Source organism: Filicampus tigris, chromosome 1, assembly GCF_054856515.1.
Source record: "Filicampus tigris isolate MCC_2025a chromosome 1, RoL_Ftig_1.0, whole genome shotgun sequence".
Lineage (NCBI taxonomy): Eukaryota > Metazoa > Chordata > Actinopteri > Syngnathiformes > Syngnathidae > Filicampus > Filicampus tigris.
The window spans coordinates 27174687-27246251 of NC_141217.1; the positions used below are offsets into that span (position 1 = coordinate 27174687).

General features: G+C 41.3%; 4 protein-coding genes and 1 long non-coding RNA gene across 8 annotated transcripts; 3 read left to right on the forward strand and 2 right to left on the reverse strand.

Annotated features, from left to right (window-relative positions):
* The first annotated feature begins 5069 nt into the window (after nt 1-5069).
* LOC147153410 (uncharacterized) lies at nt 5070-6020 on the forward strand. Its single transcript, XR_015088750.1, has 2 exons — nt 5070-5330; nt 5512-6020. It is a non-coding gene; the product is annotated as an uncharacterized LOC147153410 (long non-coding RNA).
* Nucleotides 6021-12770: 6750 nt separating this feature from the next.
* rp1l1a (rp1 like 1a) lies at nt 12771-31175 on the forward strand. 3 transcript variants are annotated; one of them, XM_086029386.1, is made up of 8 exons: nt 12771-12915; nt 17418-17670; nt 18004-18396; nt 18707-18971; nt 19077-23101; nt 23214-24095; nt 24937-25812; nt 28908-31175. In XM_086029386.1, exons 2-8 carry the CDS (start codon nt 17437-17439, stop codon nt 29127-29129), a joined length of 6897 nt encoding a protein of 2298 aa, XP_085885512.1. In that variant the 5' UTR covers nt 12771-12915; nt 17418-17436; the 3' UTR covers nt 29130-31175. The 3 variants fall into 3 exon arrangements, with proteins under 3 accessions (XP_085885512.1, XP_085885521.1, XP_085885530.1); XM_086029395.1 differs by lacking the exon at nt 12771-12915 and adding an exon at nt 15955-16105; XM_086029404.1 differs by lacking the exon at nt 12771-12915 and having other exon boundaries at nt 17399-17670.
* A 459-nt stretch (nt 31176-31634) lies between these two features.
* Nucleotides 31635-41133, reverse strand: gckr (glucokinase (hexokinase 4) regulator). Its single transcript, XM_086044266.1, has 19 exons — nt 41111-41133; nt 40833-40982; nt 40693-40761; nt 40553-40621; nt 38613-38686; nt 38429-38495; nt 38288-38341; nt 38106-38200; nt 37626-37731; nt 37399-37517; nt 36009-36107; nt 35806-35903; nt 35615-35691; nt 35164-35260; nt 34982-35085; nt 34536-34613; nt 34288-34428; nt 33115-33249; nt 31635-33049 (listed from the first exon to the last, which is right to left on the reverse strand). Exons 1-19 carry the CDS (start codon nt 41123-41125, stop codon nt 32936-32938), a joined length of 1761 nt encoding a protein of 586 aa, XP_085900392.1. The 5' UTR covers nt 41126-41133; the 3' UTR covers nt 31635-32935.
* A 3381-nt stretch (nt 41134-44514) lies between these two features.
* On the forward strand, nt 44515-58832 carry xkr6a (XK related 6a). The gene is made up of 4 exons (XM_086029417.1): nt 44515-45596; nt 53482-53678; nt 54510-54927; nt 56204-58832. The coding sequence occupies exons 1-4, from the start codon at nt 45022-45024 to the stop codon at nt 56706-56708; spliced, it is 1695 nt and encodes a 564-aa protein (XP_085885543.1). The 5' UTR covers nt 44515-45021; the 3' UTR covers nt 56709-58832.
* Nucleotides 58833-63410: 4578 nt separating this feature from the next.
* Nucleotides 63411-71173, reverse strand: enpp4 (ectonucleotide pyrophosphatase/phosphodiesterase 4). 2 transcript variants are annotated; one of them, XM_086029438.1, is made up of 8 exons: nt 71030-71173; nt 68650-68893; nt 66502-66795; nt 66294-66398; nt 65513-65711; nt 65254-65427; nt 64912-65181; nt 63411-64814 (listed from the first exon to the last, which is right to left on the reverse strand). In XM_086029438.1, the coding sequence occupies exons 2-8, from the start codon at nt 68890-68892 to the stop codon at nt 64708-64710; spliced, it is 1392 nt and encodes a 463-aa protein (XP_085885564.1). In that variant the 5' UTR covers nt 68893; nt 71030-71173; the 3' UTR covers nt 63411-64707. The 2 variants fall into 2 exon arrangements, with proteins under 2 accessions (XP_085885564.1, XP_085885556.1); XM_086029430.1 differs by having other exon boundaries at nt 71043-71135.
* Nucleotides 71174-71565: the final 392 nt, after the last annotated feature.

Here is a 71565-nt window from a genome sequence, read left to right on the forward strand (position 1 = left end):
ATCATGTCTGGCTTCAGACAGGACCTCACACAATTTAAGATGTTACTCAAAAGGACACGGCAGCCTCCAAATCATCCCTGAGCAGGACAGCGGAGTAAGCATTCAGTAAGGTGAGCCAAGGAATTACTGATATGACCAGCAGTATAGGACCTCGCAATAAGGTCTTTTGTCACCCTGCAGAGGGCGGGAACATTGCACAAAATTGCTAGTTTTGTACAAAAGAACCCCAAAAATGGGCTGTTTTGTACAAAACAATGCAAAAAAGTGGGTCAAATTGACCCAATGTATATGGATCGGTCCATTTTTGACCCAAAATTCTGTTATTTTTCAAAACTTTAGCATAGCTAAATGTCCAAAAATTATGGCCAATCGGCACCACAATTCATTTGAGCATTCCTACTCTGGTCCACTTCAACCTGTAAAAAAAATCAAATTAAAAATAAAAAAAGATCAGCTCAATATTTTAGATTTTGTGGAGTTGATCGTGGTTGTTGCTTATAGGAGCTCGCAAGTGATATCATGTGTCATGTGTCATCTTCCAAACCGCTTATCCTGAACAGGGTCGCGGGGAGGTATTGCAGCCTAGGCAGACTACACCCCGAACTGGTCACAAGCCAGTCACAGAGCACACACGTAGACACCGTCACTGAGCGGGAACCGATCCCACGCTGCCCGCGTACAACTCAGGCGTGTGTACCAATACACCATCAGTGATTGCCAGGGAATTCAGCTCGGAATACTGAGACAAGCCTTGTTAGAGGACTGTAAAAAGCAACTCAGACCAGCCAAGATTGGCTTTTTCGCTCGCGAGGGGCGGTAGAGGCAATAAAGTGGTTGCTCCGTGCCCTTTCGATCGCCTTTTATTCAGTACAGGCAACCTGCATTTTGAAATACAGACATGCAAAACCAGCGATACTTCCTCTTTTCTGCACATTGCACCTGTTTGCGGGCTAACAGTCTTAAAGAAGTAAACTTTTAAACATAATATCTTTGTAACTTTCGATTTCTCTCACAGTGACCTTCATGTGGTATCAGTAAATCCAAAATGTTTTTCATATCACATTTATATTTTCACAAGCTGCATATGAATTTTGGTGGTGATTTCAGACGCTAGGTGACAACTCAACGTGACAAACCAAGCCAGGACACAATATTACAATGCTTGCCTCCCTTCAATGACGTGGACAGGCTGAAATGAAAAAAAGCAGGACACACCCCTCAACAAGTAGGCGCTCCAATTTTTGATAAAAGTCATCCCAAAAAAAATCAACTTAAATCACAACAGATTTTTTTATCCGAGTGAATTTTAGTGTTGACATAATTTGACATAAAATGGCTGTAAATCAGCAGTGGTAATGAACTAAAATGTTTTATTCTTGACTTCAGAAATTAGTAAAACTCCAATCTTTTTTCATCTGAAACGGATCAGCTGAAAATCATGTGATTGGCCTGATTTCTGATTATGTCAATCCGATTGGGACAATCCTAATAGCCACTAGCAAATTAAAACACGCTGAACAAGACCAGTGACCCGCACGAAAATGACGATGTGCCCGTTTTTCCGCCAAGTGCAGGCTACTTTCTGTTACCAAATTTTGGGATGTTGGGGGCGAGACAACTCTGCACCGGAACGCCCAGACACGCAATACGGCCGCAAACACGCTGGACTTATGCTGGCAAGAAAATCTATCAAAATGGGGCGTAAAAGGTTAGCCCAAAAATAAAATTCATGAGCAGCAAACACAAACCTGAAGCTCCTGGGATCAGAAAAAAAAATCTGTAAATTTGACGAACACTCATGGTTTACTGTTCAAACTTCATGGTAATTTTTTTTTCATTAAAGCGGGAGTCAACGCAAACATATCTTTTTTTCAAGAATAGGTTCTACGCAGGTCCACTAGTTGAAACAAGGCAATATGATCAGTATGAAATAGGAGTTAAGCAGCAAAATCCACCCGTTTTCAGGCATCATTTTGTCACTTCTGTCGACTGAAAATGACATCACAGACCCTCAGGGCTCAGATAATGACCAATCACTGGTCACCTATTTTCTGAAGCTGAGCTATGATTGGTTGTTATCTGAGCCCTGAGGGTGTGTGATGTCATTTTCAGTTGACAGAAGTGACAAAATGGCCTCCCTCAGAGATGGCTAAAAACGGTGGACTTTGTTGCTTAACGCAAACACAATATTAATCAGAATGCTGTGTTTCAACTAGTGGGCCTGCATAGAACATATTCTTTAAAAAAAATAGGTTTGGGTTGACTTCCGCTTTAAAGAAACAAAAATAGGTTGTTTTTTTCTGAATAAAAAAGACAAGATATACGAGAGGTCATATATAGGCAATGTGACGAGAGCATCTGCCTCAGAGTGAGCGATTCTGGGTTATGATCAGGATTTGGGTTACGGTGCAAATCACGACAGACGTGTTTCACAGTCGAAGTTGGCTGTAAAGTTTTCCTCTGACCAACCAACCAATCAGAGGCGGCCCCCCTTCACATCAGGCTGGCACAGTGAGAGCGAATTTGAAATGTGTTTGGTTAAAGATATAATCCCTTTGAAAAATTATTCTGAAGGCCCTAGGTCGATTAGCTTGATCTGGCAGCGCATAGAAGCTATTACCTTATTGGGAAAAAGAAAAAATTCTAACATCCACGTAAAAATACAGGAAGCAGTGCAGCCAAGGCAAATGCTACAAAACGAAGAGAATTCATATAATGTCTTTGAACAAGTATTCAAATTTGGGTTTTAAACAAAGGTCAGTGCTTCTGATAGTGTTTCGGCCAGCACAGACTTAGGCTTTGCCGGCTTTGACCTACCACCACTGCATAAAACATACATGTTAGGATAATTAGGAGATCTAAATGGCGTGATTGTGAGTGTTAGTGATTACCATGGCATTGCTTGTGTGTGTTGAAACAATGGATGTCTTGAAACAAATATTGTCTCAGCACCAACTGTACACCAGCATTAAGGTTAGCATTGTTATTGGTGTCTGGACTAGTACACCAAAGTTATAGATAACAGACCACCAAGAGACATGCTACTACTGTTACAAGCAAGTGTAGCATTAGCATAATAGCGAAGCATTTATTCAAAGTTCATGTTTGTTAGAGTCTTGACGTTTCACCTACCTCCATTGGGATGAGACCCTAATACAGTGCAATGTTAATGTTTGGGTCCTGAGCAACACAGAAATTAGGCTGAGAGCAGGTGGTCACCGCCACCCATGCATCTTCCAGACCTAACACACACGCGCGCACACACACACACAAACATGCAGTATGGAGGAAGCTGCGGCCTGCTGGGAGGTCTGAGGTCTGGCTCTCCACATTCCTCAGACAAGTGTCTCGCACCTGCTCTGCCTCAGTCAGTTTTTACTGGCCAGCACGCACACTCTCAGTCCATTGACTTTATAGTCACTCAGAGCCAGATGGAGCCCAACCCGTCATTCTGAAGCACACAAACAAATGCTTTGTCATAGAAATTATCATAAGTGTGCATATTTCCATATTTGTATGTCATTTATGAACACGTCGGCCGTTTGTGTCTATTCGAACGACTGTTAGTCTTGTCATGGCCGAATCCTGATTTTGAAGAATAAAGTACAAACCAATTTTGGCCATCAAAACACACACATACTAAATAGTACATACAGAGGGAAACAACTTTAGCAGCCTGCAGTATGTGTGACAGGTGTCACTCATTCAACCTGGATCAGAGCATTTGGACTCACTCTGACAAAGCCAGAACCTGAGTGTGTGTGCGTGCAACACAAGGAACTGGTACAACCCATATTGTTTTCTTCAGTGAAGCTACGGTGGTGGGGGGGGGATGCTGTTGGGGTGGGGGGCCGGTTTACAGAGCTGTCTGGCACTGGAGCACATGGCTGCATGACTGATTTGTCCTAATGGAGTTTTCAGTTTTGGATTTACAGTACACTGGTGCCGCTGTGTGAGGAGCAGCCACCATACATGAGCGCAATCTGTCTGTTGCAAATATGTCAGTGTGCTGATATCCTCCTGCAACTGTTGCTAAGTAGTGTTTGCTTGATGGCCAAACCTCAATCCATTCTTCTTCATGCCGTAATTCTCACAGTGTCATCACATGGAAGCTTGAGGCTAGCACACCGCAGATGGCAGCCAACAGACTTAGCATCAGAGTATTCTTAAGTTTTTCATCATTCTGCAGCTATTCGTTGCACTTGCGAAGCATTGAAAAACGTTCATCATTAAAGTCATGCCCCTAACTGGTTATGAGAAGGTGTTGACTCAGCAACAACATGCCTCATGCGTTAACCACCCCCAGCAGCTCCAGCTGGGAAGTGGGAGCTCAACAGCAACGTGTAACCTAGGACTGAACGGGTTTCGTGTGTGTCGGATCGCTGGAGCGCCATCACAAGTGTGGAACTGCGCGCAGCTGCCCCCCGAATGCTGGCTCCAACAAACGACCCATTTCACAGCTCACAAATCACCGCCACTCCGAACTATGAGAACCGATCCTTTCCTGCTTTTGGAAGGAGACTTGCTCACATGTGATTGTAATATTTCGATGAATTCGTCCAAGATAAACATTGCTGGCTATTTCTCTCTGTCTCATCATCATGTCACCCCAGTTTGACTGGCAACTGATGAATGGTAGCATTGTGCATGCTGTTAACAAGCGATATGATGCAATCGTCCCCAAAACCACCCAATGTGTGCCTCTACCACTGCAATCCAATCAGGTATTGTCATGTGTAAAAAATATGACGATTGCATTTTTTTAAACGAGCTCGCCCAGCTAAGTCGTGCCAAAGCGAGAGGGGAAACACTCCAGACTTTGTGGAGCAAGCCGAGTGCCAGTTTGGATCCAGACCTCCTGCATTACTTCTTCATTTTGCCGGGACTGTCAGGGGACGCCGGAGTGGTCGCACTGGCCAGAAAGTCTGTTCATCATCAACTGTTGGCAGGACATGCAGCTTGTGAATGCAGCCTGGAAAACTGATTCCCTTAATCCACTTGGATTTGATGGCACACTAAGCCTATTAGACCACAAAGCTGTGGCATATCATGCAATGAGTGTTGAAATACAAGCAGCGGGAGGCTGACGAGCAAAGAGGTAGTTTGCAATAGGCATGGGCAAACCAAGGACGCTTCACTGACGATTGGGAAAGATAATCGTGTATACTTTTGTTTTTTTATTTTGGTTATTTTTTCTTTTTACATGGGATGGCCGCATATTCCAAATAAATCATGTTTTTCAATTATCTCAAGGCAACAAATTCTCTTCACGATCCTTTGTGTGAACCAAAGAAAGGAATATTGACTAAACAGTGGTGGGAAGTAACAAAGTAAGTACAACTACACTGACAATACTCATGTAGTTGTTTCTTTAAGAAATATCTGTACTTTCTACTTTTTTTCAACCTCTTCAGCTAAGTGCACATAATGTATAAAGATATGTAAAATGGGATCTGTGAATCAAATATGGATATATTGAATTTTGATTGACTGTGATTTCTGGACTTATAGGGCAGAAAAAATAAACTTGGGAACAACAATGATGCAACAGGTTCGAAGAAGCAAGATATTCCCTACCCATGGCCAGTTTAAAAATGACCAGCTGCTGGCATTCTACAGCTAATAAAACACACACATCGTCTAATGAAACACACTCACACATGCAGGTAATTTTATTATGTTGTTTCTTTTTATTACTTACAGGACCAGTCTGTTCAGTCCTTATTGTGATGATTTTGTGATGCAACAAAGCTGTGGGCAATATTTTTTTTTTCTTCTTAGTGTGAGCACTATTCAAGTTAAAAAAAAGACGGAAACCATTTCGTGTGCAGTCTGTTTGCCACATCATCAAACAGGAGTAACAAAATTAACAGTGAAAAGAACAAATCATCTTTTGTACTGATGTCAAGTTCAAAGTGCATTCGTATTTTTAGCAGAGTATTTTGTTTGCACACATATCTGTACGTGTATGTTTTCCACCTCTGCGAATAAAGGGAAAAAAGTGCCCAGTCTTGAACAAATTCACAAGGGAAAACCTTACATCATTCACTTCCCAACCGTTTCCTTTACAGGTATAAAAAAGTCTTTTTTGTTTGTTCGGTTTTGTTTTGTTTTGTTTTGGGTTGTTTGTGCCTCAACTGCTTTACAATGCAGCACATGCACAAATTGCTGTTGTTGATTTGAAACCATTTTTTACCAATCAATTACACATGATCACCAGCATCCGTTACAATGAAAAGAGCAATTGAATTACCATACTAATCCTTTGCCTTGAACCTATTTGAGTGCGGTTGGATCAAAGAAGCTCCAAAATGAAGGAAAACTTGTAGATGGCTGATTTCTTCATTGCCTACTACGTGTTACTTGAATTTATCTCTGGAGTTCCCTCTGTAGTTATAGTGAGGGGAAGAAAGAGACCAAGGGAGGAGAGAAAGAGACAGCAGGCTCAAGGTTCCTCCCTATAATTACAAAGATAGCACGGTCCACCCGGTGGAGCCGAGAAGCCATCCCTTGATACTGCAGAAAGACTGTTCTATCAGCCCAGGAATGGCATCATTGCTGGTAAATTAATTTGGGGTTCCTGTCACTTGGGCCCTTCTGCGCTCTTATCACTAGCAGTATAATATGGGAAGCAGAGAGGCTAGGGAGATATTGCTGAGGGCACTGTAGAAGGAGGAGGAGGTAGGTTAGGGTGGGGGATGTGTTGGTTGAAGGCCAACGGTATGGGGGAGAATGTAGAAAAGAGGGGAGCTAGATAAGGCGAAAGACAGAAGCATGGACAAAACAAGGAAGGCAAGCGGGGGCCCTGCTGGTTGTCAACAGCCGATTTCAGGGAGCGGCAAACTCGGTCGGTGATAAGTGAATATGGCCTGGCATCCTATTTAGGCCTGCGCTTACACACACACACGCGCACGCACGCACACACAAACGATTCATCTCTCCGACTGGCCTCCACACCAACGGCCTTCACCTATCACCACTATTTGTCTGCGTATCACAGTCCACGGATAAATCATCTCTGGAGGGTCCTTATTTAATGCCGCCCCATTTCCAAAAGGTCCAGCCTGCTCATGATCACATGTGAGCGACACGTACACCTCTGACCTTCTCTGTTGTGTCTAATTAACCCCTCACACACTACATTTAGCCTCAATTCCCTAATGGTGATAAATGACAGGGAGTGGTGATGGTGAGTTCAGAGGGACGCCGACTAAATGCAGGGACGGCACATGCAAGGGTGCATCTTTTTGCCGTCCCACATCCTGTGGAGCGCGTACACTGAATGGGTTCCTCATTACACAAAGTGGATAAGACTGGAAATAATGACCATTTCAAATTAATATAGATGTGCTGGGGAAGGCTTTTTTTCGCTTATTTTCAAACGTCACATTGAAGGCAACTGCTGAGGGAAATGACTGAGTCACCAAAGGAAAATCAAAGAGGAAAAAACAGCTTGATTTTAGACAGCTTAGGCTAATCGTTTTGCATAAAAGCAGTGTTGAAAGACAAAGAGAAATACTCAGATTTGTCTCTGGCAGCAAAAAAAATAATAATCTCAAAATACTCTTTGACAAAAAAAAGGTCAGTGTTTGCAGTGCGTATAGCATATTGTCGCTGTCCTGTGAAAAACACGTATCTCCAATTTTGGAAACTTTTTTAATTTTGACTTTAATGTGATTTCTATAATGCGGAAACATGATTCAGGTAAAAATAAGAAAATTTAAAAAAAATGAAGATAAGTGTTTTTCACATGTCAGCGACAAATTATGTTTATATGTATAGATATGTAGATATTGATATTGTGTGTATATATCCTATCCAGTGGAAAACAAAGTAGTGTGTAGAGAAATAAAGTAGTAGGCCTATATAAAGTCGAAAACAACAATGCAAGCTCTCCCTTTTATTAGCTTTTCATTTACTGTGTGTAAATTCAGACTCAATAATGGAAAACACGCTTTGAATAGGCCACATATTGAGGTGTCTGGCAGGGGTCCAAAATGAAGAAAAAAAACAGAGGGTAATTTAAGCAAAAGACAATAGGACATGCATCATCTATTGAAGCCAATTCTGCTTGGGTTCCTGCTTGAGAAATTGGTTCATGTCCAAGTATGTGTGGCGGTAAACGGGAATGAGCATGGTAACAATGGTGACTGTGAACAGTTAATGTCACCCAATTATTTTTTTGCCACAATTCCACCTTTACAGGCAAAGGAAAAATAAGGTGTGCATTTGAGTTTCAATAGGTTAGATTTTAAAAATGGGGAAATGTAGATATTGACATGTAATTATCTGTTACATTCCTGAAAACCTATTAAATTAAAAAAAAAAAACTAAAAAAGGCAATGAGCAAAACAAAACAATCAATGTCTGCAATTGTATAATAAGTAACATATTGTCAGTTGAGGGCGGCATTTTTTTTTTTTTTTGCAATTTGTTTGCTTCTCCCGCCATCTAGTGGATATGTATAGACATGAACGCAACTCATTAATTAGCTCATTAATGGAATACATTTCATGAGATTTCTAATGTTGATTAATAAAATTTTACGACCACATTTTAATTTCAGTCATTATGCAAAACTGTTGTATGCCTGAAACAAAAATCTAATGGAGAATCAACAGAACCAGTATTAGGAGTATTTTTCCATTCGTCTCGGGTGTGTGAACATTGATTTAGTCATGTAAGACACAGATTGATCCCCCTAGTCTCACAGAATCCATCACATGGACATCATTTTCCGAGACAAGGTTAGAACTGACACGGAAATTCCATCTTAATTAAAGCGGGGACATTTGATCATTCGTTAGTTTACATATTTCACTAACTTGGCCGCGAATGCCCTTAGAATAGATTACAATATCCGGGATTTATTTTCTACTCAATTAGGGGACATTAATAACAGTGCATTCGTGGAATGGAGAACTGCTATATTCAAAATGCCATAGAATTATTTTTAATCATTTGTAATAAGCATTATTTTGCACTCGCCTGACGTGTGTGCGAGTAGCATGAGATCGGTTCCCGCTAGTGAGAGTGTGTTTGATTGTTGGTCGCTGTGTTCCCTGCTACTGGTTCAGGGTGTTGTCCGCTCTTCGCCCAAAGTCAGCTGGGATAGGCTCCAGCATCCCCCGCGACCGTGTACAGGTTAAGCGGTGTCAAAAATGACATGACAAGTCTTATTCTATTGTATTGCTTAAAACAGCTGGTGTTCATGTATTGTGTGGGCACCTAGGCACGCAGCGGAAACTGCCGTTTTCTATGTGGCCACATGGTGGTGCTGTAATACGTACTATAACGTGGGATGGATAACAAACCCAGCATACAAACATTAAAAAAGAAGACAAAGAGCAAACGATAGTTAGTGTTAAAGGCCAGGTAATCGCCTCCATTTTAATTTCCACTGTTAAATAAAAAAATAAAAGATGTCAGACATGCTGGTACAATATGTAAAGTTTATTAAAAGTTGAATGTACTATTATGCTAAATTGTCTCTAGTTTTAGTTTGCACATACCTTAAACATTAGATAACTGTAAATCGTCAATTAAAAGTTAACAGAGCTGGGCATTTTACTAAAAATTGAGTGTCCGTTCTTCGTCATCCGTCTGCTGCGCGGGTACCCTTCCGTCGTCGGTCATTCGCCTTTTTTTCCCGAGGGAAAAAAATAGTAGGCCTACCTTCTATAGGCCAGTCCGCCCCTAATTTTAAACGACCGTAAACAATTTACAGGAAACTTTAATAAATGGTCTGACTAAGCATAGTAGGAAAGCCAATTTTTCCCATCTGTAATTGTCTATTCTATTGAGTGTGAGTGTGTGTCTTTGGGGCTTAAAACGGCCGGATTTTGCTGCTTAAATCATATTCCACAAACGCAATATTATGCGAGTTTCAACTAGTGGGCCTGCATAGAGAATAGTCTTGAAAAAAATACGTATGGGTTGACTTCCCCTTTAAGTTTGAAAATAAAATAAGTACATATGAGGTTTTGTAAAGCGCTTTGGGCAGAATGATGTAGATACACAAAATAACCACATAATAGTGCACGTGTTTGAATACGACATGTTTTTTTGGGGGGCGGGGGAATTAGATGGACAGACGGATCAAAATTTAACTAAGACGCTCAGCGATGGCGGAAGCCCGTTTGCGTGTATAACAATAGGCAGACAGGCCTCAAAGCGATTATTATTTTGGTCCGGCTAGCCAAATAAATGGATAGAAGGATGACGGAAGCGTACGCACGCTGCTGACGGACGGCGATTGACACACCCTCAATTTTTGACATTAAGAATATTACTAGAACTGCGTTTTCCCACCTCCACAATATTGCTAAAATTCATCCAATCCTATCGACTGGTGACGCAGAAAACATAATCCATGCGTTTGTTACCGTTCGCCTCGATTATTGTAATGTTTTGCTCTCTGGTCTTCCCATGTCTGGTATTAAAAGTCTGCATCTAGTCCAAAATGCTGCAGCTAGACTCCTGACAAGGAAAAGAAAGTTTGATCATATTACCCCGATACGAGCCAATTCGCATTGGCTCCCAGGCCACTTGAGATGCGACTTCAAGGTTTTGGTACTTGTCTATAAAATATTGCACGGATTAGCACCTTCCTATCTCGTCAATCTAGTGATACCATATGTTCCGTCCCGAAACCTTCGTAAACAAAATGCTGGTCTTTTAGTGCTCCGAGAGCCAAAAAGAAGTCTGCAGGTTCTAGAGTGTGTTCTATTCGGGCACCAGTGCTCTGGAATGCCCTACCCACGGATATTAGAGGTAGAAATGTTTAAAACTGCCCCTCTACCATATGGTGTTTCATAGGGTTCTATTTTTGGGCCCTTGCTGTTCTCGTTGTATTTGATGGCCCTGGGATCCATCCTTCGAAAACACAGTATTTCCTTCCAATGCTATGCGGAAGACTGTCAAATCTATGTCCCGCTGAGCAAAAAAGTATTTTGTGTTCAGCCATTGCTATTTGGTTGTTGTATCTAAAGTGCTTTGTTAGAGCTGTAGCTGTTGTGAAATGTGCTATATAAATAAAGTTGTATTGTATTGTATTTTGCATTTAGTTGAACTATTTGTTGACCGCTTTACTGCTGCTTCTATTCTTTTTTCTGCCCCTTTTCCCATTCTTGGGAATTAGGTGATGATGACCAAATTGGATGTTGCTGTTTGGATTCCACAGCTCACCGTTACAAGATCGGAGGCTGTCTACATCCTCAGAGAGGCTGCTATGGACATTTCTGTATTGAGGAACTGGGCAGGGACCCACTTCGTCATCTTCCTGCAACACTTCATTTGATTGACTTTCACATTATTTTAACCAACATTGTATAGCATCATAATATGTGTTAAATGTTGCCCACTCGGCATATATTGCAGCCTGATCATCCTGGAAGGGGGATTCCCTCATCTGTGGTCCCTTCTCAAGGTTTCTCATTTTTCCGTGGATGTTTTTTTTTTTTTTTAGTTTTTCCTTGCTCTCCTGGGAGCATGTGAATCCCTTTGAGACTATGTTGTGATTAAGGGCTACTGTATATAAATAAATTTGACTTGACTTGACTATGTACGATCCGATTACTCGACCAATTGACCACAAAAGTGATCGGTGATTGGTCAATTGTGAAAATTATTATTTGTGGTAGCCCTAATTTTGATCCGGAGAAAGCTCTCACAGTCCTCTCAATTGACGAATGTGTTTTAATTGGGGAAAAGTGCTCTCACCAGCAATAATATACCGGTAATTAATAATATTCAATCCCATCCACCAGCACCGCCAACCCACCCTCATTGACGAATGTATTCTTTTTGTGGCTCCTAAAAATGTTGAATGGCTAGTAAGTCTGGAAAACCAGTTGCCAATGCCAATGTCAAGCCATGATTGCATCATACAATGAAATGTTTTATAATCTAGCTAAATATTTGACACAGTGCTCAATAGGATGACGGGCAGTTCCAGACCACTACAACTACATAAATAAACACATTGTTAACTTAATAATGAAACAGATTCATCCAGCTCTTATAGTGGATCTCTTTGGACATTTAATTCAACCACAGCATTAGATTGTGCTGTATTCTTGTACCTAATTTGGCCACAAAAAAAAACATTAAATAAATCCCTTGCCTGTAGATGTTGATTATACATTCAAGCAAAACAAAAATAAGTCTTGTGCATCAAAGAGTCAATGAATGAGACTGCGCATAACAGACAATGACCCCAAGATATTGGAATTGAGGATTCCTATTGTTTGGGTTGACACTATTAGACCAGACTGTTGTCTGAGTGTCACAGATGGTGTAGCAACAAATGTAATCCTCTTTTAACTACATGAATCCTACCTACTTTTATCATCACCCACCCGCTGGCCATGTTCAAGCTTCTTCTGATAATGATGTGAGTTGTTCATTTTAATTAAAAGTTATATAACAATGGCAGAATAGCAATAATAATATATTATTATTGATGTTAAGATAATCTACATTTTATTAAACTACCGGTAATTGAAATCATGTGTGTGTGTTGGGGGTGGATGTGTGGGTGTGGGGGGGCGGGGGGTATGTATATGTTATGTATATATGACTGAGTGTGTCAATAATGACTACAGTATATGTATTGCATTATTTAAATCTCTGACCGGGAAGATCCTATTGTATGATCTCTTGCTTTGAAAGCAACTGAGTCACGAGTATGCCGTTTTATTTTGGAGGGCTAGATTGGTGCGTTTCCGGCATGACTGTCTATGCACCAGTTCACTTGACAATCTCAGATGCTCCGCTCCCCTTACCTGCGATGTTCAGAAGCGAGAGAGAATATGCGGCGGTCCAGTCCAAAGGCTCGATTCGTCTTTTCTGCATGGTCGCTATTGAATGTTTTTGTGGACAACTGACTTTTGTATTCGGAATGCGTCCACGTGGGTAAGAAAAGCCTTATTATCTGTATTTCTCAAGAAACAAGTGGGAAAGCCTAAACAATCGTTAAGGAGTTCGTCGCACTTATTAGGGATAAAGGCTGACGGAGGGAAGAGAATCTTAATCTCATTTGCTTTATTCATGACCACGATGGCCTTGACCTGGTTGTTTTATTTATTTCTTTGTTTATTTATTTATTCATACTCAGTATTTGTCTGGCAAAAAGAAATACAATAATTATTTAGAAACCAAATCATTAGAACGGCAAACCAACTCAGGCAGTGTCATAATTTATTTAATGTACACTGAAAAAGATGCTGTGCATCATTTTCTCTATTTTATTTCGTCATGGGGTTGCACGAAATAAAATAATCTGAATCCAGATAGATATATTTAAACAGACTATGCATCTACTTTAATTTATCTGGATACAGATTATTTTATTTCGTACGACCACTTGACAAAATAACATTGATTTGTTGTCCATTGAAAGCAATTTAACATACAGCCATTATTGTCATCAATAGCTGGAAACTCAAGTAAGTGTGCCCCAAGTGATTCCTCTGAAGCCACCTATCCTATTCATCATATCGAACATTCAAATGTGTGGATCTGGGATTAAATTTCATAATCTGGTGCTTTGGATACAATTTACTCATTCTGGCCACTAGACGTTCACCAAGAACTCTGTGAGGATTTCAGAAATATCAGACTACTGTACATTAAGTCGGTCTGCGTGGTCGTCTCATCCTTCTAAACTGTCTCACATGATAGCCTGCAAATAGTTTCCCGAACACAAGCAATCCATAAGAATTACCTGACCGTGGTATGGCTGGTTTGGCTCAGATGTTATCCAGCATATGTGCCAGCACCCAGGATGAGTACCAAGACAATTGAGTCTTTCGTATGTTCAAGCATGGCGGTTGAGCAACCTAGTCTCGTGCTGCATGAACTCTGGTTCATTGAAGGAAACATAAAATCCAAGCAGACTAAATCCTTTTTTTTTTTTTTTTTTTTTTTAAGCAGAGTAAGCAGTCCAGAAATTGGACTGCATGGCCCTTTTCCAACTTGATAATGACCCCAAAGCCACTTTAAAATGGCTTCTGTCTTGCTGAATAAAGTGAAGGTGGAGCTGATGAACCGAATCCTGCATCTGTGCAAGGTGTTTAAAATTGAAAAAGGATTCAACGACGTAGTTCTGGACATAGTTCACAGTGAGCAGGAGCACCATAAGGGGAAGAAAAGTCATGACAAATCACAGATCTCAAATCTCTGCCGTAGGCCCTAAATACTGTAGATGGTGTACTTTGGAGTTCCCCAGCTACCATATTTAGACTATAATGACTGCGTTGATTTATTTTCAGGGAATAGTAAATCTGTATTCCCGTACAAGATGTACACAAACAACTGTAAATTAGAGTATATCCAATTTAGATTTCTGTAGTGTTTGTCCCTTGAGAATGTATGACAACGTGATTGCTGAAATGTGAGAGGTGTATTCACTTTTGAGGTACCTTTTATTTACAGTTGGCATAATGAATAGCTGTTGTACAGTCATGGCCACATACAGAAGTTAGGGGAATCAGTTTGTCCATTCACACATGAGTTGCAAACATGTCTTTACTTTTACATACATTCATAATGTTCTTTTCAAGCTTTCTTTTTAAAATGGAACTCAACCGCAAAATTCTCTCTACGAGAATGTGTTCAATGCAGGCCCACTAGTCGAAACATGGCATTCTGATTAACATTGCGTTTGTGGAATATGAGTTAAGCAGTAAAATCCACCCATTTTTGTCCCTCTCAGCGGGCAGCCATTTTGCAACTTGCTGTCGACTGAAAATGACATCATAGTTGCTCAAGAGCCAGATAATGACCAATCATGGATCAGCTTCAGAAAACAGGAGATTGGTCGTTACTTGAGCCTTGAGCGACTATGATGTCATTTTTGGACGACAGAAAGTGGCAAAATGGCTGCTCCCTAAGGTGGCTAAAAACGAGTGGATTTTGTGGCTTAACTCATATTCCCCAAACGCAATATTAATCAGAATGCCATGCTTGGACTAGTGAAGGTGCATAGAAGCTACTATTACAAAGATTTTTTGCAGGGTTGACTTCCCCTTTCACAACAATAAGTGTTTCAGAACTGAGGACAGCAATTGTTGAAGCATTGTCAGTGGAATTATTTCTCATTCTTGCTTGATGTACAATTTGAGTTGCTCAGCAGTCCGGGGTCTCGGTTGTCTTATTTTGTTTTAATAAGGTGCCAAACATTTTCAAAGAGAGACAGGTCTGGACTGCTGGCAGACCCGTCTACTTCTCACACTCTTTTACTAAGAAGATATGCTGTTGTAACACGTGCAGTACGTGGCTTCGCATCGTCCTGCAGAAATAAGAAGGGATGTCACTGAAAAAGATGTTGCTTGTGTCTTTCGATGGGTCTAATAGCTCTTACACACTGGTTCACGTAACCAGTAGTAGCAATAGAGTTTTGAAACAGTCCAGGTATGATAAACTTGCTCATTAAGCATAGCTCAACATAAATAAGTAAATCCCAACATATTGGTCAGAAAACACTGTGTTTTCTTTCAGATACACAATACTACAAAATACTCAGACAAATGAAATGTGGGCCACTGATTGCAAATAAGATGTTTCAATGTGCACAAAGAAAAATGGGATTTTTCTAACAAATGAATCTAGCTGAATTTAAGTCATTCATTATCAAAATTCTGAAAACTGTTTTTGTTTTCACTGAGAAGTGGCTAAAAGTCTGAAAGTATGATAAAACGAAATACATTTTCTAAGATCTGTTTAAAATAGCACATTTTATGCTCCACATCCTGTCACATGGGAGCGTCACTTGTCCCTCCACAATCTTGGCCTCACCATAGCAACCTCCGTCTCCCCTCCACACACAGGTTCTTAAGCAGGCTTTTCTTTCTATCCTTAGCTTCCTCCCCTTGCCTCTCCCTATGCTCCTCCTCCCTCCTCCATGTTCCCGATTAGTGTCTGCCATTTAACGTAGGAGCTGAAGAAGTGTCTCAGCTCATGACTCAAAGTGTAGAGACGCAGTAGCTTGAACATAAACATGTTAAAACTCACTGTCTGTCTCAGCCAGTCAGACTGTTCGGAGGGTCAAGAGCTTTCATCTATGGCATTTTCAAATTGTCTTTGGACCATGTTTCCTAAAAATGTGAGTGCCACTTTTATTATTATTAGTTGTATTATTATTTATTTTATTTTATTTTATCATTTTTATTCTCTTAATATATTCGGGTAAGACTGAAGTAAGTACGCCTTTAAAAATTCACCAAGTGCCGATACTGTGGTAGTTAACGGGCTGGTGCTTTTAAAAACGTAGCTAGAGTTGTTTTTGAACAACATCCAATAATTTTTCATGCATTTTTCTCCAAGTTAGGGTGATACTATTAATAGCTTTGACGATCTTTATTTTCGCTAAATGTTTTGATGAATGCTGTGGAATCAAGGAAAAATACATAGGGCTCTACTTTAGATGGATTGCAGAATTTCTCTTTAATCATCATCTCTTTCACCTGCACCTTCATAAGGCAGTTCTATTAACAAGTAAACGAAGATGGAAAGTTTGTAATGTGCCTCATGAGTAGCATGCTTGGTTTGTATCACTGAAATAAAAACGATTGGCTACTTAAACCATCTGTAGGTGAATTCTAACTGGGTATTTCCCATTAAAAGAGAGGCGTTTTTAGGTGTAAGGTTGTTAGAGAGGATTAAGATGCTGAGTGTCACACTGAAGTTGTCTGCAGCCAAGAACAGTCCCTCTTATCACCCCCAAAGAATTGCAAGATCACTAACACACAGAGCCGTGTCAAAACCTGTACTAGGTCTTTTTTTATTGTATTCATGATTTTCCAATACATTTATTAATGTGGTTGTAGTTTGAAGTTGTATAAAATTGTAGGGCATTGTGCTGATAGTCTTGTCTTTTGTTTTGATTCTGTTTCATGTACCTAAATATGGCAACTAATATGCTCTTAATATGATGCAGTGCAAACTACACTCTCTATAATAAATATATTGTTAAATGAGTGCATCATTAATAATATCAATCTCTACCGAGCATTATTAAAATAAAGCTATGAAATTAGAATTCATTAGATTGTGCAAGTGGTCATAATGCTGTCAATCAGTTGTGATGCAGTACTGTCTGAGTTATATTGACCAAAAAAGGTGCTTTATTCATTGCACATTGGCAAGTACACCTTGATGACTATTAGTATCTTTGTCTAAGACATTTTATTCAGTATTGAAAATAAGGAAAAGCAGTGAGTATATCGGTCATGGCCAAATGACACATGTAATACCTCTTATACTATATGACAATAAGTCTTGTTCGCGGATGTTCTGAGCTGAGTCCTCCTCAGTCAAACAACCAGGTTAATGAAATAGTTATATGCAAAGAGAAAATGTGACTGAAAAATATCTCAAAATGTATGACTACATTCAGTGTTCATTGCAACCCTCAGGTGTGTGTGAAAGTGCAGCATGCAGACTGTCCAAGAAGGGAGGTGGCACCCTCCGCGCACGTCGAATCATGCGTCTACACCCAGGCCTCAACCACCTTCTAGCTCGCGCCTTTCTTACGTGGAGACATCCACACCAGCCAAGAGGATCACCTTCTACAGAAGTGGGGACAGCCAGTTTGGTGGTGTCAGGATGGCCATCCACAAGCGTAGCTTCAAATGCTTTGATGCCCTGTTGGATGACCTTTCACGAAAGGTTAGTAGGACAGGTGCCAGGTATCAAAACAGGGACTGTAGGATTACCTTTGTTCTAAGGCAGTGGCATTAGTTATGCAAAACCTTACCTTTTTTTTCACTTTTATCTATTTTACCATGGCTTGACTACTACAGAGTCCATTTTAGCCTTCACTAAGGACAAATCAATAACAAGAGTGCAGACCTCCACTGCCCACTGCTCCAGAAAGTTTCATAAAAGTGTTTTCTGTTAGTCCTGCTAACAAGCGGTAATAACTCACGTCATTGACGGGGTCATAACTGCTAGGCCCAACATTTATACATACAGTCCTGTAAATATTTTATCTCTGTCTAGATGCCCCTTCCTTTTGGTGTGCGGACTGTGACCACCCCCCGCGGCACACACATTATCAAACATCTGGAGGAACTCCAGGATGGGGGCTGTTACCTCTGCTCTGACCAGCGCCAGCCTAAACCAATCACCGTGGAGCATGCCAACAAACGCCAAAGCATTTGGCACCATCACAGCCGCGTGCCCTCTCAACCAGAAACCTTGTCCACGTCCTCACCCGGCCATCTACCTCACAGACATCGACGGATCCTTCTGATTAAAAACACTGAGCCAGGGATGCGGAGGAGTGTGGTACTGAGCAGGAGGTCTGTCAGAAGTATGAGGGCTTTTCTTGAGGAGGTGTCTGAGGTGATGCAGTTCCATGTCCGAAAGATTTATACTGCAGAGGGACGTAGGGTGAGAAATTATTTTTACTTCCATACTTGAATGGCATTCACTAATTAGACCTGTAGATGCCCACATCCTGCCTTTTTTTTAATCATCAAGCTTCATGCATTAAAATCTGAGAAAATGATAAAACAGCATAAACAAAGACAAAGTCGTCCACAATCTGCACATGTAAATATAATTTATATAACTGTGCATGCAGACAAAAAGACACTTCAAATATAACCTCCTTGGCAGACTGGCAGTGGTACTACTAGGTCAGACTTTGATTCATGGGTTCAATTTTGGACAAAACTAAACACTGTAAATGTGTCCCTAGGTTGACAATGTTCAAAGTCTGATGACCTGCCCGGGAGTGTTGGTGTGTGTCGGCAGAGAGGCCCTCAGTCCCTTGCTGTTGAAGATCCTGCGGAAGAGCTCAGAGGAAAAACTGCCAGGTTTGAGCAGCAGGTCCCCTGGTCTTGGTCCCAGGACTCCTGGAAATGGGGCTCGATCCCCTGGTATTCGAGAAGCAAGATCATCCCCTCATGGAGCTCAGTCCAGAGCCAGTGAGTGCAGTGAGGGACAGGAGAGCAGGAAAAGTGGTACGCTATCAGTTATTGTACAGTACACATACAGTATGTGCAGACACATGAATTTACAACACAGGGATAATTATTACTGTTTGATTTTTCACTCTCTGCTTTCAGTTAACTTTGGTCTGGAAACAAAAAAGAGCATCATCCACCCTCGGTCTGATTCATCTACCCGCTCCACTCGATTGTCTTTGTCCTCAGAGAAGTCCTTTGGCAACGGTATAAGAGCACACTCGCAACAGAGACCGGCTATTATGAATGATGACATTGAAAAGCGTGTCCTAGTCAACAAGGATGGCAGTCTGTCCGTGGAGATGAGGGTGCGTTTTCGCCTCCGCAGTGATGAGACCTTGCAGTGGTCCACACAAATTGGAAAATCCCCCTCCTTGACAAGTGACTGCTGCCCTCCAGGCCATGCCCACCCTCCATACTTACAAAACTGTCAATCCGAAAGCTGCTCTGATTGCGCAACTGTTGACACTGATTATATGGATTATTCCAATCAATTTCTCCATCATGCATTGCCAGTGAGCCAGTGCCGCTGCTGCTACCAGATGCAAGAACAACAGTACAACCAATGGGAAAATCCAATACACAGTCATAAGCAGCCACCTGTCCCACCGCCATATATATCCAGCCAAACCCACACTACAGTAAGACACACACATTCCTCTGGCTCTTCCTCATCTTGCAACTCGATGAGAGTAGTGCGTTGCCGGGCAAAACTCTCCAACTGTGGAAGATGTTCGGATTCAGAGCACAGCCAACTTGTCCAAGAGGAAACATGTGTCGTGGAACAGGTAGAGCACAGACTAGACATGGGACAGAATGAAGACACTAACGTAGAGGTGTGTATGCTGAGTAGGTGCTCCAGTCGAAGTGAGGTGGTCACCCTGAATGGCAATGCAAGATCAACTAGTGAGAGGTCAGTCGTGGATGAGCCAATGGAGGAAGAGATGGATCACCCACTTTCTAGAGTCAGCAGCTCCTCACATGTACTGGAGTCATTAAAAGAAGACCAAGATGTTGATGATGACCTGCCACCGAGCGCTTCGCAGTGCTCCCATAGAACTGGGCCATCTCCCAAAGCTCGCTTGAACAACAATCAGCCAATCAACCACTCGACTCAGCTCGACAAGCCAGATGACCAGAACAATAAAGAAAGTGGAACAGCATCTGCTGCTTCCTCTTGTCTATGTGTATCTGAGATGATAGATCAAACTCTCAGATTCAGCTCAAATGTAAGTAGAGCTTCTTGTATGTCCACCAAAGTTGTGAACCAAACACACGATAGTGAAGAGATTAAAAGCTTTGTTAAAGCTTCATCCGGCATCTCTGGCCCATCCGAGATGTCAAGTGTATGTCCTAATTGTGGGGGCAACAAATGGGTAGTCACCTCCAATAGGAGTAGTAGAGCTTCACAGAGATCATGTCACACTGCTCAAGCCCTTTCAAACCCGACTTCACCTCTCGAAAACCAAGATAATATAAATTACTGTATGAATGATGATGCTTTGTCTACAAAATCCAACAAAACTAACCTTACAGGACATAGTTCTACCATACCCAATGTTCTGAAAAGTGAAACATCCAGTGCCATTTCTAGAATGTCCAGTCCTGAGCCAACAGAAAATGAGCAAGAAAGTGTCATCTCGACTTTTAGCCACAAATCCAACACACCACAGAAATCTGTTTCTACTACTGCTGCAACTGAAAATAACATGAAGAGAAGCCCCAGTGCGATGACAAATCAGTCCAACAAGTCTCACAAGTCCAACTTGAGTGGTACATTTGAAGGATCAAACATTACAACAACAGAGAGCGCAGCGGGAGTAACCTTGTACAAAAGAGACGCAAAAACTTGTATTTCCACTAAGACTGTTTTAGTTGTCAGGAAAAACACTCCACCTGACAATGCAGACTTAAAAGGCAATAGATCTCAAAATTGTTCTTTTGTAAATTCTAATGTTTCTGTCAATTGTGGCAAGGAAGAGAGGTCCAATAGTGTCGTCTCAACTACATCATCAACGTCAAACATATCAGCAAAGTCCAAAATATCATGCCACAAGTCCACAAACAGTCAATGGGCAATAGATGAGACAATGGTGGTAGAGCCAAATGAAACTGAAGAAGAAACAGATATGTGTCTGGAAGATGCAGATATTGAAGATAACAAACAAGACTGTAATACAGCTGAAGAAAGGTTAACCAGTGCTTTGTCTGCAAAATCAACAACCTCTTGTCGCACAACCTGTGTCTCCAACTGCACCGCAGAATCTCACGATCTAAAGGAAGCCAATGTTTCCTCTGTTGAGGAGAATGGAAATAGGTCAAATGAAGATAGAGAGCGAGGAGCCAGTGCCATATCTATGAGGTCAAAATCTTCATTAGGCTCCTCTTCCTCTCAGAAGTCAGTGTCTACCAAGAATCGAAAATCAACATCCGAAAAACCAAATGTAGTCACCATTGAAACACCAGAAGGGGTTGATGAAGTAAGTGAGGTAACAGAGACAGCACAAAAACCTGTTGAAGGTGAAGAGGTGGTAGAAAGAAATACCCAAAGTAAAACCTCTAAACACTCTTATGGTCAAATGTTGTCACCAAAGAGAATACGCTCACCCCGGTCCCATTTGCAGAAAGTTAGAGCAGAAACACCTAGCAGTTCTAATGAGGTAAGAGGCCAGAGTGTGTTCTCAGTTTACTCAGTAACGTCTTCTAAATCTGGAGGTTTTAAATGCCAGTGTGTTGTAGCTTCGGCATTTGAAGACGGAAAGAAAAAGGAGGTGGGGGACGAAAATGAAGCAAAGAAACAAGGAGGCAAAATGGAACAAAATGAAGTGGAGGACTCAAGAGGCACCGAGCAACTAAGTCAAAACTCATTTGGGTCAGTGTCTCTTGGGCTGCCAGATGACCATGAAATGGGTGACATGGACAGCTGCAAGTCCTGCCTTTCGTTTCACACTGAAAATCACAACGACAGAGTGAGGACAGCAACTCCAAAGGTCCAGTCAGTATTGTCTCAAAATTCCAAAGTCAGTGAGAGTCCCAGAGCAGTTGTTATCCCTGCTATTGATGCACCTGAATCTGATGTGGATGCTGACAACCATCCTAAGGACTATATTTGTGCCAGCCAAGCCTCAAGTTCCAACATTAAAAGAACCAATGACAACAGGACCTCATCTTCGCTGTCATCGGTTACTGCCAGTGTTAAAAATTCTAAGCTTGCTCAGCAACTTGGAGATGTGACAAGTGTTGATCCTGATGACAGTGGCTCCAAAAAGTCAGCAAGTAGAGCCAAAGAAAAAGTGGATGGCCTTCTCAACAAGTCAGCTAGTGCACACTCCAGCGGACTCTGTTCCGTCCTGTGTGACTTGGCAGCTGATGCAAAAGTGAATGGCTTGAAGCAGAGTACAGGAGAAGGTACTGTCAAAGCATTTGACAGTGGTAGTGTCCAATCTGTCAAAACATCCAGTTCTACAAAGAAAGAGCCATCAGTCAGCTCCTCAAGGCAAGGCAAATCTAGGCCTTGCAGTAAAGCGACACATGGTGAAAACACCATGTCTACTGCTGACCTCAACACCATGTCTACTGCTGACCTCAAGGATGCTAAGGCTGCACATAAACACTGTCAGCAGTCAAGTAAGGCAAGCAAAAACAGCAGCAAACAGCATTTAGAAAAAAACGTAAGGCATCAGAAGGCTCAGGGTGACGGGACAGAAGTGACACCTGCTTGTCTACCCAATGCTTCCCCCAGTGAAGTGGTCAGTGATTGGTTGCGCAGCATTCCTTCTAACAGCAACATGGTCGCTCTTGATGAGCTCATTGAGGATGGGCATGGCAAGAACGTGATGGTTAAAGCTAAAGCAGAAGAAACAGAATCAAAGGAGGAACAGCTTGAGGATAATAGGTTAGACAAGGTAGAGAAAGTTGGGGGTGACCAGAAAGAAGAAGAATGTGCTACAGTAAATGAAGAAAATAAATTAGATATGGCTACAGCTGTTGGTGCAATAGAGGTTTCTCCCCAGCCCAACTCTGCATGGATTAGTGGAAAGGCATTGCCCAAGGACTGGTGCTCTTCAGCTGCAGTGATGAAGGTTCTTCTCAGCTCCTCTTTGGGACGATGTAGAAGCTTGCCTGAGGTACAGTAGAATCAATATACACTATATATAATAATACTACGGGTTGTTCTGTTTGTGTAACAAGCAAATGCAACATATAATATCAATTCTCAGAATTTGTTGTGCTCCACAGGTGTCTCCAGTTTATGGCCGCAGACTAAGCACATCAGCGAGGGGCCTCCTGGACTGTTTGGCCCAGCTTCAGCTAATAGAGCCTGTCAGAGGTCAGAGCTGCAACAAACATGAGGACAGAAACCGGCAGTACGGTGACATAATAGCCATTCTCCAGTCACTTTGGCTCACTGAACCTAGGGACATTGTGACCAAGGACACAGGCATTGAACAAGGGACCCCACCAAGGTCCTCGTCAGGGGTAGGCATGAGCAGTGGCTCTGGTGGCTCGGCAAAGGACCAAGACAATCAAGTAGGAGATGAAACACTCCCCAAAGAGTCTTCGCATGAGGATGAGGCTGTAGAGGAGGTTTCAGAGGAGAGAATAGAACCACACACCCTAGAAATTAAGGATGAGGTACTTTTGAAAGAACAACCATGGCACAATAAGAACCAAAGTCAAGTCCCCCCGATTCTGGAAAGTCTGAAAGATGCAAACCCGTCATCATCTGACAAAAGCTCTGCCAATAATAGCTCCAGCTCCAGCTCAACAACACCACCAACACTTTTGCAAACATCATTGTCAAATAAACCATCCCAAGATCCCGATCCAGTGTGGGTCTTGCACCTTCTGAAGAAGCTGGAGAAGGAATTCATGAACCACTACATTGATGCCATGGCAGAGTTTAAAGTCCGTTGGGATCTTGACGACAGCCTCATCTTGGACACGATGATCTCAGAGCTGAGGGATGAGGTTAGCCAACGAATTCAAAGCAGCATTAAACGGGAAATGAGCAAGATCCAGAGTCGATCTGGCCAAGGCAGGAAATCACCACGGCCTCCAAAGGGGGCAAATCTATCCAGGGAGTCCACCATGACAGAGAAGCGCCGACGGATGCTGAAGGTAAATCCAACAAAATTCAGCTTTCCATTAATACAAATCAAACTCAGTGTATGAGGCAGATTTTCAGATTTCAATGTGGCTAATAGACAAAAAACGAATATATTTGCTCTCCTACCTGTTGGTATTATTATATTATTATATATTATACTCTTGTACAATCTTATCAGATATTTGTAAGAGTTGTATCAAAAATTCTGCCTTATTGAGACTTGTTTTTTGTTGATGCTTTCAGAAAGTTATCGCATTATTGCATTATTATGTCTCAGGAAGTATATGTGGGTAGTGCGTCTACAATTAAAGCCCGTATCTCAATGAGCGGCGGAGGTTTGCATGTGTGTGCGCACGTAGCGAATGTTGTTTTTTCGGCAGGGTTCTTGAATGCTGCAAACAATTACAAACAGTTGCTAAGACGTTCGCCAGACATTCCCAAACAGTTTTGATGGTCACACAGAGTATTTGTTGTTGCGATCAAATTTTTATTATGTTCAAAATTTCTTTGCAACAAAAAAAAACTATGAGAGACCATTAAAATTATTGGCAAATGTCTTTGCAACCGCTTGCGATCCTGAACCAACCCCTGAAGCAAAAACACTTGCCACATGTGTACACACTTGCAAACCCTCACCGCACAGTTAGACATGCCCTTAGGAGTTCTGCATTCAAATTCTGGCTCTGACCTTTTGTATGCTTGTATGTAACTAAATAAGTTACCCAATCAAAACTGAGTATTATCTCTGGAAAGACAGATTGCATTTGATATGCTGTTGCCAGTAGGTGTATATTCTTACTGATAACTGGCTGATGTGGTTTGTGATGAACATGTGTTTGACACAATTGTCAGGTCATGAAGAACCAGTCAGTCAAAACTGCTGACTCCTTCAGCGATGGCGAGATGACAGCCGAATTCAGCGACCAAAGAAGTGACGATGAATACTGCCCCTGTGATGCTTGTGTACGCAAAAAAATGGCGGCACGGCCACTCAAAATGAACCCGGCAGCAGCTGAAGCCCCTCTGATGATGGAGTTTGATCTCCTTAAAATTCTTCAACTTAGGAAGACCCCAGCACCTGTCCCTACATCTGTGTCACAGCCTACAGGTAGGAGCGATGGCAGTGTTGTCATAGAAGAGGAGGTAAGGAGTTTAGAGGTTGTACAGGAGGAAGAGGAGGACAATGAATCAAGTGAAGATTTCAAAACTGAGGAGACAAATCCTGAAGAGGATGAGGAGGGTACCGGTGAAGAGGTGAAATATGAGGGTGAAGAAGGGGAACATGAGGAAGAAACAGGGGCCCGGAAAGATATAGACTCACAGATCAGTGGGGAGAAAAAGTACTGCAAGTGCAAGAGGGAAGAAACACCAGAGGAGGCTGACAAAACAATTGATAACACGGAAGGTGAAAGGGAAGAGCATCCTGAAGATGAAATCAAGACAGACATGGAGGTGGTTGGAGCAAAATATGATGGTGGTAGCAACAGGGCATATGGAGAAGAGACTACAGAAAGTGAAGATGGGGTAAATGCAGAGGAAGAAGAGTGCAAGGTCACAGAGAACTCTCCAAATCAAGATCATGAAGAATCAACACTTTTGGAGGAGAAGGGAAACACCAGCGCTTCAGCTGGAGCAGATGAAAAAGGTGTGGAGGAGGAGAAGAAGGATCAACTTGGAGAGTCTCAAGAAGAAGGCGAGTTGTCGCAGCAAGAAAGAGCTTCACCAAAGGTCAGGACACACTGGACACTAAAATAGTGAGAACAAACTAAAACACCTGCACACAAGCCCCTTAAACATAGGCATTTATACTCGAGGTGTCATCAATAAATCACTTTTAATTTGTCTGCTGATCCATTTATGTGGCACATGCAGCAAACAGATTGCAAAACAAATACGGTGAAAAGTCATTAAAGTTAGGTAGGCAAAGTTTGTTCATCAACACCAAATTAGAAGAAAAGTGGCATGTGGCTGCCATGGCCACTGGCCTGTTTGAGTGGCAATGTAATGCTGATGGTGCTGTTCTACTAGACAGGGAGCAGGCAGAACACGAAGTCCGAGTTAAGTCCAAAATGATTTTCCACGGGGGCTTTTGAATGATTATAACCACCCTGTTTGTGAGCATGACCAAGGGGTTCAAGTCTACCTCAAAAGGAATGTGACCTAGCGCAGGCTAAATACTAATTCTAAGCCAGCAGGGGAAGCTAATCTCGCTATCCAATTAGAGAGACTGAACAAATCTGTTTTGTTTCACAGCAACGACTTGCCTCCACTGCTAGAGAGGTATGATTTGCAACTTTTCTTTTCTTGCCAACACTTGGCAATATTACTGACAACCAGAGGTGATAAAAGTACTGTAGTATAAGTAAAATCACTTTTACATGTGAAATTAGAGGTCTCAAAAGACACTCAAGTCAAAGAAAAAAGTAAAAAATGATGTGGAATTCACAGTCATTGTAAATAGTACTAGTGACTTTGTAAGGGCGGTCTCGTAATAGAAAGGGGAAAGGCGGTTCAAGTCTCATCTACTACCTGCACTTGATTGCACAGACCAATAGCAAAATAATCAGAAATATACACAGTACAATGAAAAAGTATTTAACCTCTTCTAAAATTACTACTTTTTTCATAGTTACCCCACTTTAAAGTGGGAGTCAAACCAAACTTTTTTTTTCACAGAATATACAATACAATACAATTTTATTTATATAGCGCATTTCATGACAGCTAGAGGTGTAACAAAGCACTAGAGCTGTAACAAACAGTAGATAATAAATAAAGGCAATAAAAGGCTGTAATACACAAGTATTAATTAATACAGATATAAATAATTTTTAAGAAATGGGTGGATTTCTCATATCCCACAAATGCAAAATTAATCAGAATGCCGTGATTAGACTAGTGGGCCTGCATAAAACATATTCTGGAGAAAAATATGTTTGGGTTGCCTTTCTCTTTAAACAGCAAAATCCACCCATTTTTAGCCAGGCAGATATAACAAAATGGCCACCCCCAGCGATGGCTAAAAACGGGGTGGATTAACTCTTATTCCACAAACGCAATTTTTATCAGAATGCCTTTTTTCAACTAGTGGGCCTGCACAGAATATATTCTTGAATAAAATATGTTAAAGATAATCAAACTAATGTAGATATCAGACAACAATCACCCAACTAAACAAAATGCTGTCTTTAAATTGTGATTTTATTAATTAACAAAACAAAAAAACAAAACAAAAACATCCCACAGGAATGATTCCCAAGACTTTTAAAAGAATAGTGTATGGAGTTTCAAGACGAAAGTTTAACATGTTGGAAGGTGTGTGTCTCGTTACATCTGGCATGAATATAACACAGCATTTCAGAAAAATAGTATCGTAAATGTCAAACATGGTGGTGGTAGTGTGATGGTCCGGAGCTGCTTACCTGCTTCGGGACCTGGATGACTTGCTGTGATTGATGGAACAAATGATCAGCTCATCAGCAAGGTTTGCAAAAGCCTGAAAACGATCCTGATGATTTGAATCAGGTGTGTTGCAGTAGAGATACATCTAAAAGAGGCTGGATAGGGGATCTTGAGGACCAGACTTGGGCACACCTTCTGAGGGAGAATGTTCGGCCATCAGTTTGTGACCTCAGCGCACTTGGGTCCTGCAACAGGACAATGATCCAAAGCAAACCAGGAGGGCAACTTGTGAATGGCTTAAAAAAAGGTTTTGGAGCAGTCCAGGACAAGTCCAGACATGAAAACAATTGAAATTCTATGGCATGACCTCAAATAGGCTGTTAATGCTTGAAAACCAGTTTTGCTGAATTCAAGCAATTCTGCAAGGAAGAGTGGGCCTAAACTTTTGCCAGTTTTAGAAAATTGATTTCTTGATTTCAGTTGTTGCTGCTGAGGGAGACCCAACCAGCTATTAGGTTTAGGTTTAGGCGGCACATACGTTTTTACACAAGAACAGGTAGATTTGAATAGCTTTACCTCCCTTAATAAATACAATTAAAATAATAACTAAAAAAAAATGCCTTTTATGGTTACTTGGGTTAGCTTTGTCTGATATTTATATGTGTTTGATTACCATAAATATTAAAGTAGGTATACTTTGCAAAAAAGGTAAGAATTTGAAAAGAGGGCCAGTACTTTTTCATGCCATTGTAGTGGTCTAACTTTATGCAAGTAGAGAGAAGTGGCATAGCAAAGTGGCAAAGCATTATGTAAGTGTACTTACCTACGTCTTACCTTAATTAACTTAGCTTGGCATGCTTGTGGAAGTTCGATGTCGAATTGGTTTACAGTCAGCGCCTGCTATTAGCGGAGCACAGGGACCAAGCCCTTACGCAAATAGCGAAAATCCAAAGTTGTCACCTCCCAAATAAGGTTTGTAATTGCCTAAAAATGCCACAAGGTGATGGCAAACCCCTTTTTTCTATTAGAAAAGGCTATAGCCCAATTAAATAAAACTCCTTCTCTCGCCTCAACATAGTTGCTTGACTCCAGGATTCCACACGATGCAAATTTGAATAAAACAATATTTTTGTTTTATATGTGGCTTTGGCCTGAGCACAGAAAGGGTGTGTTAGGTTCTTACAAAAATCTGCAAATCGAATGCCCAACGGCAGATATACAGGGGTTAACTGTATGTTGTAATTTCCGTCCCTTTGCTGAAACACATTTCATACTGCTTAATAAATCGGTTTCCTCTGTTATAATGAAATTTGAAGTGGTCTCTTACATGAGGCTATGTTTTTTATCAATTAAGTAGAGATGGAGCAATATTGGTGTTGACCTTTTCAATTGACAACTTTTTTTCCCCCTTGAACTGACAGGGTCATAGTTCAACCGGTGATGTCTGTGTGACTGAGGACAACGAAGCCGACGCTGAAGACTCCGACACCAACGCTAAACCTCCGAGTGACACCAGCACAGATGAGTCCGGAAATGTGAAGGAGACAGAGGAGGTGGACAGAGGCGCAACAGCAGATGGTGCTCTGTTGCATCAGTTCACCAGAACCTCAGTGGAGTCCCTGCCGGGTTCCTTGGAAGACTAAGACCCCCACTCCTTCCTGAAACACTGAACATGTAACGACACTTTGCGTAGGGACTTTTTGACTCTTGGCTCTTTCTCTCATTCACAGACTGTTTAGAACAAGTGGAAGCACCGGAACATTTGAAGCACTTTAAGTCTCTGCTGTTGGAGTCGAATATGAAACTTGAAACTACAATCTAGCCTCCAGTCTTTAATTATACTAATTTATTTGTACATTTTTAAGGTGTATTTCTAAGGAATGCAGAATTACTGTTTCATGAGTAAGAATGTATTGGTTTTTTTTTTTTAAGTTTTGTATTTAATACCATTTAAATCCTTATCTTACCTCTAGATATAATGGGTAGTTTTTATTTATTATTTTTGCGTGTGTATTCTGTGATATATTTCTCTGTATCACTGACACATTGGTTTTAAAAGTTCAACTGTTACCTAATTAGCTGCTTAAGGAGAAAGTCAACCTAAGCATATTTTTTTCAGAATATGTTCTATGCAGTCCCACTAGTTGAAACAAGGCATTCTGATTAATATTGCGTTTGTGGAATACAAGCAAAGTACACCAGTTTTTAGCCATCTCAGGGGGCGGCCATTTTGGCCCTTCTGTCGACTGGAAATGACATCACAACTGCTCAGGGCTCAGGTAACATCCAGTCGCAGCTCACCTGTTTTCTGAAGCTGAGCCATGGCTGATAGTTATCCAAACCCCTGAGCAACTGCAATGTCATATTCAGACGACAGAAGTGGCAAAACGGCCGCACCTTGAGATAGCTCAAAACGGGTGGATTTCTCATATTCCACAAACACAATATTAATCAGAATGCCTTGTTTCAACTAAGAGGGCCTGCATAGAACATATTCCGGAAAAAAAATATGTTTGGGTTGACTTCCGCTTTAAATATAGAACTATGACGCACTCAAGATTTAGAGTGTCACTTCATTATTTTAGCACAAGACACTCAGTGCAGTATAGTTACAGTATTCACTTCCATATCAAGTCACTCTTTTGTCTCTATGCTGTGTATCTAAAGCAGTTAGAAGCCTTAAAAATGTATCATTTCTTTAAGATTGTCATCACCTTGATGCCAGGATCATATATTATCATCTAAACTGTAAACTGTTAGTATCATGCAAGACTAATATAATCAAGCATCAAAAAGGTATCAATTAATGTCTTGATATATTTTGAGTTCAGTGCTTTCAAGTCTGAGTGACATGATTCTTCCTTCTAGGTGAACTAATGGGATCAGTGAACTGTGAGATATTCACATGCTGTATATTCAGGTGGGGTGTGCATAAGCAGCGATGTGGACCAGCAGCGTGACGTGTGATATTACTGATGCCTTACTGTAGCCATGGTTATACAGTATGAGTGTGGATCCATAGAAACAAGTACACAGGCCATACTTAAGTGGATAGGCTCCATGCTATCTCTGCACAGACAGTATGTGGCTCGGCGTCTGAGTTTGCCAAGGGGGGCGGAAGAGTGAGATGCTTGTGTACCCATCGGTTTTCCCAAAGTACCTAAATTATTGAGCGCATGAAAATTAAGTTATACAAATAAATACAATGCATTTCATTTCAACTAAAACAAAAGGTTAAAAGATATTCACCATAAATACAGACAATGGGGGCATTTGGGGCTATTCTCAGCAATTTTTAAGTGAGATTAATAATAGATTAATTAGATGAATGAATTACATTTTACAATGAATTTACAATTACAATGAAGTTTTAATGTATTGACAGCACTACATATACATATATATACATACACACACACATTATTATATATTAGGGCTGTCAAACGATTAAGAATTTTAATCGAGTTAATCACATCTTAAAAAATAATTAATCATAATTAATTGCAATTCGAACTATCAAAATATCTCCAAATATGCCATATTTTTCTGTAAATTGTTGTTGGAATGGAAAGATAAAAGACACAAGATGGATATATACATTCAACATACTGTTCATATGTAATGTATCTTTTTATTATAACAATAAATCCTCATGAGATGAATTAAATAAAAATTATTAACATTCTTTCTGTAGTAGTATTTTTATTAAAATGTTTAATCGTGTTTATTTTTATATATATATATATATATATATATATATATATATATATATATATATATATATACACACACACACACACACACACAGTGGGTACGGAAATTATTCAGACCCCTTGGAATTTTTCACTTTCATAACTTTTCACAAGTTCATTTTAATTCTCATTAATGTACACCCAGCACCCCATTTTGACAGAAAAAAACACATTTTTTGGGGCAAATTTATGAAAAGAAAAACTTTAATATCATATGGTCATAATTATTCAGACCCTTTGCAAAAAAACATTCACATTTAACTCACATGCTGTCCATTTCTTCAGCTCTTCCTTGAGATGGTTCTGCTCATTTATTAGAGTCCAGCTGTGTTTAATTAAACTGATTGGACTTAATTCGAAAAGGCGCACACCTGTCTATATAAGACCTTACAGCTCACAGTGCATGTCACAGCAAATGAGAATCATGAGGTCAAAGGAACTGCCCAAGGAGATCAGAGACAGACAAACAATTCTTGTTTAGTTAACTGAGAATATGCAAGTAAAATGACTTTGAATTTCTGAGTGAAAAAACTTTCCTAACTTTTTTCCAAGTATATACCACTCCATTTTTTTTAAACAGTGTTTGCCCATGGTTATAAGGTTAGGATAAAAGCTAGCACTAATCCTCTTAATTCCTGTTATGATAGCTTTCTGTTTGCAGATACAGTGTTAATAGCACTGACCTATTGGGAGCTGTACACACTTCTCACCGCCCTGTCTCAATTGTGACTGCACAAACAAGTTGCCACATAGCTGTTGATGAATCCAATCGTAATCAGCTCTTCTTACTAGTCTTACTACAGCTAATCAGTGGAATTTTGATTATCCGGAGGGTAAGCTGTGGAGGAAAAACTTCAAACATGCTAGAAAAAAACAGACTGCAATTTTGGAATCAGCATGCCAATTTCAGTTTTAAGTAACCAGCATAAAAACCTAACTCAACAGATTTAAAAAAAAAAACCAATTGTTTCCCACTGTTATCATTACAAATGTTTTCAACCGTGTAATCCAGCTCCGGTCCTCAAAGGCTGCTTTCCTGCGCGTTTTCCAGCCCTCCCTGCTGTAACACACCTGATTCAAATGATCAGCAAGCTCTTAAGAAGCTCAATAACAATCATGATCTTTTGAATCAGGTGTGTTGCAGCATTGATAGATCGAAAACAGGCAGTACACCGGCCTTTGAGGACAGAGTTTGGACACCCCTATTGTAATCAGTCAGTTGGCCAATTTGTTTATTTATTTATTTGGTTGGTGACATTCTGTTTACCACACGAAACATAAACCACACGAAGCAAAGGAGAGAGTTGTCTTGGGAGATTATTAGAAAGAACATTATAACAAGACAAGCACGCTAGAGGTAAAGGCCACAAGACCATCATATTATTGCTATTGCCACAGCACAAGGAAGGTGTTGCGTTTTTGGCATGTTGATGGTGGGCGCTGAAGCGTAGTAGATCTGAATACTCATGCAAATATTTCGATGTGTGCAGATGAAGCACAGCAAAAAAAAAAAAAAAATTATAAATTATAGATGCATTTGTAGTGCATAAAAACACACTAAAAATAGATGACAACATGACGCTCCTGGGATTCTGGGACTGGGAAAATCTGTAAACAAGCCGCATCTTCATTTGTGCTAATTTGTGGACATAAAAAAGGGCTCCTGTAATTTGTTGCTGAATATTATATCTTGGACGTTACTGCAGACATGCCTCCACAGCCTTCCGTATGATTGGCTGCAAATCCAGGCGAGACCTTGCTTCTTCGGGAGAGCAACCAGTCAGCAGTGAGACCAAGGTCATAGGCACTACCTGTTCACAAAAAAAGGAGGAAATATGACATGCAACATTCCTCTTGTCTTCTGTCATTTGATTACCTTTGTCCTTTCTCTGCCGGTGTCCGTGTGTGTGGCCATGTGACAGGAGGTAATGTCCTCAGTTAGGTGGTCCACCTGGTAGATAGCCTTCAGAAGAGCCTCCTCACACTGGGCCTCAGGATGACCAGACAATTTCTAGCACAAGAAGACAGTCGGAATTTGGTGCCATCACTGTTGTCACTTTCATATTCTGTATACTCATGCAGCTCTTCAAGATATTAAAAAAAATGTAGCTCAAGTTTTGGATCAATTGAAAACTGACAAGCTGAAGCACTGGGAAGTGAAGGCGCCAGTGTCAAACAACATAAAAACTGTGTGTGTGTGTGGGGGGGGGGGGTGTATGGGGGGTGCCTTGCGTGTGTGCACGTGTATTTTTTTGTAAAGAGTGGGCACCAGACAGAGGTTTATATCGAGGTTAAAGGGTGACAAGGGAGCAGAGATGGGGGAAAAGTACTGAAATTATGTACTTGAATAAAAGTAGAATAACTTATATAAACGAAAGGGTAATCATTTAGTTTTACCACAATATATTTTCTGTTTTCTCCCATGGCTGGGCGTCAGCCAGCTGCTGACTGGCTCGTTCTGAGTTGAGCCCATATTATTGACATTTTCAACATTGAAACACTCCACGTCATTGATCATTTTACTTCTTCTCACCTTCCAATTAAATTATCTTCTGTAGCGGGTACCGGGTAACATAGCGTCTTCTCGGGTGATGTCATAGTTTGAGATAGAGCTAGGAGCTGGGATGTCCGGGACCCGGTGTAACCCTTCTAACCAGTCTAATATGATTGGTGGAGCCACGAACATTGGTCTAATTTATTTTTTAATGGTCATGCATCATGTAAAACAAAAGTAACGACCCTGTTTTGAAAATGTATAGAGTAAAAAGTACAGATACTGGTGATAAAATGTAACATATAAAGTTAGAAATAAATACTCTGTGAATTATTAAGTACTGGAAAAAAACGTCTCAAGTACAGTAACGAAGTATTTGTATTTTGTTACATCCGATCTCTGCAAGGGAGTGGATTTTTACTCTTGTCTCATCCCTCTCACACAGACAAACTCCCATCCCAGTCCCAGACCATATTAAAAAAGAAAAAAAAACATCCACTCACAGTAACCCAATCTCAATTCATCAAATGCGTGATTGCTGATGTAATTTGATACCTGGATTAAATGTTTGGCTCGGCGGTAAAGTTTGCTGTTGGTGACTTGCAAGTCGATCATGTGGTTGTGGAAAACCTTGCCCTTTAGGATGTGCGCTCCCGTGCTCACAGCGTTTAGCACCAATTTGGTGGACAACTCCCACTGCCGCACAACAGAAAAGTGAGTGAGTGAGTGAGTGAGTGAGTGAGTGAGTGAGTGAGTGAGTGAGTGAGTGAGTGAGTGAGTGAGTGAGTGAGCGAGTGCTGTACCATGTGATGTAGACTTCCAGAAGTAGGTAATGGCCAAGAAAAGGTTAACGTGGACATACACAATCTACTTATTTCATCCTGCAAAGAGTAAAGAACGCTGGGTAGTAAATTATGTATATTAAGGTAGAACGATTGTTAAGGAAGCATTAAAAGCTAGGGTAGGCAGGGTGGTAGAGAGGTACAGTATGTACAGTAGGAGGTCGTTAAGCAGGCAGGCAGGCGACAGGTAGCCTTAGCATACGAATGGTAGATTGGGTACATTCAGTAAATAGTTGAGATTGATGGGGTGGTTGGTTGGCAAGTACATGAGGCTATAATGTTGTGCAGTGTAGGAAATGTAAGCAGAAAAGAGCTAGCTAGGTAGAAAGACAGACTTAAGGACAGGGACAGTATGTACTGCATACTGTATGTCAGTAAATCGAATTTTAGGTAGGGCGGTAACCAACTTGAAAACCAGCATCGGCTCCGTCAGACAGGTGATAAATAGCATGGAGGTTACACATCTTTTCCCTCACTCGCTGGGCTACGTTCATCACTTCAGGGATATTGTCTGAGAAAAGAAGACATCCGGTGTATGAAGAGAATGGATGGCTACAGACCGCAGTCAAGCTCTGGCACAGTCTTTTACCAGTATGTGTGTAGATGAGAATGACGGTGTCTTGTTCATCAAGAGTGGGTAGGATGTGAAGCAAAAACTCTTCACTTGCAATGCAAAACTGGGGACCCTAAATCAAGAAATTACAGAAATGTCTGCGGTTATCACCATCAATGAAGTGGGTCATGAAACATCAGAATAAGAGCTGTATTTCATTGTAATTTGATTTAACAGAATTTCACATATTTTAAGTCTTTGTAAAACTCACATAAATGCCATCGGCATGATGAAATGTTCAATCCCTCCCACTGTGTGACTTTACTGCCATGCAACATTACATTACATTGCATTGGATTGTATCTTTTGTTTATTATTAAGACACTGTATAATTTGATTGGAGGATTGGCACACACATTTTTTGACTACGCCATTCCTTTGTGATGAGGTTAAAGAGAACCCCGCAACAGTTGCCCCTCATATATACCAGCAAAGCAATGGAACCCTCATTGTTGTTGAGCGCTCTGTATCCTCCACTTATGAAAGCTTGAATATCCCCGTAGGCTACGACACACACACAAAGACAATAAGTAGCGTGCAGACTGTTTTCCAAAATCCGTTGCATTGCAACACATTTGTGATTACTATTGTGTACTAGACTGTGGCAATGCTGCTCACCTGCTCCAAACGTTGGCTCACACTCACTGGCATCAATGAGGCCCAGCACAGCCAGGCTGCCCCAGCCCAAGTAACACACACGTTTCTTACAGAGTAAACTGTAACACGCACAAACATCCTTTATGCAGCCAGGTATTTGCTATTAGTTGGACATTTGCAGTTGTTTGTGTTGTTCAAAGAATAATTGTGTTTGACTGACTGACCTCTGCCCAGCTGCAGCCACCAAACCAGCTATGGCCGTACTCTGAGCGTATGTGACCTCTACTGTTTTCTCATATGCGTTCAGGTGTTGCAAGATGAACCTAATGGAAAGAAGAAACAGGAGCATTCACTTGTAAACACATAAAAAACAGGCTACAGCAGTGGTTCCCAACCAGTGTGCCCTGGCACATTTGTGTGCAATTTGAGATCTTCAGGTGCCTTGGAAAATTGTTCCGTTTCATAATTAACAGTTAATAACTCTTCCACTAGATGTCAATTAACCTGTTAATCCACGTTTGGCAACATTGCTGTTTTGTATTGCGCCGATGAGATTTTCTTTTTGTTTTATAAAATATGTGCCTGAGCTTAACCCTGGACTACTACGCTGCCACCGTACTGACCACTAGAGGCCAGTAACACAACAAAAACACGGATAATTTGTTCCCTCCTGTGGTGTGAAAAATTAGATTTAATTAATCGGACTGTATCAATTTTCCAGTGGGTATTATATATATAGCATGAACAACTGTCAGGGTACAAACCACCTCACCAAGGAGTGCATGCAGCAACATACGCCTTCTTCCCTCTTTTTCGTTACACATTTCACTGAAACATTAAAGTCAGTATAAAAATAGAAAACAAGACTAGAATGTGTTGTCACAAAGAATGAATCAGAATGGAATTTTTCACAGAGACTCACTCAAGACACTGCATGAGGTCACCGCATCACTTGGTCCTATGAGGCTACTTGAGGTCACAGCACAAAGGTCATGCTTTTGTCACATTTCAATAAGCTGCCTGTCAGGATGTGTGATTAATGCACTGCACATTACACAGCCCAAATGTTGTTGTTCTTCTTCTTTTGAAATAACAGTGCATTCATTCTCAATTTCAATTTTGTTTGGTTTTTAAGATTTTATTCAATCCTTATTTTTGCAAATTACATTTACTATAATCCCTCAAGGCGAAGTTCAATTCACACTTTGCTGTGTAATTTTTGTTTTGCACACTCCACAGAGAACCAATTTACACACATGCAGGCATGCAAGCGGAGTTACCAGATTGATGAGGGGGGACAGTGTTGCGCCAATTTAGCAGAGTTAGTTTCCATTTAATTTTTGGTGCTTGTGACCCTCTGTCTCCAAAGCTCAAGTGCTTACAGATGAGCTACTGTTGCCTCATTATGTAACAGGTTAGTCCTTATACCACCCACATTGGTTCCACTCACAATAGAATTAGATCCAATACAAGGGCTACAAAAAAAAGGTCTTTACTATATAATGTGATTTAATTGACACTGGCAGTTTAGTCACTTTAATATGTCTATAACTGGGGCTGCAGTTTGAGGATGCACAGAAGCGAAGTAATGGCAGCGGCTTCACAGTTGCTTACTGGTGTGTGATGGCTGCACAGGAGAAAGCGGCAGCATGAGCAGCACACAGGATGACCTCCAAGAGCATCTTAGTTGCACTGCCTCCTTTCATCCTGGAAGAACCACTGATGGCCTCTGGCTGAACTCAAACGTACACAAGGCACAGGGGAGGTGCACACATACACACATTAAATCTTCTAATTTTGACCGGAGAATATGGTGATTAGTATCAGTGACCGCCTCTCACCCCAACTGATGGGTTGAGGAGGAAGGCCCTTCGACTGTTGGCGAGCGCCTGCATTCTTTGGACTACACTCAGGAAAGTGAACGTGCAGCTTGGTGTCGGCTCATTACTGCACAGAGATTATTTCACAATTATGTATAAAGATGTCCTAGAACAAAGGTAGACCGTGCCCAAATACTCACAAGACCTGGCACACCTACATGAGGGAAGGACAGAGCTGTAGCATGCATGTGAGACTCGGCCTCACGCATGTAGGTAAATAAGTTACCGGTAATCAAATAGCAGAAAAAACTCACAGTATGATACAGTGCACTCTATACAACAACAAAATGAAAAATTATAAACCTATTGTTAAAATATTACATCTCTGAAAGTACCAAATTTAGCATTGTTGTATTTTGCAGAATTTCTTATCCCTCATCTGGAATGTCATTCATAATGTTGTGACCAATGAGTGTATAGAATACATCAAAGCATACACACCGTGCCTGATGTACAGGGTTAAAACCAACTAAAACAGGCGTGAAAACATCCGGGTGCCTCAAGCAGAACTCCAACTGACCTGCCACAAATGGAGCCTACGTGTACATCAATTACAAACAAAAAAAGATACAAAATCAAGATGGCGTAAACATCCCAAAGGCTGTCTTAAATGTCAGACTCACAGAGAGTCCACAGGATATCCCAATGAACAAGACCCTCTTCTTCCCCTTGCACACCTGGTGAGGTTTAAAAAAAAATGCAATGACTCATTGCCGAAGCATGACGACAGACATGTTGGACATATTTTCCATCACACTCCTCACCTTCTTAAGACAGAGCATGCCAAGGTGGGGGTCATCTTCCGGGGCCTCTTGAGAGGAAAGCAGCGCTCTTAAAACATTAAAATGAGTGAGTGAGTGGGTGAGTGAGTGAGTGAGTGAGTGAGTGAGTGAGTGAGTGAGTGAGTGAGTGAGTGAGTGAGTGAGTGAGTGAGTGAGTGACACACACCTGTCGCCTCCTGCGATAATGTATGCATAGACCTCACTCTGGTTCATCTCCTTCAGCGCTTTGTTGAACCCTGACTAAACACAAGCACACACTGTGACGTCATAGCATTGTTCCATTGTGAAGTCCCAACAGGAAATTGCACTTCCCTCAGCGGACGCTGAATGTCTAATAAAGGAATGAAGATGAATACATTACAGTACATAAAACTGTAGCTATTCTAAGATAGCATGCAAATGCTTGTCAGTACTTTTGAGCAAAGGTGTCAAACTCCAAGCATCATGCCACATTATCTTATGCGGCCCACTAAAGCAAATAAAATGTTTCTATTTCATGTTTCCTGTTCAATGGATATGTTCTTCTCTTTTAGGAAGAAAAACTGTACCAAATTTTACATTCTCTTCAGTTTTTACATATCTATTACAAGCATCCTTTAACATAAATCAACCAACAACTGTTTTATAATTCAATCCCTTGTTAAAAACATACAATATCTCATAAAGTTGTGTACACACCTCTGATTCATGTAAATATTTCATTATATTTTTTCACGGCACAACACTGGACGCTTTTGCCACACTGTAAACTAGCCAGTGTCTTGGGGAACAGTGGAAATGTTAATGTCTAAATGGCTGCCAACAAAAGTGAGTACACCCCTCACACTAGGTGAAAATGAATTTGATACGCCCGTGTCGAGGAGCAGTGAACAAAACAGACTAAACCAGGTTACTCCCTGGACTGGTTGCCAGTCAATTGGATGGCACATATGGGTGTGTTTGCAGCAATGCGACATGGGATTCTGGTTAAGGTAAGCAAAACTTGAAGTAGATCTTTTGAGAGTGAAAGCGGCAGCAGGCTCCCACTTAAAGCGGAAGTCAACCCAAACATATTTTTTTCAAGAATATGTTCCCAGCAGGCCCAATAGTTGAAACACGGCATTCTGATTAATTTTGCATTTGTGGAATATAAGTTAAGCAGCAAAAAGCACTCATTTTTAGCCATTTTGTCTGCTGTCGACTGAAAACTGCTCACAACGACCAATCACGGCTCAGACTCAGAAAACAAGTCAGCTGTGAAAGATCTACTTCATTCTCATGGTTAGAAAACTCCAACCGGAAAGCTGTTAGCCAGGGGCGGATTATAAAGACGTAAACAATATATTCAGCTATATTCTCCGCTCACGATGAACTCCCACGCGAAGTAAACCATCCCGTTCTTGACACGGTATTGTGAAATACTTACATTGTCAACCCTCGCTCTTGTACTTGTAAGAAGATTAAGGCAACGGAGGCGTGCTCACTGTTTTTCCGCATTTGTCACTTCCCGTTGGTGCTCCGAGCGCTGATTTGCTAGCTAATAGCCAATCAAAGTGACCAAATGTCACGACTGGCGACGCCGATTCAACATGCGTAACTGCCCCCGAGACGCTTACAGACGGGTTACGACACTACGACGGTGGCCACTACACCAAACAGACGGCGCATTCAGACGCCACGACGCATCACCACCTCCGACGTCGGTTTGGTCTATCAGGCACTTTAATCTTATTTGAGCATACACCGACATAGTATGATGCAGATAGTGCACTCCATTTATCATTTTAATCAGACTGCTTCAGATAATGGCTTGATGGATTTTTCATCTGTTGGACTTTTTTTTTCTCTTTTTTTTTTTTTTTTTTTTTTACGGATTGACGATTGACGGACTGGTGGACCGGTGACCTTTACTGACGGAAGCATGGTTAAAATGACATGACGGACTGACCGACAGACCATTACAGTTTGGTTTGGCTTGAAACAATGACGGGTTGACGGAGGACGGACGGGTACCCAGGCTGCTGACGGATGATGAATGATTGACTGTCAAACTCTAGTAAAATAACCACCTCTGGAGCTAATAAAAATGTCAACATTCAGTGTAATGTTGACTAATGAATGTTTTACCGCCACGAGGAAAGCCAAGCGACCAGAAGTTCCGCAGCCACTCAAGACAACAAGGCTGTCCTTTGGCTCCTAAGAAACAAAGGATGCGCTTACACGTCACAGTAGTGAAACATGGAACGAGAACACAAGTGGGGCGATACCTTGAGGATGAGCTCCACTATCTCGGCCACCTGCATCATGGTTTTCACCACTTTGTCACAAAAAAGCGTCTAAAACAACATTGAAATGCATTTCTACTGTTTCAAAGACTTTCAATACACTCTGTTGTTACTTGACTAACCAGGTAAGTGCTTCCTGTCTCTTTGCGAAACATCTCGGCGTCACAGTTCTGCAACATCCTCACAATGCGACTAGGTGAAGCTCGGTCAATGTCCCGTGTCAGGGGGTTTGACTTCTCCGAAACAGGAAGTGAGGGCTCGTAATCTGATGACTGGTGAAAACAGTTTGTTTTAAGTTACTGGGGCCTATTTTTCTTAAGAATAATCCCATCACTAACACAAAAAGAGAATAGAAAATGAATATTTTGGCATTACTGTGGAGATTCGATAATATTCCTACCTCCCATTCATGCATCGTGGAGAGTGAACAGGATCGGCCAAATTCTGTCACTGAGGTATACAACGTAGACATGGCAGTGCCCAGATTGTTCTACAGTAACAAAGTCCACAAATAGACCTTTGAGATGAGTGTGGCAAAAGGAAGTGTGGAAAGCTCCAGTCCAGTTCGAGCTCTGTTATACTGTCTGATCACAAAACAAGGTCCACCTCCTGCATTATCTAATAAGATCCGATACTAGAACTGCCAGAGAGGCATTCATTTAACAGTTTGCTTATTAGTGTGATGTCAGTTTACAGTGGTGTTGAACTGCACAGAGCAATAATATACTGTATAATAATATTTTGCTCCGCCCATGCAACCAAAGAACGTAAACAAAATATAAGAAGCGCACTTCATCATACAGTTAATTTCAACACCACTGCAAAAGTTTGGGTTCTCCTGCTTGTTTATGGTAAACGGGGTGTCACTTGTATAGCACTTTTCTACCTTTGGTACTCAAAGCTGTTCACACTGACTGTACCTCATCTACCTATTGATGAGGCAGCATCAGTAGCAACTGGGGGTTCAGTATCTTGCTCAAGGATACTTTGACATGGTCACAATGGCCAGCGATCACACCCTCAACCTCCAGGTTGGGAGACAAACACTCTTCCACTGAGCCATGACTCCCCATTTACCCACCCATTGTCGTGCACTTTTTGTTTGTAAATCGAATATAAATAATATAAATTCAATTCTTTCTACTGTTGTGAAAGGTTGGTACGTGATGTATCAGTTGCTATGGTCCTTTTATGCTTTGTCCTTTACGTCAGATAGGCCTGATGTCTTACAGCTTATAAATTTGAGTTACTCAGTGACACATTGTCAGTGCGTCAAACCTTCTTCCAGTGAGGATGCAAGCTTTCTCCCAGTCAGAATTCGTTCAGTCCTGCTCTCTGTACTGTAGTTACTTTGAATTTTTGCTGACAAAAACCTTTACTTTTCCCCTTCCGTGTCACATCTGCGTATTGGTCCAAATCCCGATCCTCACGTGACAAATAAATGTTGTAAACTGTTATCGTTATACATAACTTTAGAGTCAGCAAGTAGTACTAGTTAATGACAAAATCCAAGTAATTAACCAAATTAAAAACAACAAATAAGAATACAAACCAGTAACTTAGCATGCTTTCTTATGCTGCGAGACACAAATTCTCTAGTTCATTGTGCGCCGCACCTTGGAATGTCGTTCGTTGGTACCGGCATAATCTGGGAACCCTCTTTTAAGTTTTTACTATTTTTCCACCAATACCTTTTTACTATTGGGTTCCGACCCACCAGTTTAGAATCATGGCTCTAAATGATGTATCAACAAACCTTTTGACGGACATCAGATCACATCTTCATTTAGGCAAAGTACCATCAGTTCCAAAGATTTTCCCTCCCGGATTTGAGTAATTACATCTTTTGTGTTTCTACAGTCACGGACCAGATGAAAACTCCTGATGATTCCTATCAAGAATGAGGTTGTCCTTTGAATCTTGTCACATTTACTTATCAGTGAGTAATCCAGGAGCCTCCCTTTGTCGCAGCATCACAATTCAATAGGCAGCATGTGAGAATGTATCTGTTGATCTGGAATTTTGATTTGGAGCTGCAATGTCATTCATTTGAGAACAAAAAAATCACGCAAAACTGGGGAATCTCACAGTCACCATCTGACTGGCAGGTGGCCAGCCAAGTGTGTAAACCACATCTCACTCACAAGTCACCTATACACCGTTCCCTGTGACCCTGAACTGGAAAATGCACACATTTTTATTCTCATACAAAACATTGGGGAGTATTTTGAATAGAGAATAGAAAACACAGTAGAAAATATCCATCCATCCATCCATTATCTGTACCGCTTCTCCTCACAAGGGTCGCGGGGCGTGCTGGAGCCTATCCCAGCTGTCTTTGGGCAGTAGGCGGGGGACACCCTGAACTGGTTGCCAGCCAATCGCAGGGCACACAGAGACAAACAACCGCACTCACAATCACACCTAGGGGCAATTTTAGAGTATCCAATCAACTTACCATGCATGTTTTTGGAATGTGGGAGGAAACCGGAGTGCCCGGAGAAAACCCACGCAGGCACGGGGAGAACATGCAAACTCCACACAGGGAGGCCGGAGCCGGGATCGAACCCACGACCTCTGAACTGTGAGGCGGACGTGCTAACCAGTCGACCACCGTGCCGCCCCAGTAGAAAATATTGACTCTGAAATTAAACTCAAGTGTTTCTAACAAATCGGTTGGGATGTACTCCCAAGATTCAGATCCAAGATCATCAATTACACACCTGTGGATGCCATGACAATAGTGAGGCTAGTCACTATTGCAAGCTGAGAGGGGGAAAATATGAATAACTTGCTGGCAGAGAGAAAAGGATTGTATCAGAAGTGTATGTAATTACTTTGGCCATGACCTTCATCAGGAATCATCTTCTAACAGTCATCTTTCACGTTAACACAGCCACATAATTATTCCCGTAGCACGATCTCTCACTCTCTCACACGCACACACACACACAACACTGTACAGTACTGTACAGTCAATGAGCAGCACTGGGAAATAATTCTACCTTAATCATTTTTTTTCACAACTTTTGCTATTACTTGTGTCATGGCAGAAGCCCCAAAACAAAAACAAAAAAAACAACGTTTTGTTTAAACACAATTTGATTAATTACCTCATCACTATTCGTCTTTCACACAGTCACTGGAAATAGAAATGTAATTCAGTCCAATTTACAGGCCAGCGAGAGCTCAGGATTTCACGACACTATGTGCTGGCGCTCATGGGAAATGAGGTTGACTTTTGTCAAAACACTAACGCTTTTGTCCACATAGCGCCACCATAATCAACAAAAACGGACATATGACACAGTGTTGCTTTAAAGTCAAATACTGTATAAAGTTAATGCTGTTATTCAAAACAACTGCAGAGTCACTGTCAGCACTCAAACCTGTACACTGTACCATTTACAAAATAAGAATATATTCTGCCTTATATTGCATTAAGTCGTGTTAAATCCTAAACGGACATATTACACAGTTTTTTTTTATGGACAAAAGTTTTATTAAATAAGTGTAGACAAAGCTCTATTTACCTCTTAAATTTTTTTTTTTTTTTTGCTAATCCAAAAAGCGATCCGATCCGTGGCTCAAAATCCGTGACCGATCCGAACCGTGAATTATGTCATCCGTGAGCAAGACAATCTTCTAATACTCATGTGAGTACCCTATGAAGAAAAATATGTGCACCCCTATCCATTGCAAATGATTACAGGCAGATGTGCCACATCCAATATGAAGGACGCTCTGACGGGACAAGGAACTGTCAACGTTGTACTGTGTGCGCGATTCTCTGTTACAGGGCGGAGTTGATTGTGGAGCGTGGCAGCGGTGCTGGGCAGCGCATCCAGGGGTTGGACAGCCCGGACACGGGCTGGGGATGCACTTGCTACCCTTGTTCAAGTTAGGAAAACCATGCGAGAGTAGTCGAGCGACCGCGACGGAGAACGCACAAAGCGCGCCAGTCCATTCACGCCCTGGCGTATATTTATCATTCATCTTTCTTTTTTTTATTTTTTATTTTTTTTTGTAAAAATCAGCGATGCGTGACGTCATAGGCTCCTGTAGCCCAATATGACCAGGTGATGCAGGGCTCGTGGACAAGGTCTCCGATTGTAGTGACGAGGTCTACAATGGACCGGGAAAGGGAACTCTGATGGCTCTCCGTGGCCCGGTCTGGAAGGAGACACCGAGGGAAGCGTACAGCAGCAGCAGGTATCTGGGAAGCGAGGCGGTGTCTGTACCCCGCGAAAAAGAAGCACCACGGTGCGGCTGTCGTGCTTTTCACCGGAGGGGACGAGCGGCAAGGGGAATATGGCCGCGCAGTCGGACGGCAAAGCCGGGGTGGCTTTCGCCCAGCTTTACGACGTCGACGCCGACGAGCCGCTGGACTCGGCCGCGATCCACATCTGCCAGTGCTGCCGCTCTTCGGCGTGCTACTGGGGCTGCCGCTCCGCCTGCCTCGGCTCGTTGCTCGGCGGGGGCCAACCCGCGGTCGCCGTGGGGGTCGGCGTCCGGGAGACTCACTGCCCACCCCGGGAGCAGTTGTGGCTGGACTGCCTCTGGATCATACTGGCCCTCCTCGTCTTCTTCTGGGACGTTGGCACAGACCTTTGCCTCGCGGTGGACTACTACCAGAGGCGGGACTACCTGTGGTTTGGCCTCACGCTCTTCTTCGTGCTGGTGCCTTCGGTGCTGGTCCAGATTTTGAGTTTCCGCTGGTTTGTGCAGGACTACACTGGCGGGGGGCTCGGGGAGGTGGAGGGTCTGACAAAGCGGGGTGCAGTGACTCTGGGGTGCCACTATCCCGGCAAGGACCGCCTGCAGCTGGCCACCATCTGGCTGTGGCAGGCCACCATACACATCCTCCAGCTGGGGCAAGTGTGGAGGTAAGTGGACGTGCGCGTGGTGTGGGTGTAACATAACAGCACCTGATATCCACACGCTGTGTTTCAAACAGCTTCCACTCACACCACGTTCACACACCCTTACATGGCATAGTTTAATTCATTTACAAAGATTGACTCAAAATTATTCGTATTTTAACCCCAGTATAATTAACTAAAATGCCCAAATCCGTTCCAGCCCCCCCCCCAAAACACCACACACATTATTTTTACGTGTTTTAATAAAGAAAGATAGCACAGTTTAAAACATTGTTCCCCAACCACTGGTCCACGGCCCAGTACTGGTCTGTCGACAATTTGGGCTGCAAATTACCGGTACACTTAAAGTTTTATTTTTAATCAGTGATGCAAGTAAACTTTTCTAGTTTTTTTTTCTTTTGCATTGATTCTGAATCTGCCCTCGTTTTTTTTCTCTCACTCATCAGGTTGTCATAATCCATCCATCCATTATCGATACCGCTTATCCTCACAAGGGTCGCGGGGCGTGCTGGAGCCTATCCCAGCTGTCTTCGGGCAGTAGGCAGGGGACACCCTGAACTGGTTGCCAGCCAATCGCAGGGCACACAGAGACAAACATCCGCACTCACAGTCACAATCAACTCAGAGTCCAATCAACTTACCACGCATGTTTTTGGAATGTGGGAGGAAATCGGAGTACCCGGAGAAAACCCACGCAGGCACGGGGAGAACATGCAAACCCCACAAAGGGAGGCCGGGGCCAGGATCGAACCCACGACCTCTGAACTGTGAGACGGACGTGCTAACCAGTCGACCACCGTGCCGCCCGGTTTTCCTAATAATACATGCAATATATTTAGTCATATTTATGAATTAGGGGTGAGGTTCAGCACCAGGTGAATTTGTTTTCTGAAATGTCATAGCTATGAATGGTAAAATCCATATTTCACAATCTTTTATAGGTCTAACTTAAAAACAAAAATGAGATCTCAAAAACCTGATGTAGGAAGAAAAAGTAAAGATGTATTTTAAATCAGCGTCAAAAATACATTTAGGGGCGCCATAAAGCATCTCTCATGATAAAAAAAAAAAGATAGCTGATGACCAGTGTTATAATTTTTTAATTGATTTATTCATTTTTTGTAGCATAGCATATATATCTATAATGTTATCACCCTTGCCCCCGTAGGCATAGTTTCGGACCATGAATATACGTCAGCTGCCTCAAACATTTTCTAGTTTCTGTATGTTTGTATAAATTGAAAGTCAAAAACATGATGGGCATCCTATGCTATTCATGCTTATTGAAGCTCTCTACACTTTTGCTATATTCTTCATAATTTACCAGTTACTTTCCAGTTGACTAATGTTTAAGTATCAGTCCAGAATTCAACCCTTAAGTCATTACTTCGGAATCCCGAGCACCCAAAAACAACGATGTGGTGTCAACCGAGCCCAAACCACTGCACTCTCGGTGGACCCTTGATGTATACATTTGTTCTATGACTTCACTCAAGTGCTATACTGTACTCTCACTGGATTGCTAGCTACACCACTACCGCGAATGCCGCTCTCGTCTCTAAACTACACTGTGAGATCAAATAGTAGAAAATAGACACCGCCCACTATTGCTCACGGTATTTGGGCACTGAAGTGCAAATCAATCTTTTTTTTTTTTTCACTTCACTCAAGCAGTGTAAAAGGGAAACCTGAAGATTGCTCATAACTCAAATTATGCTCACAACAAGATAAAAAAAAATTGATAAGGCGACAAATTCTCATAAATTGGGGCACTCGTAAGTCCACCACTCTAAAGGACAAGTGTACTGTCGAGTAGATAATGCTGAGTGGAAGGAGAGCTTGCTTCAGTACGACAGCTCGATGAGCAAGCCTCTCTGCAGGCTCCCTCTCGCTTCACTTAGTAGACACTAATTCAATGTCTGTGGGAAAACTCCCAAAAGAGTAATCTGTGCATACAAATCACCTCCCAAAACTGTACAGTAGTTTACACATTCTTTGAACCCTTTTGGAGCTATACATAAAAGAGTAGCGCCATGGAAACCATAAAAACCGTGTGCGTGCGGGTGTGTGCGTGTCAGTGTGTGTGGTGAGTGGGGGGCTAAAGTGTTAGAGCTCGCTCAATGGGTGTCAGTGTACATAGGCTACTCTGAGGAAAACAATCAGCACTTCTGCCAAGTCTACACTTTTGTAGGATACACACACACACACACACAGGCGCACACGCACACACATTGGTAGATAGATATAGACTCAGAGTTCTTGGTTTATGCTGGAGTTTGGTTCCTATGGCGGCGATGTAAATTAGTGCTTTGGTCGTTCGTAGTCTAACCTACACTAATGTATTAGTGACGTCATCATTACAGTACTTCTTTATATGAAAAATACTTCTAGGCCACAAATATAAAGTAATCAAATGAAAAAACAATAAGTTCAATGGCAAGGGATCATGGCAGCTTGTTCTTACGCTGCTGCGCTAAGTAGTTCATTGCTCACATTCATAACCTTGAATGTCATAATTACAGTAAAAATACAAATGAAAAACACTTCTAGGTCATAATATGAAACAATTAAATGAAGAGTAAGTATGCCTGAGTGCAAGTTTTTGTGCGGCATGACATGCATAACCTCCAAATTGTATTTCTGGCCCATCACAATAAATTGGTAAAAGCATTGGAGCTGCTCTTAAACACATCTTTCTATATTTTAGTCAGTATGTATGTATGTGTGTACTTGGCTTTAGGCCCAAAGCACACTGCGCGAGGCGACCAAACGCAACTGAGCTGAACAATGACGAACCAATTACAGTCAGCGACTCCCTATCGCAGGCCTACCAATGTACTGCAATGGAAAAATTACGACCTCGGGTTTTCTTATAAAGAAACAACATTTGGAGGATTCACCATTTACTTCTAATGCAACAAAAACATGGCGCTATTGTCAAGGAACAATTGGATGTTGTACAGTGGTGCCTCAATATACAAGTGACTAACAATTTACAACTTTTTTTTGAGGCACAAGCAGTTATTTGGCTGATTTTTTTTTTTTTTTTTTTTTACTTGCAAGCAAAATTTTGAGATACGACCGCTGTACTCGCTTCATACTCAAAAACATACATGTCGTTGTAGACAATCATGTGCGACTTTGCAATGCGGTGCGCCTGCGATTCCAAATCGCAGCAGAACCAGCCAGCCGCTCCCGAAACCTAGTTGCAGCACGGCACGCCAGTGCCGTTGTGTTGGGTCGCCTTCCTTGGTGTGCGGCGGCCGCGAGCCTCTCAGCTCTAACTGCAAAGGCAATTGTTCTCTCATTCTCTCTCTCATTCCCTTCCTGGTTGAACTTTCTGAGAAGATTTTTTTATGGTGTGCGCTTGCCTCTGGGCAGACAGCAGCTCGAGTCGCAACTACGTTGGTTTGTGTGTGTGTGTGTGTGTGTGTGTGTGCGCGCGTGTGTGTGTGTTTGTGTTTGTTTGTTTACATCCCGCTGAAAGGGGAAACACCACTGCAGCTCCTCACCTTTGCTCAGTTTCCAGGGTTAAATCGACCACACTTCTACTTGTACACATACACCTCCTCGAAGACTGAACGGACTCTGCCTGGGACTCTGCCCTACCTGGGAAAAGTGGAGGAACATGGGGAGGGTGGGCAGGGGAAAGCCTTCAGACTGATTGAGATGGATCGGTAAGAGATGGAGAGAGGATGGAGGGGGTAGAGAGATGAGTGAGGAAGGAAGTGAGAAGAAGAGGAGGATCAAGGGTCGAAGAGAGTGGTTGGAGGAGAAAGGGGGGAGGGAGGACGAAGAGAATGGAAGGCATAAGACGGGGAGAGGAAGAGGTGGGAAAAGGTTGCTCGCACACAATACCACCGAAAGGGGGATGGGAGAAGAAAAGAGTGAGTGCTTGGGGGAGGGTTGATGTAGAAGATCCACACTTACTCTTGGTAATTATCAAATGCAAGCAGCTGTCAGGGTGACCCGCTACTCCATCTTTAAACCAAAAGGCTGTTGTGTTGTGTTCACACCCAAGCCAAACATCATGCTGCTGTATAAGAAAAATAATCGTAGTAATTCTCGAGTCAAGGTCACACCACATTTGAATACAAAAGGTCAACCCAAGATCCGTGCTGCTCTCGGGGCATGTGTGTAGTGTACATGAGATGCTCCATGGATGCTGTATTATTCATGCTATGTGGATGTAACTGGTACTTTTTGCAAAGCAGAGGACTCTAATGGCAACCAGACATGCTATAAAAGCATGCACTGACGCCTATGCACATGGAGAATATCATTGTAGTACGCACACATCTACACAGACACATGCACTCGTGACTAAGAGCTCAGGGGCATTTTCATTGAAATCCGACATTCACCATACATGAGCTGTAATTGTATCTTAACAACAAAGTATGGAGCATCTTTTACATGTATGTCTGTTTATTCATAGGATGATGAAAAGAACAGAGCTGGGCCTTTTACTAAAACTTTGCAGTCCGTTTATCGCCTTCCGCCTACAGCCAGGGTACCCTTCCGCCGTCCGTTTATCTGCCATTTTGTCTGGCCGGACCAAATAGTAATCGCCTATAGGCTGGTCCGATTATCATTTTAAACGGGCTTCCGTTAGCGTTTCCGACTACCAAGTTCGACAAAATAAAAAATGTTTTGACAAACTACGACTAGCACCCCCCCTGGGTCCCGGCACGCCCGGTGCGAGATCGACAAATAAGATCATGGGTGGATTTATCATCATCGCAGCCTCACCCGGCATTTGCCTTGTTGTATCTCGCCAGTCTCGTCCACACTAATAAACGAACGGCATTTTTGAGCAAAAGTACTTGTTGATGTCGAAATTGAAAGTTAACTTGCCATGATTATTTCCGGTGGCAGAGCTTCTTCTTCGTCGTGTTAAAAGAAGAGTGGAGACGAAGAAGAAGAAGCTTCCACCTCCAACGATGAAAAAGAAGCAGCAGCAACAAGAGCAGAAGTATTGACACTAACTTTTGCTTCGCACCACAACAACAGTATTTTTTAAAAGTGCATTAATCTACTAGGATTGTACGTACCTCTGGCTAAAATGCACCGCAGGATTCTAGTTAAGGTAAGCCAATTCTAGGATAAAAATGAAAACTTTAATTGCTGGGCGATATTTGAAACCAAAGACTCACAGTTTGCGGTCTATCGTTTATCACCTACAAAATGGACGTCCATCATAGAAGTAGAAGCAAAATGCCCAGCTCTGGAAAAGAAGTGTCAATATTTGTAGCTCATGTTCACAGACATTCATATTTACCATTTAATGAAGATCTTTGATCCGGCTCAAATAAGAAAAGGGAGTCATAAAAGATGCTCGACCTGAAAAAAGATCAAACGTAAAAAAACACGTAAGCACTTTTGTCCATCAGCAGTGTTCTTTGCTCATTAAAAACGCGTCTTGGTATATAATGTAGTGCTATGTTAAATGTGTGGTTGTTAGCAAATTGCGTCCATGTACTGTACGTGTTACATGTATGTGAAATGTACAATTGTATCGCTGTCTAATATGACCTAGTTTAGTTTTGCCTTTAACATAAACTGAATTGCATTCATTTCCAATGTTTGATTCAACAATCTTCTTTTCGTTTGAGTTGTAATTAATAGTTTGTAATTCATATTTTATCATAGGCTCCAGCCCCCCTGCGACCCTCTTGAAGATAAGCCGCTTGGATAATGGATGGATGGATGGATGGATATTTTATCATTCTAAACCAATTCCGATTAAAAAATATTTGCAAGACCTTTTAAATAGTAGATTAAGACAAGTTAATTAGGATTTATTTTATTTTTCACTAAACCAGATAACCTAATTTTTTTTAAGCTGCTACTCATACATGCTGCCATGGGTGTAGATGAGATTTTGGAACTTGGGCGAACAGGGACTATTATAATACATATATAGATGTCATTTTTACTTGAAATTATATTGAATTGTGAAAAGACAATGCTTGATCAATAGTAGTCATACAATGCAAGATGAAACTATTGTTTGTCCGGAATGCCAAATCACCCATCAAAACATCATGCTGGATCTTCTCTTGATTGATTAAGGCCTGCCTCATTGTCATCAGGAAATGCCTGCAATGCATCATAGCCAGGATAAAAAACTAAATATAAATATATATATATATATAAACATAAAGAAAAATCGCTTCTTGCTGAACACCTTTACAGTACAAAAATGCTTTTCTTTTACATTTAGTCCACGTCTAGTAAGAACAAACGCCGTTTCACCTGATTCTCTCTCTTTTTTTTTTTTTTATGAGACTAGTTATTCAACATTATGAAACGATTAGACTAACTGCCACATATCCTCAACAGGCAATTTAGTCATAGGATATGAAAGTCTACTTACGAGTACATTATTTGTTTTTAATTAATTTTTTTTTTTTTAAATGCTGTTATTGTTTTTCGTTTCTTCATTTTTGCTTCTTACGACAAGCACTTCTCTCCCACTGTAAAAAATGACATGTTGGCTCAACATTTAAAAGTACAGATGTGATGGATATTTTTAAAGTTCTGTATTAGTTCAGCTAGTGGTGAGTACAAACCACAAGACCTATCTAGCTAGGTAGAAATAACGTAGGCTACAAATGTTTGTGGAGAAAATTATACTTTTTTTTTTATTACGTTGAGCAGCCACTATTTTTTTACAGTGTGAAAGTGACTCATGTCAACTGAATTACTGTGTGTTCATGTTCCACTAAGAGTGTGTCCCCACCCTCCCCAGAACCATCTGCGCCCATGCACGTTGCGCAGTCTTAATGAGAGCCAATAAATTAGTGTGGAATCATCAATTCTGGCTTCAGAAAGACAACACACAAAGTGATGTAAGAGTAGACTACATGGTTGCCACCCAAAATTAATCACCCAGAAAAGTTAGTCAAGACTGGCTATTATTAAAGCAGCACTGGGTAAGAATTCGACCTTATTAAAAAAAATCCACAACTCCATTACAATAAAAGAATGTTTTTTTCTTCTAATTCGTCTTAATTTTCTTCTTTTTCTTTTACTTTTTCTTCTTCTTTTTCTTCTGTTTCCTCTTCTCCTTATTCTTCTTCTGTCATTTAGCGGTTGGCAAACGTTTTGGTGCATTACTGCCACTGAAATGGAGGGTGTGGGTGGTGCTGTAAAATACAGTTTTACAACCCTTAACCCCACTCTTTCCAAAATAAAAATAGAAATGTAAAACTTAAAGCAGAACTGGGCAAGAATTCAACCTTAATACATTTTTTACAACTCTTGATGAAACATTGACTTACAAGTAGTTGAATGGGGCTTTTGTCATGCCCTGAGGGCGTCTGTATCGTTTTTACTGGCACTAAGTAACTTTGAGGAGGATGGGAGCAACCTTGGCACACGCAAAAAGTACAAGTGTACTGAATTGCTTTACGGCATACTCACTTCCTCCTTTCGCTATATGGACGGAAGTTGATTTGAACATCTACGCGTTATTACTGGTGTCATGGCAGAAGCCCCATAACAAACAAAAAATAAAAGTATTGCTTGAAAAAAATGTGATTCATTACCTCATCGCTATTCATCTTTCACACAGCTACTGGAAATATAAATGTAATTCAGTCCAACTTGCAGGCCAGCGAGAGCTCAGGATTTCACGACACTACGCGCTGGCGCGCATGGGAAATGTGGCTGACTTTTGTCAAAACACTACCGCTTTTGTCCACATGGTGCCGCAAGAATCAACAAAAACTGACATATGACACAGTGTTGCTTTAGTTTAAGGCATATTTTTGTACAGAGAGTATCTTGAGTTCATGTGTACATAAACAATCTGTTCAAGGTGTGCAGTATTTTCATTACGAATTGATTAGTTACATTTATTTATGACCTATGATTGCTGCAGGTACATCAGGACACTATACCTTGGCCTCATGTCGCGTCGGCAGAAGGAGCACCAGCGCCGCTGGTACTGGGCCATGATGTTCGAGTACGCAGACGTCAACATGCTTCGGCTGCTGGAGACTTTCTTGGAGTCTGCGCCTCAGCTGGTCCTGCAGCTGTGTATCATGATCCAGGAGAACCGTGCCGAGACGCTGCAGTGTAGGTGGATGAGAAGATATGTTTACATGGCGCACACAAAAAAAGAAGCTGCACAAATGCTAATTGGCAATTAACATCCATTGCGCACAGGAATTTGTTGATGCGGCTGTTTCTTCGATTCTTACTGTGTGCATTGTTCAGCAAAGCACATTATAAGTGTTCAGGTTGCATTGCTAGCCAGTGAGCCCACAGCCTCCTCTTGCTTAGTCATCCAGGAAATGAATCAGTTGCAGGGTCACCCGCTCACACCATGGGTACATAAGCCACTTGAAGAGGAGGCAAGTGCGCACAGTAGCTGAGACATTAACAACCATATGACTAGGTGATTTCACCGAGCCAAACGTAGGGTAAATTAAAAAAAAATAATTGAAGGGGACTTGTATTACAAATGGCACTGTACTGGATGATCATTATTGTGAATGTCATGATAACTTTATTGGGGGAAAACGTTACAAATGAAAAAAAAAATGTTCAAATTCAACAAAGGTTTTAAATTGATTGTACACACCTCATTATGAGGCAGTAGAGGTTTAAGATTTCTCGCAGCCAATCAGCTAAGAAAATTGCTCATAAATGTAACACTGTCTTAAAGCATCATGATACTCTCAAATGCTCCTGAGTGCTAAGAGTGAAACATCTTGTAATGTCCAATAATTATCCGTGTTTGATCTTTGTGAATCTTTCAATAAGTGTCTATTGGTTCAAGCTAAAGACAACCCCCACTAGCTCAACCCAAGTTTGTGTCTAGTCACTTGAAGTTTCTCCAAACTTTGTTCCAAAAGGGTTTAACTCAGAGGAAATGAAGCATGAGTCTTGTCTTGTCTCCTGCAGGCATCTCCTCCCTCGCCTCCCTCCTGTCTCTCGCCTGGGTCTTGGCCTCCTACCACAAACTGTTGCGGGACTCGCGTGACGACCAGCGCAGCATGAGCTACCGCGGGGCCCTGCTGCACCTCTTCTGGCGCCTCTTCACCATCTCGTCCCGTGTCCTCTCACTTGCCCTCTTCGCCTCGCTCTTTCACATCTACTTCGGCATCTTTGTGGTGGTCCACTGGTCCGCCATGGCTTTCTGGGTGGTGCACGGGGGAACCGATTTCTGCATGTCCAAGTGGGAGGAGGTGCTTTTCAACATGGTGGTGGGCATTGTCTACATCTTCTGCTGGTTTAACGTGAAGGAGGGCCAGACGCGACACCGAATGATTACGTACTACACGGTGGTGCTGGCCGAGAACACCATCCTCACTGGCCTGTGGTGAGTTAAAAACAAAAATAAATGGGACATCTTAACATGGATCTTAGTGATGATCAAGACATTAGAAGAACTCTGCCGATGTTTAAAAAATGTGTGCCGCTTGAAATCATAGCAGCGCTTAAATGTGTAATGTCTTTCCTTGTAACATTTCTTCCTTATGAAAATTATAATCCAACGCGAGCCAATTAAATTTGGCAATTCACACAACTAAAATGAAAGGGAATTCTCAATGCCGAATTAGGATTGCTGCAAAAAGTCTAGCATGGATCGATTGCATTTGTGGGGTAAAAATACTCCATGCCTCACTACCTTAAATAAAACGGTACAAAATTTCAATTCAAAGCACTTTTCTTTTATTAAATCTATTTCAGACAGATCATATAAAACAGCAGTGGGGCACAAGGCATGTTCTTTCATCATTTTCATATGAAAACTGCCCATCATGCCTATAATAAAAGTACGTCAGCAGAAAGAAAAATATGGACACAAAACAATTAACATTACTTACTCAAGTCCATTTCCCGTAGACCTACATGGCCGAATGAGAAGACCCTATCGTTTTTTTTTTGGTTTGTTTTTTTTGTTTGGTTTTTTATGCTACTGAAATAAATTGGTGAAGCCTTGTCATCCAGATTGGGCAATAGACGTAATAATGTGGACACTAACTTTTCACACTCGAATCCAGGTGACACTCCATTTTAACAACATATCAGTTTTACATCCTAGACTACACAGGCTATTTTATTACTGACTGGTGTTAATGCAACTGTTTTTAACTCCAACCCCAAACTTTTAACACTGGCCGATTTGCAGTGTACAGTTTCTGACTGCGTTCATGCAAAACAAATTTTTGTTGAAATCGTCAATTACCCAATAGGACAAAAAAGTAAATACACATTTTTAAAAATCACACCAAAATGTATTGAGGACGTCGGTTGAAAAAAAATTGATATGACCAAAACCGGCTGTTGTAAATTGCACCCAACAAACTGGAGTACTGTATTTTAATGTATTTATTTAGATGGATCACTCTAATTAAATTTGTTTTCCCCACAAAGTTGGGCCTACACAATGCAAGAAATTACCGAAATGGCCATAGAAACACCTACTATGCAAAAACACAAAATAATAGCAAGCAACTGTGTGACGTGCATACTCTGGAGCAGTTCAGAATCAATAGTTTAGTTACTCTTGAGTCAAGTTTTCAATAAATTTACAATGGCAATAGAATAGACATAGATCAAGAAAGTACTAACATGACTGTGTCCACATGCAGGTACGCCTACAGGGACCCCGTGCTGACCGACTCATACGCCGTCCCAGCATTGTGCGGCGTTTACCTGACATTTGCTGGCGGCGTCCTGGTTATGCTGTTGTACTACGGCTTCCTGCACCCTGCCACTGCCCACCTCCAGCCAAGCCCCGCCTCCTCCTGCTGCGCCCAGCTGCTTTGGGGTCTTCCCCTTCCCCCTTCTGCACCACCTACCGCCCCACCTACTCCTGCACACATGACCAAGTCCCAGACAGAAGAGGATGTGGCCGAGACGTGTCTTCCCGTCTTCCAGGTGAGGTCAGTGCCTCCCACTTCCAAACCTGAGGGCCCACTTATAAAGATCGACATGCCCAGGAAGCGTTACCCGGCGTGGGACGCCCACTATGTTGACAGGCGCCTGCGAAGGACTATAAACATCCTGCAGTACATCACACCGGCCGCAGTGGGCATCCGATACCGTGATGGACCCCTGCTGTATGAACTTCTACAGTATGAGTCTTCACTTTGACACACACACACACACACACACACACACTATGTGTGCACACGCAACACACACTGTGAAGAGACATGTTTGTGTTCATGGATAGGCACATTCTGAGAGGAATATCAAACACACACTTAGGTATAAGCACAGAGACACTAAAGCAATCTGGCACATTTTAATGCACACACCCTCACAGAAACACACACATTCCTTGTGAGCACCTTCAACGTACGAGTCCCTTGGCCATGACTCAACAAGCTGCCTCAGTAGGAGTCAATTGAAAACTCCTCCTATCTATTTGCAACTTCCACCATTCATCTGTGTCAATTTCACAACCATATGCATATTTCATACCATATTGATTTCCTACCTGCTCTTTACATTGTATCACACACAAATACACAGGTACCTCTGCAAAGAAGGAGGGATTAAGGCCCTTTGTGCAAGCAACCAGAAGGTAGCTACTGTAATTTAAAAAGGGTTGGCAAAAAAAAAAAAAAAATCATATGGTTTCTGAAAAGTTTCATGGACAAGTTAGAGTCTAAACTTGAGCCAATACTTAATATTGTTTTAAATAATATTAAAACTCCTGATAAATGAATGTGTATCATAGATAATCAGATAATAAGGGAGAAAAGGTGTTCTCTATCCTCCCTGTCCTATCCTTAGAGGAGGCATCTGAAGACAATGGGGCCCTAATTTCGTGCCCAGCGCAAGTGTAGCGCAAAGCACGGTGTAACTGTGTGCATGGGTGGAGTTTTCTTTCTTTTGATATTTATATAGACTGTCGCAGGTAGAAAGGGATGTTTGCACCGCTGTGGGAGCGATCACAGCCGACTTGTTTGCCATCCAAAGAAAGTGGTCCCACCATTCCCTTTAAATTCAGCGCACGAGAGGCGCACGCTTTATATGACGGAAGGACTCATTGGAGTCCAACCATGAGAGCGGTGCGCTCTACAGAGCTGGACATTCCGTCTCGGGGACGGAACGGTCCGTCAGTCCAGGACCCATTTTGTGGACGGAGGACGAGAAGTCTATTAAAAGGGATGAACTAAGCAAGGACTCTAGTAGGTTTTCATCCAGCCCTTTATTCGTCCCTAACCAAGTCGTTGTGTTGGGTTCTTTTAAAAAGCAAGACCACTGTATGTTCTCTACTCTGGAGCCGCCTCCATTAATTGCCTGCACAATGCTTCTCATGTGCTGGACATCAGGGCGCCATTTCACTGACTGACACAAACATGCCCAGCCTGCCTTGTGTGTGTAATCCACCAGTTTTGTTTTGTTAACTGTTAACATTCGTACCTTTGCATGCGAAGTATGTCCTTGTGTGGGACATCTTTAGACCGTAAAAATCTCTACCAGGGTAAACATTAAACAACCCGAGAGTGAAAGTCTTTCCTCTTAATATAACCTTGCGTTAATTTTGCAAAACAATATTTTAAAAAAAAAACGGAAAACATCTTGCGTTAAAACGCAAAAGTTTTGCAATAGAACGCAATAATATTACGTTATTACTCAATCTTAAACATTCTTCTGACGTGCCCTGGCTGGCTCATCATCATCAGCATCACCATCTTCATCACATCACGACGATCTTGCGTTGCAGCTAAATATTATCTTGGTTAAACAATTGTAAACAATTCAATCCACAATCCACAATTCAATACTCCCAGACGGTTGGTGGATGTGCACAGGGAAATTATCCATCTTGACGGAATGTATGGACAGATGCGCTTTAAATGAACGCGGACAGATGGGGTCGTAGGACGGTAATTTTTATGAGTAAGGACGCCGAGACGAGGACGGAAGTGTACCCAGGTCGCGGACAGAGGACGGACCGGCAAAAAAGGGTAATGTGCCCAGCTCTGGCGCTCCAAGTACGTTTAAAAGGAACTGCAAGATCTCCACTTGCAGATGATGTAAAGTTGGCCGCTGTGCAGTGGGCACTTGGAGACTACATTCTACCCCCGATCATGTGTCCGCATGACAAAACCCATTTTATGACATATATTTAAGATGATAATTGGTGAGAGGGACTGATGCACACTGCTGTCATGTTTATGAATGAAATACAATGACATCCACCACACACATCTGCAGAGCTCAGAATCTGTCTGCCTGCACCTTGAAAAAAATCCACCAAAATCAAGTTACACCACCTGCGCCACAATTTAGACCTGCTTTTACCTTGTCTAAATTGTAATCTACTTTCTTTCTCTCCCCAAATTGTAAGGGGCGTGTAAAAGAAAATGCCTTCTATCCGCCGCAACGCTGTCCGTCAAATTATCAAACACGGTAAACTAGACTTTCCCCAGCACGAAAATGAAGATGCGCCAGGGTTCGAGTTTATGGGTTTTTACACCAAGCGCACCTGCGCCTGACTACGAAAATAGGGCCCAATGTCTGAAAAAAGATGTAAGATATCATGTAACCAATATGGGGGTAAAGCAAATATGTGAGACTAATATGCTAGACAACGACCAAAAGAAAACTTCAACATGAGCAAATGCAAGCATATTTTTATTCATTTGTGTCATTTTTCTTCTCTTGACTCATAAGAGTACCCACTCATCCGAAGCCACCTACAGATAAGCTGTGATTTCTATTTATTTATATATTTTGGGGTTTGTTTTTCCAAGCTGTTACATTGGCAGGAATCAAAACATGTATCCAGAATATTAGTCATCCCTCGCGCACAAGTGGTCAAGGTGCCGGCCACATTAACACATTGTGACGACCACAAACAATGAGACTTTGGCTTGACGGGTGGGACTGGTTGGGGAGCGCTTTGGCATCAAACAGGGTCAACTTTTGCATTAGGCATTGCTCATGATGTAGTGTGAAGAACACATACAGACATTATTGCTGCTGTCTCGGGGACATGCACAGATAAAATGAAAATGCAATGTCGACGGTAAACTTGAAGCTACTTTTTGTTTACAATGACTAAAGCTGACCATATGTGTATTTGGCTGTCTGAACCATTAACAAAGGTTTACTGGAACAAATAACATTGTAATTGAATAATGATTCGGGGTTGCTAAAGGGGGGGGAAAAAACATTTTTGGAATCATTTGGAAAATTCTATTGCTCACCAATTCAAATTGTTGTAGTATCGTATTTTGTCAAATATTTTTGTTATTTTCAATATGATTATATTATAAATGTAATGCACTTTTCTTTCATTGTTAGTTACATTTTTGCATTGGGGTTCACCTGCCTTACTCATTTATGTTACCAAATATGGTCATGTGCCAGGCCATGCTATGGAAAAGTACAGTTGGGATTGCAACTCATTCGATGTATACAAGCTACCAATGAGTTAGTTCATAATACTTTCTGTGGTGCTACAGTTCATTTGCTGCCAACAGATGAGTAGATTAGTCAGTGGGAAGATGCAATAGAGTCATATGTTCATGTGCAAATATGTAACACACACATGCACATGCGTCATTAAGGTGCAAAAGGGCAGATTGACACTTTGGATTCTATGGTGCAACTTGAGTACTGCCTTCAGTTAGTGGCCATAAGGCCGCAGCCACGCAGACCATTGCTATGCAACTCTCTCAATTCAGCGAGATGTGCTTAGTTAACACGCTCTCAACAGTTTTGTCCCGTACAACAGGGTGCTAATTTCTTTGTGCATACAGTGACAAGTAGTGTAAGAATAACATGGCATGTCTCCTGACCTCACCACTTGAACACACAAATGCATACAGTAACCCCTGACCCCTTTACAATTTGGGAAAAGATTCTAATGGTGCTATCCAGTGAAGATGAGTAGGCTTTGTATCATGGTTACGGTGAGATAGAGAATTTAGCCAAATACTGTACGTTTTGTGCGCTCCACATTTAAGCAGTTACACTCTCTGAAGTGGACACTTTTGGAAAGAGAAATCCAGGGGGCGTCGGTGCAACACACTCATATGGGCTAGTGCTATATGAGTAGCGATTCATTGTGTGCTAACCCAACATAATGGGCCATCTAAAAAAAAACAGCCAGGAATTAATGTGTCAGTGTGTGAATTGCTTATTAAGTAGTTTGTGGGTGCTATGTTCACATACTAAGCAACCACCCTAACAACCACTCAGCCACATTCAGAGCTCCAGCCAATCAGGTGTTTCACAGCCAAATCAGGACAAACGCAACCAAAAAGGACTTTCAGCTTTACTTTAAGAGGTTTCCCACCCCCCCCCAAAAAAAAAGCTATTTACCATTCATTAACTACAGCCATTTTATGTGGAGAATATCACATTTACAAGTGTTTGGAAAACTGACAAAAACAAACACTACACACATTCTTGGCTTGAGAACGCGACTGCTGAAGATCGTTTGTTTTCAGAAAATATGTTTAGGCTCACCATTTTGTCCATACTGTGAAGCGCCACATCCGTTTTGTAGCATTTGGCAAAATGTGTGTAGCGCTTAAAGCACTATACACCTCACATCATCAGTAAACACCAGTGACCCAGTTCCACTGGCAGCTATACATGTCCGTGACACAGGATGTGCTATACGCTTCGGGCGATGATCCTCGGATCCTTTCCTTCGCCACACTTTTCTATTCCCATCATGCTGATACAAATTGACATTAGTTTCATCTGCCCAAAGACTGATTCCAGAGTTTACTTCTGGATTTAAATTAGTAATTGGCAATGGAAACGTATCTGACATGGATCACAAATATTCAGGATAATACACCTGTATGAAGGCACCTCTTGATTGTCGATTTTGACAATAATGTTTAGGGCTTTTCTCCGCTATCATTCATTCTGGTTGTCTTTAGGTCCTTTGTATGCTAGAGGTCCAATTAAAAGCAAATTTTAAAAAAATCAAACGTATGTAATTTTTAAATGGTAACAAGGTCGTGATTTAGGGCAACCTCTGAATTACAAGCGCCAATGTGGTGGCTTATTCGGGCAAAAACTGTCCATGTCTACACTTCTGCCCTACTGTAGGTGTCCTGCTTTGCATGTGTGGTGCACAGACTTGATTGTAGCCTCAGGTATCTCCTCCTTCTCACTTCTGTCTACCTACAGGCGACTCAGCATCAATGTACGTGCAAAGTTCTCTTCGTTTCAGTGCAGCGTTTCTTCCCTGTTGTTTGGCTTCACATTCACAGCTATGCAAGATTATGCACGCAAAGCTTCTGGGCACCATCACTTTTCATTTCTTATCAGTTGTTTGCCTTTTTTTATTATTAGTCATGCGGTTCAAGTAGTGTGCTTTTGTGTGTACATATATATATATAAAATGTCTTTGCATTTGTAACCATTTGGGAATCTGTTTTTACAGTTCACTGTTTTCAAATCATTTGGGAAGGGGTTTAAAACAGAGAAACATAACTTTGGGTATAACTGGGATCCCCGACTGAGGAATGTGCATCGTATCATGAAGAAACAGAACTTTTTTGTGCTTTTACGCACTTAAATGTTCCACTATCAGGGTCTGCAAAGCATATGATGCCTATGTGAGGCTACGTGTGCGTGTGTTAGTCACATCACATTTTATTAAGCTAAATTTAAAAAAGGAAGATTGTTACATAGTTGTGAACGTATCACCACCTATATAGTTGTATCAGGTAAAATTACATTTTATTTTTTTGCTGGGGGGGGCGGCTCATGCTTTTCTACTGTGGTCTTTAGCTTGACAATAAGTAGCTGTAGAAACTGTGCTAAAGCTGTGCTAAAGTAGCTTTTCATTTCTTGTGGCATTTTGATTGTAAATAGCTATTTTGTGTAAACTCCTCAGTTTCCTCAATATTGGCTGAATTTACTTATAGATTGCTCATTCCAAGGCTAGTAAATGTTCTCTATATATATCCAGAATGTACGGCGAGAGAAGAAAAATACAGTGCAGGTGTTTTTGTAGGAGTCTGTGCCAACGTGTTGTCCTTAATAGAAGCACAATGATCGATGATACAAGTGTCTGAACACACGATTACGTTTTTGGGAAGGCTTCTGCCAAAGTGGCAATTGGTTTATTTATTCACATGCAAAGAAATAAAATCATTTGAAATCATTGTACTTCCAGTTAGAACAAACGGAAACTGGATTTTGATTTAATTATAGGCCATGCAGCTACAGCATCATGCTCAGCATGAAATGTAAACATAGCTTGTCGAGTTGTGCCAACTCTGAGGCAAGTCACTTTTCATGGAAGGGTTAAGGTGAGAGTTTATTTCATCCAAGAGCTTCCTGCAGTGTTATCTGTGGAGACGTTCAGTAATGGTAATAGGTATAGGTATCAGCCATGTTAAATGTATGTGCGCCTCACAATTGTCCAGGAACCAACCTGTCTTTGGGGGAGAGATCCCCAAACTCACACCAAATGTCTCAGTGGAAACCAGAGACACAAGCATGCATTGTGTATCGCTGGTTTGAAGGTTTCTTTATATGCTCAGTCTACAATATTGTCAATTTATTCTGGGAAAGAGTTGAATATTTTTCACAAATGGCTCTGGCCAGTGTTAGAAATGGTGTTATTTTTCTTACAATACTTCCTGAAAATAAAAGTCTATTTATCTGAAAAGATTTACAGTGATGTAGATAATTAAGTAACGACATGTTGAATAATGTAAAATATATGTATGGAAAATGTTTATTTGGATTTTAACACAAGAGTATTTATGTCAGTATTGTTTTATATACAGTACTTCCCTTTTGTTACACTGTATTGTTTGTTGTGACTACAATGGAGAAAAAATATATACAAATTATGAATTAATTTTTCCAAACGTGTGTCATATATTCCTTTTTTTTTAACCATGCAAAAAAGAAACTTACAAATTCCAGGGAGTTTATTAACACCCAAAAAAAACCTGGCATTACAAGAATCTCTTACACGCCTCAAAATACCTTCCAGTGCACCAAATATGTGTAAAACATGTACCTTAGCATAAGTCAAAAATCCAAGATCACAGAAGAGAATTAAAGAGGCTATACACACACATTCAAGGCTGGCATATTTGACGAAGGACTCCATCCCATTTTACCATGTTCACTAAGCGACTTCTGGTGAGGATGGGAATCTCAGAATAAAAAGACATCTATAAAGTAATACATATACTAATGCAACGAAAAGCCTCCTTAATTTGTTGTGTCTCACTATTGAATGAAAACAAAGCCACTGTAACACATAGAATTATGACTTTTTTCCTGCTAAATGTATATATGTATTTAACCTTACCTTAAACTGGCCAAAATCAGATCCCTGAGAAACTCTACTTGTGTGTCGTTTTGCAGAGAAAATAACATTCCAAAAATCCTCAATTTGTCCTCTGGGTGCTACTTCTGCGTACTGCTACTTTTTATTGTGCAAAATGGACTATCTCGTGCCATAGTCAGTTTATTATTGTATGAATGCACACATCAAATGCTGTACTTTCCAACCTCAATACATCAAGCAAATGAGCTATTGACCCCCCTTTGCCGACCTATAGAATGACAGATACAAAAATAAAATAAAAATAGATTCATCCATGATACAAATGGCTTATCCTCATGAAGGTTGCGGATGTGCTGGAGCCTATTCCAGCCATCTTTGGGCAGTAGACAGGGTACGCCCTGAACTGGAAAAAACATTTGTAGTGGAATTTTTACATAATTCATAACTCAAAAAACAAGCCTTTCTTTGGACGACTGATAACCTCATCATTCATCATGTCATTTTGTGTGTTGTGTACACACCCTGCATCTTGGAAGCCGTTTGGCAAGATTCCGGTTTGTTTCACTTGGGTAGAGAATAATTACGGTGATTGGGTTTGTCTTTAAAAGAAAGGGGGAAATGGGTTATTTTTTAATTATGTAGACTGACTGGTTTCAAACTTGCTTCTACAGCAAAGTGCAACTGCCTGCCTACAGAGGTTTAACTCCTTCATTTGACAGGTCTCTTTGATCATCAATCTTCAAGTAACAGTGTGCGACTCCAGAAATACTATGAGGTGCCAGAAGATCTAAATGGGTGTGTGTCTTCGACCTCAGTGGGTAAAGTGCACGAGCAGACAAAGCTTGAGGGGCGTTACTCCAGCAGGGATTCCTCTTCATCATTGACGTGTTCATCTTGAAGTCTGTGGAAGGCTTGGGGAGCGGATGGCCGAAGCCAACGGGCTATTAGCTTGAACAGAACTGTAGAAAACACATCGCAGGGCATTTCACTTCCCGTGCTTTGCAAAGTATCGCATCATTACACTATTAGCATATGAATTTCCCTAGCCATACCTACCAGGAAATGTAGCGAGCACGATTAAGATACCCATCGCCAGACCGACGATCACCAGTATATCCTGGCCGCATTCGGCCACCAGCATACACCGAGCCTCGGCCATGGTACCATTGTTGGGCTGCGGCGGCACGGCTAGAAGGTGGCACATGAGCGGGTAAATGTCCACGGTCTGCAAACTCTTCAGTCGGTAGCCACTCCGGAAACTGGGCCCCCGAGCCGCCAAGAAGGGGTGCATGCTGGGTAGGGAGTTGTCGTAGCCGTGATCGCCCACTGGGGGAAGAAACACAGAGATCAGCTTCTCCAAGTCAAGTTTCTCAAGTCACATTTGGAATCACGCTGTACGTCTTGGCAGTTTGTTCCCTCGCTGTATTATAGTCCATCCCTCATCAGCAATCAGTATGATGGGCTGGATGCGTTCGTTGTTGCGGTAGTGCAAACTATCTGGGATAGCCTCCTTTAAATAGGCAGTCATGTGGGCGTGGCACTTCTCAAGCAGGGCAAAGACAGCCTCTGCCTCTAGAAGAACACACAAGGACGGGATACGCTCACGCCAGCAACTTGCCGTAATGCTTTGCTATAAACCTTACAATTGGCTACTTACTGTCGTTTGGGATGAGGGCCGCGACAGGAGTGAGGTCCACCAACGTGTAGTTGTCGGGGTGCAAGCAATCATCCAGTCGGATGAGACGATCGGCCGAGCACTGAGCCATGCCGTGGTCACTGGTAAGCAAGATGTTCACGCGACCCCACAGTCCGGTCCGATTCAGTTCAGACATCAACAGGCCAATGTTGTCATCAACCTGGTAGAAGAACCTCACAATTTGATTCCATGTGAAAAATATCGACCCATCCGTCCATTATTAGCCTGCAATTTCATACATCACATGGCTGGTAACCAGTTAGCCTAATGGCATAGGACACAGATTTGCATTACTCACAAGTACAGGAAGTCCTCAATTTACAAACGAGTTCCGTTCCTACACTGACGTTGTGACCTGAATTTCCGCGTATGTCGGATTTTGTTGAATTGCCCTGTTTTAAATCTGTTGATGGTATGGTGTAATTTTCTGTTATGTGTGTAAATGTTACTATACATTGGGGAATATTGCACTGAAGCTTTATTTGAAGAAAATCCTGAATTGAATCTAAATTGCAATATCTGTCAGAAAAAACGCAATTCAATCGTATCCTAAAATCATTCAGCCATACTTTACAGGTGGACTTAATTAGATTATTATAGCTCAGGTTCATCCTCAAATTTTATGCAAAGGCGGAATATCTAAAACTTCTGTGAGAAGAGAAGTTCCCTATATTGTATTACATATTGTTATATTATTTCCTGAATCAGTTTTCCTGGTGAGCAAATTAGGAAAGGGTCCTACTTCCTTCAGCGCTTTGCCAATGGCCGAAGTATTTTCAGGTCCAAATATGTGTCCCGATCGGTCTGGCTCCTCCCAATAGATAGCTGCGAACTTCACTCCTTCTTCCTGGAATGAGACAACTTCTCAAATTATTGACAAATTATGTGACATTTCCCAAGATGCCACATGCCAGGTTGATTCTCGTAAAATAAGACATGTTGCTAGCTACCTTCTCACTTCCCAGCATCCAGTTTGTCACATTGCCCAAACGCTCCCTGAAGGTCACGTGAGGGCTGTAAGGGAAGAAGTGGGTGGGCGTTTGGTTGTGGATAACCACGTCAGAGCCAGGCCACATGGCAACCCCCGTCCTGTAGCCTGCTTGATGTGCTGAGAGCCAGATAGGTGTCGCCTCATTCCACCACATTGGGTCGCTGCGGTTGCTCACGTGGAAGTGCTTGTGGCTGACGGGGTCGTACATTGAGCTGGCCAGGATACCGTGAGACTCTGCATAGAGTCCCGTCACCTGGGGGGCAACACAACAATCGCGCATTAACACACTCAAGTTCAAACTCAGAAACATGAAAATGTGGAGAGTCGAGATGATATGGTGTAAACATTACATACAGTATAGTGACCAAAATGATCCATTATCCCTTTTCTCACAATATTGTTTGTAGAAATGTAAACGAAAACATTCCAGAATAGAGATGCACTGGGACTGGGTGATTATGGAAAAAAAAAGCATGATTATTTTTGACTGGTACTGAAATCACTATTGATAAACACGACCATTCATTGATTTCAAAACATTATTTTTATTCAACTACCAAAACTGAACTTCAAATATAACTTGAAAGAATAACCAGAAAATAAATGAGTAACAACATATTCAAATAATAGCTATAAGAAACAATACATTCAACATTTTTAATGAATAATGTACTGGGTGTTCCTGCTATTTGCGCCTTGGCCTCTTAGGGGCAGTGTGGTGCCGTGCATGGCTGGCATACAGACTTGCATTAAGTGCAGAGTAGAGGAAGAAAGTTGCGATTGCACTTTATTAATATAACTCCTTTTTCACAGAATAGGAAGAATATCAGCCCTTGAGTATTGTTATATTATGTGTCTATGTGTATTCCTACAGCGTTTGTGTGTAAATATAACTTTATGCACTTTTTTTTATTTACATTCAGTATAACTCTATGCTCAAATGTTTTTTTTTTTTTTGAGATGCCAAAATCAAAATCAGGTTTACAAATGAGGGAGCAACTTAAATTGATGGTGATACTCTTGCCTTAAATGTTTTTGCTGTGTAATTTTCTGGTGCATTTTAAAATGGAACCAAAACTATACACTATGCAGAGTTGCACTATTACATCAAAATGATCTATAAATACAATACAATACAATACAAGACCATTTTATTTATATAGCGCATTTCATAACAGCTAGAGCTGTATAAATACAAAAAGAAATACTATACATATTTCACTCTTCTTGGGCACCAAGACTTTTTTATAAGAGAAAGTAGTGAACTCAGGTAAGTAAATTGGGAAAATACACTGTGCTAAAGAAAACTAAAATAAACATTTGTTGTTACTTGCTGTCTTAATTAAACCTTTATCCAAAAGGTTTTGTTTTTCTTCACTAGTAAACAAAATTTAAAAGTAGTAAATTGATCTACACAATCAAAATGTGGTATGGACCTGGAACAAAACACAAGAAGAACCTTTTTTTTTGCACTATAATGTAGTATATTCCAACAAACTTAATTATGGATTTTATTGTTATTTAATGCTGATGAGTGACAAATACAGTCCGTCAATTTTGTGTTATTTACAGTTCATGAACGTTCAGAAAACAGGTGAGCTGTGATTGATCATTACCTGAGCAACTGGGATGTCATTTTCAGTCGACAGAAGTGACAAAATGGCCGCCCCCTGAGATGGCTAAAAACGGGTGGATTAACTGTTATTCCGCAAACAGAATATTCTATCAGAATGCCTTGTTTCTGCTAGTGGGCCTGCATAGACCATATTTTTGAAAAAAACTATGTTTGGGTTGACTTCCTCTTTAAAATGAGAACCAAAACCTTCGGTGAGGCAGCTGCCTGTTAGTATATATAGCCCAAGGCAGTGAAACAGTCTTCCTGAGGATCTGTGGGCTGCTCAGAATGTTCATATATTTAAAAACAAACTCTATGGCTTTTAGTTAATTATTAATTTATGTTTTGCCTTTTATAAACTTGCACCAATTACTTACTTATTCACTCAAATCAAGTGTTTGTTGCATCTGTTTAGTCTGCTTGTATTACTTTCAAACCATCATTAAACCTTCATTGTTTACATACTAGTTATTGATATTAAGATTGTCTCACCAGGCTGTAATGGTTGGGAAAGGTCTTTGTGACAAACACGTTGGTGAGCTGTTCCACCAGGACCCCTTGGCTGTACAGGAGCGTCAGGTTGTGCATAGGGAACCTCTGCAAGTAGTCAGCTCGGAAGCCGTCAAACGATACAATCAGCAGCGGCGGAGGATGCTGCTGACATGTAGCGCTTCCAGTATCCAGAGTCCATAGACCACACAGGAGGCCCAACTGTACAAGTATTCTCGGGAACATGCTGAAAATAGAAAGAATGCCTGTACTTTGTACAAAGGAAGTCTCAGTTTACAGCAGAGTTGCATTTCTACGGCAGCAAAATAAAGTGAACCTCCGCTATTCGCGGGGACGGATATAATGAACCTCTGCTATTCGCAGGGGACGGATATATTTCAGTATTTTTTTTTTTTTGCAAAAATGTAGACATTTCTCATTTTTTTCTGTCAAAATGGGGTGCTGAGTGTACATTAATGAGAAATAAAATTAATTGATTTTGAAATGGCTGCAATGACAGAAAGTGAAAAATTTCAAGGGGTCTGAATACCTCCCGTGTGTGTGTGTGGATATATATATATATATATATATATATATATATATGTGATATGTATATATCACTTAATTTAAAACTTTGTAAACACATGCCTCAATATTTTTATATATATTTTTATAATATTTAAGTATCGCAATATGTGTATAAATATATATATTGGGTTGACTTCCCCTTAAAATGTCATCTGCCTGCATCATTATTTTGTGCTGCACGACTGATATGCTATAAAAACATTGTATTTGTTTACTTGGCTTGAACCAATGCTGCACTAGACGTCTAGCCATGGTATCATGTTGTAATACACGTATTCAAGATAAGAAATTACCATAGTTGAGACAATTTGGATGAGTTTTTTTTTTCCTTATTTCTTAATGCATCGCCGAGGTATCAGATACTCTGTGGTCAGATACTAAATTCAAATGACTCAGACTTGGGTACAAAAAAAATGTACCCACCCCACTCCCAATCCAACATGCCACAAAAGGGTGACAAAGCAATATTTTGACATTCGACGATGCATTTGATCCAAGCACAAAAACAGAGAATGGGTACGTTTTTCAGCAATTGATAGAAAACAGGTTCCCAAGAATAAATGAGAATAGGCGAAATTGCAAATGCCTAACCGCCAATATCTGGGGTTTCAGTGTAACAATTTATATCCAAGTCAGCCTAAGGTCAAGTATGTCTATAGCCTACCAAAAAACAATAGGAAAATCATTTGCATGGAAACTAGGGAGTGCTTTATTGTTCTGTGTGATGATTTCTTCACCACTTAGCAATCATGCGCCAAGCTTCCAGGAAGAAAGATATGAAATATATGTGTTCAAATATAAATGGCAAATTAAATTTCAGTCAACTCCATTAAAACAATGAATAGCGAAAGCGTGACTTGATTTGGAGGCCTTCATCTGGGACATTCTAAAACACTTTGTAAAGAGAGAAAAAAAAAGGTTAACGTCGGTTAATGTCAGAAAACTACAACTAATTGTTATCAAAACTCACATGCACATCTATATTCATGCCCACTACAACCTCTGAAAATATCAAAACAATTGTTAGAGTATTTTGGATTTCATGCGGATTAACACACAGTGAAAAATATAGCTTCAGATAAAACAATTGTTTTCTCCTCTTTCTGCTTCGCGTCAAGGTCTGATTTGTGAACAAATTACATTAATATGATCATCTTACAACAGATTACTCTTGTTTTGGTTATGAATGTGGAGAAGGAATTCGGATGCTGCTCAGTGGTAGGCTGATCTATTCCAGTGGGCTACAGGGCCACAGGCCACTCCAAAACCTTAATAAATAAATAATAATTAAGATTAAAAATCCTCCGCTATTTGCCTTTTTACCAGGAATCTTTGCCGTGGCAGTTTTTCAAAATAACTACATTACATAAACAATATATAATTTCTTGTTTGATTGACTGGTTTCACTTCCATAGGGTTTCGCCTTGTTTAATAAGTTAAGTCAACACAATTTCAAAGTGGTCTTTGTGTCCTTCTATTTTTCTGTATGCGGCACTCAGAGGGAAAGTTTCGACATGCATACCTGCATTAAGCATTAACCGACTGTCCCAATTTGTTCTGACTGAAATGATCAGTTTTGGCTACATCAGATATTATTTCATTCACCCCATTTAAACAAATATCACTTCTTTTAATTACAAATAAACGCATCCAAGTGCATATTTAAAGGTGCAATAACACGGCTGAAAGGTGCAGAGGGTACCCCAAGACAGCTTGTCATTGTCCAACAACCTCAGTATCATTTACTAGCGATGACACGTTTACTTAACCCATTTAAGTCTATTTGCTGACGTACTTCACAAATTTACCTGGCAGACCTTCCACAAAGACGCGCTTAATATTTTCTCTTGATGTTTGTTTTGTACCATCCAGCCATGACCGAGGTGTTTCCTGAAATGATACATTTTAGGAAGCTCAGATTTACGGCAATTATTTCCGGTGGAACCTTTCAGAATAGAAAACTGTTTTCGTGTGTGTTAAGTGCGTTTGTGTGTGTTACTGATTTTTTTTTTCCTTTCAAGATCATAGCTCGCAAGTTCGGACAAGACGAAGGTTCTTGACAAAAAAGATATCATGCATTAATACTTGCTATTCAAATGCTATTGAAGCCAAAATGGGCAAAACCAATCGGCATATCAAGGCGCGCTCAGCGTTCTTGCGCAATAGACATTAACTGAGAGCACTCCGAGAGCACTGACTTGTACGTAAAAGTTGGTGCCATATTGGATGTGGAAAAGCATAGTGATTGGGGAAGATGCCTCATTCCTTGTTTCATTCATTCTTTTACCAAGCTTTTTTTCTAGTAAGTATGTGTATGTGTGTGATATATAT

Bases quoted from the DNA above. Each gene is read 5' to 3' on its own strand.
- rp1l1a (XM_086029386.1), top strand. From the start codon at position 17,437: ATGCAGACTGTCCAAGAAGGGAGGTGGCACCCTCCGCGCACGTCGAAT. The intron at 18,397-18,706 runs GTGAGAAATTAT...ATGTGTCCCTAG, and splicing joins ATACTGCAGAGGGACGTAGG to GTTGACAATGTTCAAAGTCT. The intron at 18,972-19,076 runs GTACGCTATCAG...CTCTGCTTTCAG, and splicing joins ACAGGAGAGCAGGAAAAGTG to TTAACTTTGGTCTGGAAACA.
- gckr (XM_086044266.1), bottom strand. The intron at 37,518-37,625 runs GTGAGAGGCGGT...GTTTGAGTTCAG, and splicing joins TCCTCAACCCATCAGTTGGG to CCAGAGGCCATCAGTGGTTC. The intron at 36,108-37,398 runs GTAAGCAACTGT...TCTTTCCATTAG, and splicing joins TGTGCAGCCATCACACACCA to GTTCATCTTGCAACACCTGA.
- enpp4 (XM_086029438.1), bottom strand. From the start codon at position 68,892: ATGTTCCCGAGAATACTTGTACAGTTGGGCCTCCTGTGTGGTCTATGG. The intron at 66,796-68,649 runs GTGAGACAATCT...GTTGCCCCCCAG, and splicing joins TTCCCAACCATTACAGCCTG to GTGACGGGACTCTATGCAGA. The intron at 64,815-64,911 runs GTAGGTATGGCT...TGTTTTCTACAG, and splicing joins CGTGCTCGCTACATTTCCTG to TTCTGTTCAAGCTAATAGCC.
- xkr6a (XM_086029417.1), top strand. From the start codon at position 45,022: ATGGCCGCGCAGTCGGACGGCAAAGCCGGGGTGGCTTTCGCCCAGCTT. The intron at 45,597-53,481 runs GTAAGTGGACGT...TGATTGCTGCAG, and splicing joins CAGCTGGGGCAAGTGTGGAG to GTACATCAGGACACTATACC. The intron at 53,679-54,509 runs GTAGGTGGATGA...TGTCTCCTGCAG, and splicing joins CCGTGCCGAGACGCTGCAGT to GCATCTCCTCCCTCGCCTCC.